Source organism: Bicyclus anynana, chromosome 6 (assembly GCF_947172395.1).
Source record: "Bicyclus anynana chromosome 6, ilBicAnyn1.1, whole genome shotgun sequence".
Taxonomy (NCBI): domain Eukaryota; kingdom Metazoa; phylum Arthropoda; class Insecta; order Lepidoptera; family Nymphalidae; genus Bicyclus; species Bicyclus anynana.
Genome location: NC_069088.1, coordinates 10244476 through 10301204, shown reverse-complemented (window position 1 = coordinate 10301204; position 56729 = coordinate 10244476). Strand labels below are relative to the sequence as shown.

General features: G+C 36.1%; 2 protein-coding genes across 2 annotated transcripts; one reads left to right on the top strand and one right to left on the bottom strand.

The window, feature by feature from the left end:
• The first annotated feature begins 2632 nt into the window (after nt 1-2632).
• On the top strand, nt 2633-12787 carry LOC112051044 (heat shock protein beta-1). The gene is made up of 3 exons (XM_024089506.2): nt 2633-3052; nt 10791-10971; nt 11900-12787. Exons 1-3 carry the CDS (start codon nt 2865-2867, stop codon nt 12092-12094), a joined length of 564 nt encoding a protein of 187 aa, XP_023945274.1. The 5' UTR covers nt 2633-2864; the 3' UTR covers nt 12095-12787.
• Nucleotides 12788-15679: 2892 nt separating this feature from the next.
• LOC112051045 (ankyrin repeat, SAM and basic leucine zipper domain-containing protein 1) lies at nt 15680-23457 on the bottom strand. The gene is made up of 8 exons (XM_024089507.2): nt 23051-23457; nt 22586-22703; nt 21960-22088; nt 21050-21276; nt 19731-20005; nt 18460-18711; nt 16739-16967; nt 15680-15836 (listed from the first exon to the last, which is right to left on the bottom strand). The coding sequence occupies exons 1-8, from the start codon at nt 23123-23125 to the stop codon at nt 15693-15695; spliced, it is 1449 nt and encodes a 482-aa protein (XP_023945275.2). The 5' UTR covers nt 23126-23457; the 3' UTR covers nt 15680-15692.
• Between the last annotated feature and the right edge of the window lie 33272 nt (nt 23458-56729).

Below are 56729 nucleotides of genomic sequence, written 5' to 3'. Positions count from 1 at the left end.
GTAAATCTAAGGAATAAATCGTTACTAACGTTGTAATATTTCAATAACTTTCGACACCAAAAGACTACATTATTACTAAGTTGTTACATGTACCTACAGTTGTGTTTCTATTATAAAACTAACTTCGTTAGTTTTTTCGTCGATGGCTTCGTCGGTATTAACCCAAATCATCCATACCCAATCATAGAGTTCGATGTTCCAACTGTATGTCACAGTATACAATAGTTTTAATTTAATTATATCTTTACTCTGTGTATGTGTAGGTATGTCTATTTTATTATCTTAAAAGATACATTGAAGCACGTATCTAGTAAAGTTTGCAAAGTTTTGTAGTTTAGGATGTAACAAATCAAGGAATTCTTTTTAGGTTGTCTTTTAGCGATGAGACCGCCTTTGTGCATTTTACTTTCGTTTTCCATTTTGTTTTGTTACTTATCTTATCTTGGGTGTGCAATAAATACTTTACCTATCAATCTATCTTTTTTATTCATCGAAGAAGTTATATTTGTTATGATGTCAGCATATGGTAAATGATGATGCATCTAAGACAGTAGCCCCAGAGTAGATATATTTCTCTACTGTGGTAGCTCGCTACTTGAAAAGGGTACAGTTTATTGAACTAATGGCCTTGAATTGCCTTAACACAGAATCATACCGGAACAATTGACGGCATTTCTTTTCCAGTAGGTCGATAACTAAAGCCTAAATCGGATTGAGCTTTTAGTTATCGTAAGATTTAGTAAATCCTACCACGAGACCAGCCTTTTCCATGGGTAAACCCTCATGAATAGGTACCTTGAAATCATAAAATAAGCCGATCTGAGATTATAATTCAGGACCACTCTGACATAAAGCATGATAGACCCAGCTTCACAAGAGGGGACGTCATCTGATTCCATTGAAAAGAAACGAAGACAACAAATAGTGTATCTAAGTACTTATTATTTTACTAGCTGACGCCGCTCGGTTTCACCCGCGTGGTTCCCGTTCCCGTAGGAATACGGGGGTAGCCTATAGCCTTCCTCAATAAATGGGCTATCTAACACTGAAAGAATTTTTCAAATCGGACCAGTAGTTCCTGAGATTAGCGCGTTCAATCAAACAAACAAACAAACTCTTCAGCTTTATAATATTAGTATAGATACCTACCGATATTTTACAATGCCTTATAGAGTCAAGTTAAATTACAACTGGAGAAAACTGAATCAACTTAGTTCAGTGTAAAATAGGAATATGTGGGTAGATCTGTATAAGGCCGAATCGAATCGTTCACGGCTTAGGCAACTTCCATGACTGCCTACGCGTTTTCTGTAAGCGTGTTAGTGACGTAATAATATACGTCATCACCAACTAGCATCTTAGTACCCACAACACAGACCAGTCACTTCACTTACTTTGGGACTAGATACTAGATAGTGATGAGTCTACAATGATAACATCTATACAAACTTATATGGTTTTCGTAAAGCTTTTAAAACTTAGGCGTTAAAGATATCCTTGCTCTTAGTGTCCTTCTACTTATAGTTTAAAGTGAAATGATATGTAGCTTCTGTAGGATCTTCTTCATTATAAAAAGCGAAAAGTCATGAAATCTCGAAAACCGTTTAGGAATACTAAAATCCGTTTGATGCGATTCGTCAGATATGTACGATGCGGTTCTGTGGACGCCTGCCATTAACCGATGCAAATTGTATAGAAAGCCATACAAATGTGGACGCATTTGTACTGATCCGGACATATTGGACTTATCCGCATCGAACGGATTTTATCTACCGTAAAATTATAAAAACCCGTTTGATGCGATACTTACTATGCGCCTACATTTAGGCGCTAAAACTTATTTGGAAGTCAGGCAGATAATCAGATTTACTTTTTAATCTACTGATTAGTATAAATATCATACTAGCTAACCTTTGCTCTCAACTTCTATTGATTTTTTTAACGAAATAAATAAATAACAAAGTAAAAGAGTTTAAAAGTTTGTCAAGCTACCAAACTGTGGAAATCAATGATATTTTGTGGAAATCCAGTAAAAATCAGTTTTCATAGTTTTATTCTACTTCACAGTTTAATGAGGTGATTGTGAATGAAGGAATTTTAAAATACAATGAATGTTGTTAACTTAAAACCTTTTTTAATGAAAAAAATTAAAAAAGAACAGCTAGAAATGATACAAATAGTTACATTAACCCTGCTTATTGGTATTTTGTCTGATAAATAACGTGTTTTTCACAATATTAATACAGTACAGGTAAGTTACGTAAGTAGATTAAGATAAGATTGAAAAAGGGTTTACTCAGAGTATTTATTCTCTTGTAAGTGTAACATTCATTCAATCAAGTAAGTGAATAATAATTCAGTGGACAAAAAAATCCAATTCAAGTTACAAGACCATTGTAATTGACAATGGCAATGCGTCGTAGGTTTAAAATAAAGTAATGAATAACTGGCGCGCTCTTAACAAGTACGATCATTACCATAAACAGCTAAGACAGATCCAGATACAATGATTCATCAATTAAAAGAAACAGTGGTACTCCTCCACGTTGATGACGCCGACATCTCATGCCTCAAGACTGTCGGCTGAGTGAGTAGTCGGTAGACGTGGTTGTGGAATGAGCGAGAAGCAAGGCTCGAGTGGGCCGAGCAGTGACGCCTCACGCCGACGAGTCGACACGACTCTGCGTTCGAACGTGAGGCTATTTAAAACTCTGCGCAAGCCCCCTGGCGCCGAGTCGACGACTAATGATCAGTCCTGCCTTGTCTACTAACCTGTGCGTAGCTTCGTGAATTACTGTGTTTACAAAACCTCCCAGTGTTTGTCAATTGTTTAGTTTCGAGTTTCCCCGCTATACGAAATTGAAATGGCTGACAGTGGTCTGAAAAGGAATATCCCCATCAAGCTCGGAGATTTCTCAGTCATCGACACGGAGTTCTCAAGCATCAGGGAGAGATTCGACGCCGAAATGAGAAAAATGGAGGAGGAAATGAGCAAATTCCGATCGGAACTCATGAACAGGGAAAGCAACAACTTCTTCAAGAGCTCGACGAGGTATTTATTAATTTTTTTTTCATTATAAACTTTAAGAATTCGCGAAGTGTTTTTGAGCAACTTTGCAAGTGTAAAAGTTAAATTAACCATGTGTCGCCTTAATGTTAGTCGATTCATATCCGCAGTTGCATTACGCAACCTTATAAGAATACCGGATTATTTTATCGAGCGAACATATTTGTACAATTTACATTATTATTCTGAATGTGGCGTTAACGTCGTCGGCCCTGTTTTCCTAAAAGGGAATCTTGAATTAATGAGATTGGGGATTTCGCAAGAGTTGCCCACCGCGCGGCCTCGGGCGGTTCCACGAAAGTAGTTGTATTCAAAAGGCATTATTCGGGATCATTCCGCGGAACGGCATCAACTGCAGACATCTTAGTCGGCTCCATTTAAAGCGTGCAGCGATACGTAAGCCCGACGCGGGATGATGTCATAAATAGAAATAGCGCCGGCCGGCGGCTCCGAACGATTTGTACATAATACCCAAGAATGTAAAAATGTTATTCGATCGATAAAACGTTCGTATAAACATGCCTTACGAAATGTAATCAAACAGTAGCGCAATGCCTGCCTACGTAAAATAATGTAGGCAGATGAAATGTAAATACATCGAGCGGACTCAGTATGTGAGGAATGTGCTACTTGCACAAGTTTATCTTTCTGCTTCAATGAAACAAATTCGCTAAAACCGGTTTCATATTCTATCGACATTGTTGTAGGCTGCATTCGTACCACCACATCATGTACCTTACGCCTGCGTTGATACATAATATGGTAGGTATATGTATGCAATGGCGGACAAGTTTGATGGTTATGCCAGTTTGATCGTGCTGAACGTTTATTGCCTGAAACCATACATGACCTACTTGAAGTGAATTGGTTCTTTTACAGCCACAATGACGATTGCGTCATTGTACCTACACTCGTCATTCGAGGACGAGGTATGAATAGGTATTTGGCAGGTCATGTGAACCAAATAACGTTAAGGACGTTGTTAGGACGTTCTCTACGTGCTTATTGATTTTCGTTTAGCTTCACTAAGCCCCGACGAAAAATATAGGGTGGTAGAAGTTTGACATCTATCTGTGGTTTCGTAGCTTCTAAACAAATTGTCATAAGTCAATCCGACAATATGCACATTTTTTTCTTTTATAATGGAATTTCTGTCATAAAATTCGTTATTCTATCTTAAATTAATTCAAGCCTGTCGGAGGTTTTCCAAAACTTTTCGATCTTGTTTCAATTTCGATCTTTAACATAAATGTTAGGGAAATGTTTATAAACAATTACCATTAGCCATTATAATATATAGGTACATACTAATACTTAGTTATCCAATCTAAACAATGTTAACTGGTGTCTGGTTCGCCCATTGCGATTATGTGGGTAGTACGCAATATGGCGCGCGCCTACTGTGTTTTTGAGTGGCAATCAATAATTTTTTTGTCATATATCTTTTTACCCGTGTTAAGTTAATAAATATTTTATATTTGGGTTCTAATTTCACAGTTGGGGGTTATATTTTCACTCTCAAGTAAAAGTTACTTTGTTTATCGAATCAAATAGCATTTCCAACTTGGTTATGTATTATCTAAAAGTAATGATTTTAAACTTATTTCGTGGTTGTTCATTACGAATATTAATTAAACAGGTACATACTACGATACTTACTAAACATTGGATCGCGATCCATAACCCACGCATTATTTCCACGGACCGCCATTATATGCCCAGAGTAGTTCGAGAAGCCATTGAAATTCGAAAATACAATAAATTCAATCGGGAAGATAGTTTCAAACTAGCCAGCGAGTGTAATCCAGTGATAGAATTGTGCAAACCAAGAGGGCGCGGCGAAAAACCTAATAACAAAAGCGATGTCGTGAGTGTGGTTTTACCTAAAAAAGGCAAAAACGCGAGTTTGTTGAAAAAAGAATAAGAAAGAGGGTAGATCGACTCTGCCCCTAACTGCTGATGTCAACTTCGCATCTCGCAAACTTCAGTCCCGTCGTGACCAAGATCCATGCAACTGGGTCGAAATATCGACTTTAAAAATCTCGTCGTTTTATCTTGGTATCTAAAACTAGCCGACATCACTCCCGATCCCGTGAGAATACGGGGACGAAATTTAGCCTATGACACCCACAATAAATTAACATGGCTTTCAAGTAGTAAAAGAAATTTGAAAATCGGTTCAGTAGATTCAGAGATTATCCCTTAAGATACCACAAAACTTCTTTATAATAGAGATAGATCTACAAAAGTATAGGTAGATGAAAATAAAAACTGCGTATGCCTTTTTATAATCTGTATGTTGTAATCGAAATATTGTTATTGGTTTTTGCTTGCGATTTCTCATATTCCTAATATTAAAAATATATTGTGTTTTCTATACTATATTATATTGTATACAAATTGAAACGCTTCGTATAATCATTATAATTTGTATAAATATATAGTATTTATGAATATTATGTTTGTATATTGAATATTCAAAATTTATAAAAGCTTTAAGAAATTGGTTACTTAGTCAAAATTGATTGAGTTATATTTTACTAACAAAATATATTGCCTTTTGCATGTCTTACAATTTCGAATCTGTTTCCTCCGGAGGAGTAACCAAGTCTTCAGAGAGGTAATATATTATACATATGTATGTATGTATATGTGGTAATATATCATTATAGGCACAGCACACATTGCACACACATATATACTTACCTTCATAATTATATTCTTTACATGCTGCTACTTTTAAAATTATTGTTAGTCTGTTTCCAAAATGAATGTATATACATAGTACATATATGTACATAAACAAATAATACTCTGTACGTCTATTCATATATCCATGTTTAGTGATTAAATATTCACAAGCAAATATTGCACGTAACTAACACGCGATCCATATAAAATTTATATATTTATGTACTATTACTACGTATCATAAACAGGGTCAGTTTACACGTAATCAAAAACCTCAATGTTATGTGGCTAAATAGATATTTCAAGAGCCATTCATTATTATCCTTGTTTCATTTTATTAGTCAAATGGCAATTTAGGGGAATTCGAAATTACAGGAAAATTTCAATCTAATTTTATTGACAAACGTAGGCGTCTACTTATCCACGTCGTACGTATCGGACGCATCTCATCAAACAAATTTTTAATTTTACGTTAGATAAAATCTATTTGATGCGATCCGTACAATGCGGATGCGTGGACGCCTACCATAATTTAACAATAAAATCAAAATAAAAAAGGAAAAAGTTTTACATTACAATAGTAGCTACAATTACAATAGCAAAGAAAAACAATAAATCTACAAAAAGTATCTTCATGTACGGGATACCCATATACCATTTCTTATGATTGTTGATATGCATTTTTAACGTTGATATGAGTAGATATTTGAATCGGTAGAAAAGAAATGTGATAAATATCATCTGGAATTCTGTGCCTGTATGCGACCAACGACATAGCTCGTAAAGAGAAATAGACGAAATATCGACTAATGGTAGCGAAGTAGTCACGAGTCTTTTTCGCCTCAACGCAATGAAAGATATCGATATTTCCCGTTTCGAACTAATGGTTGACATATTTTGTCTATTTATCTTCATTAGTTACGTCGTTTGGTCGCATGTTACGCCTAGGATAAGGAAGGAGAGTATTACCATGATTATTTCCGGCGTCAAACAGCATTGCTGTGTGTCATGTGGATAGCATTTGCTGAATATTTTTTTCAAGGAGGTTTAACACCATTAATCAAGGTTGAAGGGCATGGAGCATCGCATCATAGCACATGTTCTTAGCATAAGTGCTCCGAGGTGATGCTGTTATAGTGATTATTGATTGTTAACATGTAATTTGACGGCCTCCGTGGCGCAGTGGTATGCGCGGTGGATTTACAAGACGGAGGTCCTGGGTTCGATCCCCGGCTGGGCAGATTGAGATTTTCTTAATTTGTCCAGGTCTGGCTGGTGGGAGGCTTTGGCCGTGGCTAATTACCACCCTACCGGCAAAGACGTACCGCCAAGCGATTTAGCGTTCCGGTACGATGCCGTGTAGAAACCGAAAGGGGTGTGGATTTTCATCCTCCTCCTAAAAAGTTAGCCCGCTTCCATCTTAGACTGCATCATCACTTACCATCAGGTGAGATTGTAGTCTAACTTGTAAAAAAAGAAAAAGAAAAAAAAAATCGTTACATATACTTACCTATAAAGCGCGGTAGAAAAACAAACAAACACGCTGATAATTTTTCCATTTATAGGTATACTAGCTGACATTACTAGGCATAGACTTATGTTATTCTAGCCATTGACGATCAAGTATACCCACTTTTCTATAGCGCTGCCTGCAGCGAGGACGTTTCATGCATGCGTCAAGTCGAGCTGTCATGCACGCAGCGACCAACACACGATCAGTTATAGCCGTGGGAGCTGCAGAAACGAAACGTGGGTATACTTGATCGTCAATGGCTAGCATTAAACTAGCGGACGCCCGCGCCTTCCGCGTGGAATTCGATGTAAACTTTCAATATCTATTCTTTTTTTTATATTATTATATTTTCGCTTGTGTTATATAAAATAAATATTCCACTAATCATTTGACAAAACAATAAATCAAAACATGAACAATTTTCACAAAAAAAAAAATTCATCCCCTTTTTTTAATTCTCTTGAGAAATCTTGAATGACATTATTTTTAGTAGTACACACACCAATTTTACAAATGTAACCTGAAAAATGAAGGACTTTCCATACAAACTTTCAGCGTGATTCGCAGTCAACATTAAATACGGACAGAAAGACAACAAATAAAAATGTAAATATTTTTGCCTTCAATATCGATTATAAGATGCCCTATATTTATAATTTTCGAAATTCATCAATGTACAGAATTTGACCTGTTATAGAGGATAGATTTGTGCCTATATCAAATTTAATATTCTGAGAAAAAAATATACACCCCCAAGTGCATATCCAATATGGATGGTTTAAACAAGTTTTCTGCTACATCGGTTACCTATATATTCATTATGTACGCCAGTACCTCACCAGCGTTTTTTAATAAATTACGTAATATCGGTATATCGTACAATTGTTAAACAATTTTGTGATATATTGGATTGGATAACATTGAGTGAGATCATTTGTTGACAATAACCTTGTAAGTGCATTCACGAGCATGACATCAGCCTTATGAGGTGTGATTACAATCAATTATACTTAGTCTCGGTTAAAATAAACTTGCATACGTTAAAACTTAAACTCCACGTTACAGCTATTTTAATACTTTCATTTATTACCAATATGCAAAAGATGATTTATCCTCAAAATTCATAAAAAAGATGTACCAACTTAATACGAAATGTAAGTTTCAATTTATAACACAATAACATTAAAGCTAATTTGATACTTAAAAAAAATTATTAGCATCTTTGTTATTCGAATTCAAAAAGAAAAGATAAACAATGTGAAGAAATAAGTGATAAGAAGTAGTTAATTAAATATAATTGTAATGTTACTTATGAAACTAAAATGTGTTTACATCGGAATCACACGGAATTCAGCTCAAAAATATTTCAAATACCATCCAATCAGTAGCGTTCATTGGTTTAGGGTAAGAAAGCGATTTTACACACAACTTTGTTGGTTGACTAATGTATTTTATAAAATTTAAGAAACATTTTAGGACAAAAATGTTATTCACGTAAATACGACCTCACAAATTATTCTAAATTACCACGAGATATTGTGACCCCAATACGCAGGCGGGCAAAGCCAAGGGCAAGGGTTATGAATAGTAGATACCTAATGAATAAATCCATGACGTCAAATGGATTGATTTGTTTGACTTTGTCACCTAAGAAAACACAGTTTTGGAGTGCGAAAGAGTATGATTATATTATCTGAACTATGAAACTGATGCTATAGTCATGGAAAACAGTATTTAGTTTATTACCGAAGTCAATCCTTGCCTTTTGAATTTAGGGATCGAAACGAGTTAACTTGGGCTTGGCTTAGCGTCATTCTGTATGAGGGGGTTCACAAGGCGTGACCGTTGGCGTCTTTAAGGGGACAAAACTGTGACACATAATTAAGCTTCTTGTTTTAAAGTAACAAATGAACATAATAAAACATTCTAGAAAAAGCTAATTACTTAACAAAGAAAGGGAAAACTCTCGAAAATTAATACGGCGTTTCAGTATTTTACTTGTACCTACCTAATTAAGTAGCATATTAAAACATAAATGTAAATTAATTTAAAGCGAAAAACTTTTTAAAAGAAGCTTTTATTTAAACGCTCTGAAAAGAAGATAATATTTTTTTCTTTAATAATTTTAACTATTAACTTATAACCTTATTTTATTCAATTTATATGATAACAAAAGCTTGTCAAAACTTGTTACATAACTAACTAACTACTAAGTTTTTTTAATATTCTGTAAGTAGGTTGTTAAATTGCTAAGTATACACAGCTACTCGTAGATATTATCAGAAACTAGACCATTATGCTCGTAAATTCCGAATATTACAATTTGCATGTCAACGCTACGTTATAAACGAAATATGTTTCTAAACGCAATCAATTTTGTTGCAAAAGACTTTTTTTGAATTGGAAATATGTATTTTAAACTGAAAATATGTAAATTCTTGGAATTCAGTCACGACAACACATATGAGTACCTACCTACATGCAAACTCCATGCAAATGCTGAAATGTCACGCGTTTATCGGTCATTGACTTGTTGATAAATATACGATACAATACCATAAAACAGTAGGCAGTTAAAAAATAACATTTAATTTATTTCTTTTTTTTGTACTAATAACTAGTGCTAATTGAATTTATGGCGGAATTCACAAATAGAGAATAAATAGATAGGATTTTTCACTGAATTTAGATGTTTTAATTCTTTGTGTTTGTAACTAAAGGATCGTGAACAAAACAGAACAGCTTTGTTAAATTATTTAGGACAAGCAAAAACTAGGAAAAATCCGGGAAAACCCGGGTGGATGGTAACCCTAGTAACGACTACGTTACGCGGTATCCTCCGCCGAGCTGATTAAAGCTCTCAAAAATGCGCTGAGATGCTCTGAGGTCAATCACCTAGCTTTGAAATACGTAACTCGATCGTAAAAGTGCACCAGTGCACAGGAAAACAAACAAACAAACTGTGGTTTGTTTTAGGTTAAATTTTAACATGTATTTTTTTGTAAAATAATAAAAAAATAAATAAAAAATAATAAGTCAATTGATGAATTTGAAATCCGCTGCTATTCAGTGTGCGTATGCCATCAAGAGTACTATTTTGCAAATGACAAAATTTTTTAACGTTTTTAAGCATGATTTTAGATCAACTTATAAGGTGTATCTCTTTTTCGAGATAAACTTCATCGTCTTTGTCTTATATTTTTGTCTTAGTCATAAGTACAATATTTTCTAGGTACCTACCTACTTACAAAAGAAAGAAAATAGACTTATCTTATCTAAAAGCTGTTTACACAGGCCTTTGCATTTTTCACATGTAACTAACAGCTTCTTCAGACGATCGTAGGCGTTCAGCACTTTAAAGTTAATAACTAAATATTGCAACCAGCGAAATAGCCTGTTGTTTTACGCGATATATGGAAAGTTCACAAATTAACATAGCCTAAAATGTTCAGAAATCAAAATAGGTAATTTATTTTTAATAAAACAACTTACTCAAAAGGTTTCTCCATCTGTTCTCAGCACCACCACTTCATCACAACAGAGCGACAGCAGACAACTGGCTGAGCCCAGCCATTGGGACAGTCTGAACTCCCCACTTATCCAAGACGAAGGTGACGGCAAGTCTCTTAAACTCAGATTCGATGTTAGTCAGTACACTCCTGAAGAAATCATCGTGAAGACAGTTGACAACAAATTATTGGTTAGTATTTACAATCATCTATAAATCATCATGATCATGGCCAATGGCCCTTTCCTTTTTACTCTCCCCATTATAAGGGGTTTCAAGCTTAAGCCCAACACGGGTCCAATGCGAGTTACCAGGCTTAAGATGATGGTAAATTCTCTAAAGATCACTATCAAATGCTGATGAGTGATGATAATGACCGAATCGACACATTATAACATGCTTTTAGACTTTTGCATGGCAATGAAAAACCACCAAATCCTCAACTTTGAAGAATAAAAGCTAGACTTCGGATCATGAGGTCTTCCTTTCATCTTGATCCGAAGTCTCATAGGATTACCATTGGATCAAGAAGGCTAGACCTATATAAATTACTAGCTGACGCGCGGTTTCACCCGCGTGGTTCTCGTTCCCGTTGAAATACGGGGATAATTTATTTTAGCCTATAGCCTTCCTCGATAAATTAGCTATCTAACACTGAAAGAATTTTTCCAATCGGACTAGTAGTTCCTGAGATTAGCGCGTTCAATCAAACAAACAAACAAACTCTTCAGCTTTAGTACAGGTTTAAAAGGCGTAACCTCTACAAACGTCCTACACTAATTTTAGTTACAAAAGACCAATTTTCCAACGCATGAAACGTGTAAACTGTTGGTAATGAAGTGAATAATTATGTGTCTACCTATTTACCTAAGTGTGCGTAACATTGGCAAACATTCACCCGAGCCACGTTATCTATTGACAACTAAAAAATTTCAAAGTACCTATTCATTACAACGAATTGTCTCGAACATATGACAGCAGGCAGCATGCCAACAAACTTTGTCACTTTAGCGGACGCGTAAAATTTTATTGAGTAATCCGAGCCAAAATGAGGTTAATATTCCTATCTAATATACAAATTTCGCTTTAAAATAACGATTTGCTCCAATTCTGCTTTCAGGTCCACGCTAAACACGAAGAGAAGTCAGAGACAAAGTCTGTGTACAGAGAGTACAACAGAGAATTCCTTCTGCCAAAAGGTACAAACCCAGAGGCAATCAAGTCTTCTCTATCCCGGGACGGTGTCCTGACCGTGGAAGCGCCTTTGCCGCAGCTGGCCATCACCGATAGGAACATCCCGATCCAGAAGCACTGAGGCGGCCCTTCTTGCGGTCTCCGACAGCAGCTATTCCATACTACTGTTAATTAATAATTTATTATAATTTACAATTACTATATAAGGACTCTTGGAGATCTTCAAATATTTATTATGAATCTTGATTGTAATGAATCTCAGCGTATATTAACACGTACGAGTATGTTGGTATAGGTTTGATTTTTTAGATTATTCCAAGGTCAACGCCGCTGTAAGTTTGCGGACCAAGCGATGGTTGCATAAATGTTGCTTTAGAGTCAATGCTTTCACTGTGATCATTAGAAGATTTTGCATATTATCATGGATTTGTACAACACTTTTGATATTCAAGCGACAAGCTAGTACACTGCACTGAGTTTTGGTGTATTCACGCGAAATCTCGTTAATGTTTAAGAAGTAGGTAATTGGCCTGTGACCGCTTGAAGTGGAGCTTATCGAAGGTGTTCAATGGTGATAGTGCAATTGGTACTTTGTGTACTTACTATGAAATATAATAGGCTTATTCAACAGTTAAGTGTCTTAACGATAACTTATAAAAGTCCATTTATCCTAACCTTATCTCATAGGTCAAAATAACAATAGCATTATATTCAGTACATGGTGTTAACAGCTTTTAACTGATACACGTTTATATTTTAGTACAAACAGTTGTTACGAAAGTTTTAGATGTCAATAAAATACAAGAAAAGCACATCCTGCGTAGTTTTAATTGTTATATCATTATCAGCCTATTTTAAGGACCCAGTAAGGGCACAGGGCCATAAGGCTATTTCGTAATGATGTTGTGTATAATAACTCAGAAATGCGAGATTCGAATTAACCTATATATATCACTATGTCTAACACGATACTATAGAAAGAGGAAGATATAGGTGAATTTCGAAAAAAAAAACTTTGTTCCCTAGAAATCGAGATGCAAGTATTTTAAAGAGTTTCTACAGCACATCAAGAGATCGCTGAATTTTATTATCTGAAATCCTTTATTTACAAGTGATCCTACCAAAATTTAACACTTTTATTCTATACGAGTATTGAAGCAGTCACACAACATTTAAGACACGTTCTAGCAGATTATAAGCCTTCAGTAGCAACCTGACAAACAGCCGGTTATCCGCACACCCATTAAAATGTGTGTGGTAGAAATGAACACAAAGTATGTGTATTTAAATACCTAGTATGAATAAAAAATCGCCATTGGTAGATAATGTGCAAAAAATCAATACGTTATGTACAGAACGTGAAAATAAATCAATTTTGTTATTAACAGATTCCAAAAGTTACTGTTCAATCAATAACATATTTTATGGTATCATAATCGTGTGGATTTATTGCAATCAATATTGCAAAAAAATAGATTTACGAGTGGATATCAATCTAGGCATTACTTTAAGAAGTTGAAAATAAAATATACCGTTCTAACCATGCAACTATATTTTACATTTTATTTAAATATTTAGTAATCTAAAAGACGTAAAGTTTGTGGTGTTGCAAATTTTGGGATCTACTGATCCGATTTTGAAAATTCTTTTACCACTACATATTATTTGTGAGTGTCACAGGCTATATTTTATACCCGTATTTTCACGGGAACGGGAACTACGCAGCTGAAACCGCGGGGCGAATGCTAGTTAGTTATAAATTACTACTATTTCCTGATAACTTTAAATTCTACTCAGGAACCTAGGGTCTCGTAATCCAAAGTCGCATATGCTAACCACCTACGAAGCAATTGCTCATTTGTTATTAATGCCTGCGTATACAGAGTCGCATTAATTACCACTGCATACATTAGTTCAGCTGCCAAATGGATTTTAACTCGGACAAATATATGACAAGGTCGGAACATGTTTGTTAGGAAAAGCGCTCGTATTTCTCAACGTTGTAACCAGGGTTGCCAACCGTACTATATTACATAGTATTGTACTATATTTTGGGTCTGTGTACTATATATATATATATATACTGTTGAAGATATATATAGTACGCAAATATGCTATATTTTCATCAATGAAATCTAACAAACAAATCTTTCATTTTAAAACGCTATGAACATTAGTTTTCGACCGTAAGTAGACGCTATTCATCTGCCAAACTTGTTTATCTTATCGAGTTCCGAACTTTAAACGAAGAAATTACAAAAAAGTTAGCATTTAGTTTTCAATAATTAAAAAAAATAATTTGACAAAAAAGTGCAAATAAATATTTCAATTAATGTATTTTTTCGCTTATTCCATTAAATACGTAGTATAATTTCCATATATTTTCTTTGATATACATACTATTATACAAAATACTTTATTTTCCTCAGGAAATGTTGGCAACCCTAGTTGTAACGTAGGTTGCTGCTTACATCATTGTGATGCATCCCATTGGTATGCCCCAAATAAATTGGTGTTTATGAGCCACGGACTAGAATAGACAATTAATGCCTACGCTATGTGAATTGCACTCGTTCTCTTAACGACTGCAGTTTCTTTTATTACAGTCTGTAAGTACAAAGTGTCTAAAACATTTATTTGAATAGGTAATTAATTTTAATGATAGTTACTTTACCTACTTGCTTGAGTATTGAATTTTGACGAGATATTACGCAAGTCTAAAAGTGTAAACGAATATCAAATGAGACTTTATGCCATCCTTAATCTGAGTACCTACCAAATACACACTTTCAATAATAAGGTCCTCCGTAATTATTATAATACTAGTTATATACTAATATAATAATACTAGTTTTGTCCTTAATTTAGTGACAAACTGACCAACAAACAAATGACGCCTTATTCCTACTTTATTTACCTATACCTTATTCTGTTCAGCTAGTATTATATATTGTGTTACTAATTGAGATGTACGCATGCAATTAAAAAATGCATACTGATTATAGTGAATTCAAAAAAATTCGGAAGAATACCAGATTTTGGACGGCCTTCGTGGCGCAGTGGTATGCGCGGTAGATTTACAAGACGGAGGTCCTGGGTTCGATCCCCGGCTGGGCCGATTGAGATTTTCTTAATTGGTCCAGGTCTGGCTGGTAGTAGGCTTCGGCCGTGGCTAGTTACCACCCTACCGGCAAAGACGTACCGCTAAGAGATTTAGCGTTCCGGTACGATATCGTGTAGAAACCAAATAGGGGCGTGGATTTTCATCCTCCTCCTAACAAGTTAGCCCGCTTCCATCTTAGACTGCATCATCACTTGCCATCAGGTGAGATTGTAGTCAAGGGCTAACAAAAAAAAAAAGATACCCGGTAATTTATATTTGCAATCCAAAGTTTAACTAGGCTACGAATAGAAATAAATTAAATGTTCATTATTAATAAATCCATACAAATCCGAATGCAAGTCTATCTGTCTGTACCCATTTCACGGCTAAACCGCTGTACAGAGATTTATAAAATTTTTGGTATAGAGATAATGGTAAACACTACAAAGACTACTTTTTGTACAAAGGGGGTGAAATAGGGGTTATCAATTATAAAAAAAGTTAACGTGAAATAACAAACATTCTGTTGAAGAACCTCATGATGATAAAATCAAAAATTCAATGCCAAGTATTAAAAAAAAAACATCAATGAAAGATATGGAATGTTCACAAATATTTATTTGTACAATACACTGACTGCCCGATATGCAACATAGCTTAAAGAACCAAATACGACTAGTTGAGTGAAAACATCTAATGCTACCTGTTTTGAGCTTTTCTCTGTTATGAGGTCGGCGGGTTTGAGACTATCTTTGCTTATCTGTAAAAAAGAGAATTTTTATTTACCAAAATCCGTACGGAAGGCAACTTCACTTAAATATAATAATAGAAGCAGATTGTTGATTTTTTCATTTATTACAAGTTAGCCCTTCACTGCAAGCTCACCTGATGGTGAGTGTTAACGCAATTTAAGATGGAAGCAGGCTAACTTGTTAGGAGTTAATAATATCAAAATGTAAATTAATTTATTTCAAGTAGGCTCAGTTTACTTTTCAGTCAGCCTTTTGATACAACAGTAGAACATTTGTAAAGATTCTACCACCGGTTCGGAAGGCAGGTTCTGCTGAGAAGAAATCGGCAAGAAACTCAACAGATGCTCTTTTTTAAAAAAATCATCAAGTTGGAAAAAAATCCACACCTCATTCGATTACTACACGAAATCGTGCTGGAACGCTAAATCTTTTGACACGTCATTCATTAAAATCGGTTCAGTACTTTAGGCGCTACGGTGGAACATACATACGTACATAGACTGCCAAATTCATTACCCTTCCTTTTGGCTTCACCGTAAAAAAGACAAATTGTTGACCAATAAATAAAATCGGAAAAATCAAATATCGCTTTCCCTTTTGTTTGCTCAGACCAATTATAGAAGGACCAGTATTGCACCCATATAATATACTAGCAGACGCCCGCGATTTCGTCCGCGTGGAATTCAGTTTTTCACAAATCCCGCGGGAACCATAGATTTTTCCGGGATGAAAAGTAACCTATGTTTTAATCCAGAGTAAAATCAATTTCCATTGCAAATTTCAGCCGAATCGGTTCAGTAGTAGCGGCGTTAAAGAGTAACAAACATCCATGCAAACTTTCGCGTTTATAATATTAGAAGGATATTTACGGGACACCCTGTATAAAACGAGAATAAAATGTTAAACTTACTTTGGTATGAACTTTCTTCATAGCATTTATTTCTCTCCTAATACTGCTAATGTGGTCGGCCAATTTCTTAGCAGAACGGTGCAGTTTGTCCATTGTGGGTGAGTCGGGCGGTTCAAATTTGATTCTCTTTTGAACTCTGCTAAAATCACGCAAAACGTATACCAGAGTACTCTCCAGTATATACAGTTGTTGCAGGTGGGTGCCTAATATGTTCAGACACTCGACGATACTGGAAAAGAGGAATAAGTACGTAAATAAAGAATAGCTAGTTACTGTAGAACTTAGAATGGAATAGAATATATTTTTATTTGTCCACACACAAATAATAAAAGAAACAAACAGAATATACAAAAAGTAAGTATTATAATTTTAGGTTGAGTATATATATATGGGCAGCATTCGGGAAACTCCGCGATATCTTTTCGTCCGAAATTTCTCAGTGCCTGAAGACAAAAGTCTTCGAACAGTGCATGTTGCCAGTAATAGTAATAGTGTTGCGGGCCTCATAAGAAGGCTCAGAGTCACACAGCGGGCTATGGAACAAGCTATGCTCGGAGTATCTCTGCGTGATCGAATCAGAAATGAGGAGATCTGCAGAAGAATCAAAGTCACCGACATAGCTCAATGAGTCACGACGCTGAAGTGGCAATGGGCGGGGCACATAGTTCAAAGAGCCGATGGACGTTGGGATCCCAAGGTGTTGGAATGGTGACCCCGCACTAAAAAGCGCAGTTTTGGTCGACCTCCCAACAGGTGGACTGAAGACATCAAGCAAATCGCAGGGATTTCGCTGGATGCAGGTGGCTCAGTATCGTGATATTTGGAAGTCTCTACAAACGGCATATGTCCTGCAGTGGACGTCCAACGGCTAATAAGACGATGATGATGATGATACATATATGTATATAAGCTTAGTATAGAATACGTAAGCATGGTATAGTTATTAGTATAGCAGAACTTCCTTAAAATAAATAAATCTTTTGAATTTTCTTTGCAAATAATTTTGCAAGCTTCTGGCAGGGCAGATCTGGCTAAATAATTTGGCTTGTTTATTTTTCTATCTTTAAATATTCAAATTAAAGGCGTAAAATTGTCATTTCAGAATGCCTCAAGCATACTTTTTGGAATAAGAATGCTCATTTGGGTGATAGAGGGGTTAGATTTAGCACCACTACATGGAAGCCAAGTCTTCAGTTAGTAAGTATAGGAGAGGTACATGTATGTGCCTCAAATATCAAATGCCTACCCAAAAATGTCAGCCGGCTCTCAGACTAACTACAAAGTCTATCAGCTCTGTGATTTACTCATTGTCATTAAGTTATTTTCAGTTGGTCGATAAAAGGAAATGTGGATTTCTTTACAGTTATTGGCCACTAACAACGCCTCCAACTTCGCCCCCGTGAAATAATTGTTTTTTTAATAAACCCGCAGGAACGCGAAGAAAAAAGTAGCCTACATGTTGCTCAATAACATCTTGTAACTTCCAGTGAAAGTTTCACTAAAATCACCTCAGCAGTTACAGAGATTAACTCGGACAAAACGACAAACAAAAAATCCAAAAAAGTTATTCACGTTTTAGTGTAAATTACTGTAAGTAAGCTGTAATGTACACGCACACACTCGTGATTTACTTAATCACTAATTTATATTTATATTAATTAAACAGACGCTTAAATTTTGTTTATATAAGTATTTATATGCTTTAGAAAGAATATTCTTACCTATACTGATTACCCTTCCGCGTCTGTAACCCAGCCACTGAACCAACTTTCCAGCTTCTAGTATGAAAGCATTGCAGACCGTGCTTCAGTCTTTGCCTCTCGAAAGGCATATCAATACCCAACTGCAACATGTCCTCGTTCTCCAGCAATAGAAACGTTCTCAGATCCATTGGATTATCTTTAAATATCTCCAGCAGACGGTCACAGTTCATACCATACAGGAGATGAGGTATTTCTGATGCGTATTTTGGTCTAGAAAATAACAAAACAAGTGAATTTATTTCTTGCGTTTTTGAAGGAAGTATAATTGTGATTGCGTCTCGAATGAGTCACAATTATGAATTACAAAATAAAAAAAAACTAACTTTAGAGAGCCAGCGATAGCCAGACCATCGTCATTTTATAAAAGCTGTAAGTTTGTCAGCTCATTTCTCATATTATGCCGAGGAAAACATAAAAAATTACACTTTATACTTAGACGGTTGAGGGTCTGGATCCTTAAATCTGCTACCTTCCAAAGCCACCAAGGTCCAAACTCAATAATTGGCTACCGTGCTTATTTATGGTAGGAGCATGAACTGACAAACATTCAGCTTTTATAAAATGACGATGGTCTGGGGTTCACGGGCTCTTAGTTTTTACGATTTCTTATGAAATAACATGACAACCTAATAATGGGTTAGAATTAATGTTCAGTGTTTTAGTTTTAATCTCATGAAATTAAACTGGGATAAATAAATTATTTTACTATAGGTAAAATTCATCTAAGGAAAACTACCGTGTTACATTCTAAAGGGCCATTAAAATTACAGAGGTCATGAAGCTTTACTAAATTTAAAACCTCATGCCAGGCTGAATATCAGGAAAAAACCGAAAGACAACGGCCTATTATTAATGTACATATTATGCAGCTTTTCTGCCGAATGAAATTCCGTGAAAAGTTGCTCTAAGCGACATTGTGAATTGTGTGTTACTTCATCATCATCATCATTTGCTTCTTTTAATGATTCCAAGCAGGACATATGCGTCATTTTCCTTATAAGCATATACAGAGGGGACGGGTGGGCCGTGCCCACCCTAGAATGGACATATGCCCATTGCCCACCCTAGGATTCTGGGCTACCGATATGAAATTCTGTTAAGATACTAATAAGAGACTACACAGGCTCAACCTAGGAAATAAATCCTAGATACGCCAATGCCTATAAAAAGAGAGGATATGCAGTTTAGACCCACCACGCACATTCAATACAGTTTGGATATTTACTTACTTGCTCTCATCTCTCAATCCAGGATAGTAATCCTGCCAGATCGACATACTACTTATGCTATCTTTTTGATTATTTAAGTCGATTTTAACATCGTCTTTATCGATTGAAATTTTTGTAAACTCTTCTAATATGTAATTAATCTCCTTAAAATCGTGCAAAGTTGCAACATGTTTTGGCGAACGGTTGGACCTATCAACCAAGTTCCATCTTGATCCTCTTTTCAACAGTACCTCAAGACATTGTGGTTGATTGTCATGTATTGCCCAGAAGACAGCCTGAGGATCGGGAACAATATAAAATTATAAAGTCAATAAATAATGGTATTTTATTCACTTTTGCATATTCTCAATAGGCAACTTGACACTTTTGTTAACAGTGTTTAAACTGAATTATGGAAGTATTATAAGCTATATTTTATTTTGTCCCGTCAATAATAACCAGTAAAATTTTCATATAAATGAAAAAATATCTACGTAAAATTTTTGCCGCCGAAACACAACACATTAGCAAGTGACGTCATTCATAGAGATAACAGCGTGATTGGCGTTTGCAGTGATGTGATTATATCACGTCACCGCAAGCGCCAATAACAAACCGATGCCTTGCAGCGAATGAAGTTACAGTTTATGATTGGCGTATGCGGTGACGTGATAAAAATACAATTTTGTTTCATAAAAATATTACAATTACGAGATTATTTTCACAAATAAAAATGTGATTGGAGTTTCTAGGCATCTAAACTGCCTCTATGCAAAAAATCTTCTTAGTTTTGTACAGCAGGCGAGTAGCCTAGGGTAGTTGACTCATATCAAATTTACTACAAACAATATTAATTTTGTGTAGTACATGGAATAAGGGTCCGAAATATATCGACAACAATTAATACAAGTAAAGGATTTCTTATAAAACTTAATTTAAATATTATCATCATTGACTTCTTATAATAGAAGGATGCACAATCATGTAGAAAATTTCACTTAAAAACTGGCCAATTTTGCTTTAACAGTTGCAGAATTATTGGTAAAGATAATTATACCTAGTCCTTTAAATACAGTCCAATATTCAATAAAATCCCAAATTCAGAGCAAATTCAACCTTAACAATTGAGTCTAAGGTTGAATTTGCAAATGCGACTACTTGAATTGAGTGCCAAGACCAAGAACTTGTGTTTGGCACTCATTGAGTGGGGTCGTTTTTTGGTCGCTGATTGTGCATCCACTTTTTAATAGGAGATCAATGATTATAAATGTATTTTTTTAAATTTTCCAAACATCAAAAACGTCAGTTTTACATTATATTCTAAAAGTAGTTTTACTTACTGTCCAACCTTGTCGATCTCTCATCTCAATATTAACATTCTGGTCTAGAATCAGTTCAACAACAGTGAGGCGCCCACTAACAACAGCCCGCATGAGCGGCGTCATCCCATACTTGTCGCCAATGTTGAGTATGGCTCCTTTTTCTATCAGACTGGCCACAATGTTGTATGTGACAGACTCGTGGGCACTGTTGTTGGAACACGCTAACATGATTGGAGTAACTGAATCTGTAAAACAACATATACTTACTTATTATCAACCTTAAAATTAAAATCTTCTATTTACTGCTGACTTGCCTATAAAAGAGAACACTACAACAGCAACATACGCCTTGGCAGGCTTCACACACGCAGAGTATGAAGAAAATTCTCAGGTGTGCATGTTTCTTCACGATGTTTTTCCTTCACAGTAAGAGACATGTGTTATTTAATTTCTTAAAATACACATAACTGAAAAGTTGGAGGTGCATGCCCCGGACCAGATTTGAACCTACATCCTCTGGAGTCAGAGGCATAGGTCATATCCACAGCTCTAATTGTATATGATTTAATAAAATAAACATTTACAAGAGCCCACTTCACATTATCATTTGAGTTCTAGAAGTCAGAAATATTTTCTGTGATTTAGTTTGAGATTATGAGACTTAGCTTTGTAGAGACAAAGTCCCAATTATTTATTAATTGAAACTAAAAATTATAAAACATCATATACCTAACATTACAATGGTGGACCAATAGGGCCAACAACTACAAAATCGAAAATATTGTTCACTTCTTTCATCAGGATGGGAAAAGTGATATTAATATTGTTTTACTTTTGTCATGAGATTATCGACATATCTCATGCCAAGACACATCCTACTGCTACGACAAAGTATCATAAGTACTATAAATATTAAAGTACAATTTACCTGCATGCAAGTTGGGATCAGAACCTTTATTCAATAGGAAGTTGACAATATCTTCTTGAGCATGGAAACAGGCATGACACAAAGGAGTCCACCCGCTTTCCAATTTGGCATTGACATTATCTCCCAAATCTGAAAGTGAAGAAATGCATGTGCATGAGTCAGGTCTCCCTTCTTATAGAAGAGAGGGCATCATCAGCTTTAATCCACTACCAGTGCCATGCACTTCATAGATGCATATTTGCACTGCCTATCCTGAGGACTCATTACAAACCTGTATTGGGAAAGGAATTTTCCATTTTGTACAATTTGTATGCATAGTGCATATCCTAGTTAAAAACCTAGTGCACGACACTGTTCACTTCACTATTCCAATGTGGGTTGGTGGGCTTAGAATAACCATTACGTATAACAGAGCATCACCTTACAGGGACAGACATAAAACTATTTCATTATCTACTTGTATTGTTTGTGACACATCTAAAAATTAATTTACTAGTTTCATTAATATACTAATACTTGTACGAGTTTTGAAGCACTACCAGTTAGTTGTAAGGAAACTAACTATTAGATAAAAAACAATATTTGCATGAACTGATCCTGAGAAAAACAAATAACTAGTAAAGTACCTTCACTGATAACTTTAGCAGTTGCTGCAATGTCTCCATTAATAATTGCATCTTGTAGCTTAGTTTCAGTTTTCTGTTTTGTGTCTGCAAAAGATCCAGAATGTAGTTGATTTCTTTCCTGTAATTAAACGAAATGAAGAATTAGTTTCTAAAATATTACACTGGCATTTGAAATGTAGGTATAGTATGCACCAAACTTTCAGTCTGCTCTAGACATGAAGTGCATAGCATAGCTGTGTAGTTACTGAAAAATATATTGAAATATATTGAAAAATATAAATATATTTTGTTAATGATGATGTTTTTTTATTTATTATTTTTTTGCGACATCTGTTTGACTACAAACGCCAGAAAGAAAGCAGTATTGAGGTCAAGTTGGCTTAGATAGTATCTTGAAAATTTTTAAACTAAAGGTGGTGGAAATCTTAGAAATATTCTTTATCGTGTAACTTAACAAAAACATACCTGTTTATCAAAAAAACCATAATCGTCAGTGTCAGAGTCTTCATCTGAAAGTCCAGCCGGTCTACAATTTGCCATATTTAAAATGAAATTTAATCGAAATATTTAACACCGTGCACAACTGGTGGATTTCTTGTTGATTTTCAGTTTTGAATTTCTCTGTACTTATTTATATGTTAAGTACCAGCAGCAAAATACGCAATTGAAATCCATTAAATAAAAGGACCTGATATAAGAATGTTAGAATGATTTGGGTTTAGGAAACGCTTTTATTTCAAAGTCACAAAATAAATCGATTCGATGTTCAACAGTTCAATTTGAAAAGAAAATATTGTTTTGACATTGAATTGACACTATAAATTATGACAATTGACATTGACAAGAATGGTGTTTTTTTAATTTAATTCACCGTTCTGGAGCCAAGGATAAGCAGTCTGTATAAAAAGTATCCCAGAGGATACACAAACATTTCTTACTTTTTTCTCCGAGACTCGAATCGAAATCTTTTATCGATAAGTTATTTTTTTCTTTAACAACAACTAAAAACGGGAACACCAATAAATATTTTATTAATTTAAAACTATTCATCATTTTTATTAATATGATTGTCCTTGATATTCACTCTTCAAATTGAAAATCTTAAAAATGATGAACGCCTCAACTTGTGAAATAAGAATCACATCAAAACATAAATGTGAAAATGGGAGCCAAATTTTATATCACAGATGTGTGTCGTTATCGATGTCGATTAAGCCAACAAGAGAAATGGTATCTAAGTGGGTGCCAAACTTTATAGAATTTAGAATATTAATTAAAGCTTAGGATTTGATTTGAATAAGTTAATGCCTCTCATAATTTGTTTTACTACCCGCTAATTATTATTTTTTCTTTTTGCATGTTTTTTAGTTTTTTAAATTGTACAATTAATTAAAATAACCAGTGCATAATAAAATCAACTACCTTTAAGTTGATACTTTAATTATATCATACGTTGCAATAAGGTTGGTGTAGGTACTCGTATTTTGTAAAATATTAAACGATTAAAAATATAATATATAATTATTATTTTTCCTTTTTTGACAAAGTTTATAAAATATGAGTATGTACCTAGATACAGACCAAATGGTTTGTATATTACATGTGTAATCTTAGATTAATGAATAATAATTGGTCTCACTCCGCTACACCAATAATAATAATCCCTGGGGTCATAATTAGAAAATTGCACATTATAGATTTTTATGAATGTTTAGGATTATTAATTTACGCATCATTTAATATTACTTTAATACTATTTATTTTACGTATTTGTGGTAAAGTAGGGAAATATATTACACCTGAATAAATAAAACAGAGACATTTGTCACAATTTTTAAGGAAGACTGAGTGAAGTTCTGAAGTGTGGATCTTAAGCTTAGAAGTCATTCTTCGTGTCGGAAGGTAAGGATAATAGGCAACAGTTCCAATTAAGCGACGACGAGGGCGTTTGTTAACATTTAATTAACGTCAGGGAGCTATTGTGTCGCCGTCGGGCTCCAGGGCCGCCGAGCTTCGTCTGTTGCGTCTTGATGAGCCCACAAGTCATAGCGTTTCGAATTACGACTGACTGTTATCTGCCCGTTACGGTGGGATTGCGTTGTACAGTGTTCATTGCTGCTTTAGAATCGTGTATTTTACAGATCTCTCATACACAAGCTGTGTTGTAAAGCGAACAATAAAATGAATAATAAATATCAGTATTCTACGCTCAGCGTTGCTTGATGAGGGTAGATGGTGAGATCCGCACTCTTCACAGGTGCCGCTTGCTAATGATGCGATGCCGCGGGGCAACTTTGGCGTTGACATGAGGCACTCTCATTGGAACATCTATAAGTATCCTTTTTGTCAAGGTATGCTTTATTTGTTTAATGCTGTATTCTTTTATAAGATCTAGTAAATTTCGTGCCATGTATACCAAACGAATATTGAATATTTTCTTTAGTGTTCCTGTTTTTACCTAAATTGCATCTAGTGCTAATATGTTTATACTTATTTCTCATTAATGCAACCTCGTTCGTAACACTCCCGATAATCCGCGCGGGCCGGGGGGCGTGTAGCGATTGAAAAAAAATTATTTCAGTCTTTCCCCCGTCGCCCGCATGTCATGGGAGTGTCATCAACGAACTTGTCAGACTTTAGTTTAGTGGGTAACTTTTGCTTTTACCAATCTTCTGGTATTGAGAGAACAAAACAAATGGTCTCTAAATGTAATTTGGTAGGTACCTTCGCTTTTTCAATGTTCCCAAAGAAGTATTTTCAAATGTAATAAGGATTTTTCTGTACGCCGCTGAAGGTATGAGATTTGATTTATCGCAGCGAGCGAAGGCGCGCTGACCGCCCGGTCGGCCGGCTGCTCTCCGGACGCGTTATTAAACTTTTCCCCATATTAAACATTCCGGAGACGAATACATTTTATTGTTGCCTCGGACCGACGTCAGAGGCCCCTACAAAGCGAAACTCAAAGACGGCAATTGCGAAATAAATTGAAAGCAATTTGATATTGCGTTGTAAGTAATAGCCGACAGAAGCCAACCCTATAAGAGCCAGGAGATTTAGAAAACTTTTTGCGGACCACTTGAATCTGTCTCTTTGTTGAAACTTGGGACTGTACACACGCACAGTATTATTTATGCCAACAAGTAATGAAAGTGACTCGGCCCAAAGGGCTTTTTGGAGGGATTTAGTAATATAATTTTAGACTGTGGTCACAAACATTACAAGACGAGTAATTGAGAAAGTCTTTATGGTAGGCATCAGTTGATCAGCATCGTACGTATACCATGTCCAGATTGAATTGCGCTATTTGGTAAATAAACAAACCCTTTTGTCGATGCCAAACTTTCATAACAGTTTTCAGAACCATCAAACTATTAAAACACGCACAAACACTTTGTTCTTTACAATCCACCTATGGAGAATCATACAAACGTAACATTTTTTTAATTTACACAGGGTTTAATCAAAATTTTTAGAAATAAACGAAATTAAACACGAAATTATGCACACAGATTACATTTAAATGTTAATTTGACGTTTCGTCTCTCTAAGGTTGTGCCAAGTAAAATTGTCACCACAGATTAAAAATGAACGATTTACCGATTGTAAATATCGAATGTATTCCGTTCAGTATCGATATCGTAATTGAGTAATTTGAATAAAGTAATTTTTTCATAGCGCTGTTTAGTTAGTTACGTACTTATATGTTAAAAAAAGATAATGCGTTAACAAGTACTGCCTAAATTTTTTAGTAATTCTCTTTTAATTTATAACAAACAGATTCTCTTTTAATTTATAACAAACAGATACAAGTGAAAAAAATGTTATTTGATAGGTATTAATTAATATGCAACAGAAAGAGGTAGATAGTTAATATCGCGCGTATTTTGACTGTGTGATTAGTGTTGCCAACTTAGAAGTGAGTTTTTAAGTAAAGTGATTTTTTTACAATTGATATAAAATTCGATTAGTAGTAGTTAATTCTCGATATAGTTCATCAACGGCCCATCCCTAGGATGACGTCACAACTAATGTCAGTGATGAATACGGCCATATTTGTTTACATAATTTTGCAATTCTAAAAAAATGAAGTTTAGATATCGCATGCATCGTATCAAACGGATTTTTAGTTTTACGATGGATAAAATCAGTGGTGGATTTACCAGTAGGTATGGTCGAAATTTTCTTAGAAGTCTTATGAACAAAACAAACCCGTCTTGTCACTAAAATCACATATTTCACTTACGTTTTATGTAATTTCTAAAGAACAAAGTGTCTAAATCCTTAATTATATGCGTACAGTACGAATTACACCAAAAACTACACCGAATTTACGATTTATTCACATTTATTTTCTGAAAAACAAAATCACAACGAGATTAATTTGCACAGCTTAACTACGATTACGGCAATTTGACATTTCGTAACGCTAGATTGTCTATGAAAAGCAAGGATGGGTAAATAACATCGAGCGTTAACTTATCGATAAATGATAATGAATGATTCTTTAATAATTGATATGTTGTTAGTTTAAAGATGGAAAATTGATATTTTAAAATTATATAAGTTTTTTAATGAAAATGTTATACAATAAATTTGCTCACGTTATTCTATAGCGTAAAAGATATCTTACGAATAGTAGCATTATTCAAACACTGGTATGGATAACATTAAGTTGTAGCTGTAGAGTAATAATTATGAAGAAGGGTAAATGAGTTTTTTTTTCATGGAAACGCCGTGCTCTATAAGTATTTTCGTAATAATTAACTTTTTTTCTGACTATTTTACATATTTCAAAAATATACATGCAGAGCAGAGTCTACAGTTTTAGTTTATTCAAATACGGTTACCTATACTGGGTGTAAGGGGCATGCTAACGAAAACTTAATCCAGTGGTTCAGTACATGATTCTGAGTCTCTCAGCGTTGAAATTTTTGTCGGTCTTTTCACGATATTGAAATTTTTTTTACAGTTTTTTTTTAACTAATTACAGCTTAGAAGTACTTATTTCATCTATCTCAATACGATTTTTAATAAAAATCATCAAATCAAGATTTTTAACAAAAACTAGCAATGTAAATTTAATTTGCAAAATGCGCGCGATCAGCTGTTTTCCAAGAGGTCAAATAGGCAGGTCACGACTAATAGGTATATATACAAAGTCACAAACAAACTGCGCGACGTTGTATTGCCGACCGCCGCCGGTGCCGAGGAAAATAATTGCTATCTCTCTCTAACCTAAGCCACGCGGCGTGGTTAATAGGTATTTTCAAAATATTGAAACTTTAGGTCCTTTCGCTAGACGCTACGCTATTTTTTCTTTAGTTCGTGTTCGGCGGTCTGTTGACAAACAAACCAAAATTCAAAAACTTTTGTGTATGTTTTATGTTCTGTTAGTAGTGATTTTCTGTAACGAATACTCATACAATTGTGTCGTTTGTATTGTGTGTGTTTGTGTGTGTTGACAGAGAAGTCTTGAAATGCTTGGATCAAATCAATTCAGTACTCATGAATATCGTACCTACTACGACGACATAACGTCTCGTAAACGAGAAACAACCTGAAGTAAGTTAACTACCTGTACCTAGTTAAAAACTTGTAAAGTATAAAAAATAGGTATCAGATAGGTAAGTGTAGCCAGCCGATTTGCTGTCGATGCGTACGTACCTACGTGTACGTACGCAGTAGATTGCGGAGCGTTGTTATCGCATTATTCGCTGTACATTGCGTGCTCAAAATTTTCAAAATCTGAATTTTCTTATTTCCGACGTAATTGGTATTTAAAATATCGTTGTGGAAACTAAATTTAACCTCTTCATGCAGTTTTCAGTATCATGTCCCTTACACCCAGTATGTACGTGGATACGTGCACACTTTTTTGAAGTATAAACAAATCTTGGACGTTAGTACGTCCCCAAAAGATTAAAGAAAGAGACGGCCGCGTGGCGCAGTGGGTAGTGACCCTGCTTTCTGCATCCACGGCTGTGGGTTCGATTCCCACAACTGGAAAATATTTGTGTGATGAGATTGAGTGTTTTTAAGTGTCTTTGTGTATTTATACATTATATAAGTGTATATGTAGCGTATTTATACATTATATATTTATATGTAGTATATAATTGTATATTAATATTATAATATCAACTATCTTAGCACCCATAACACAAGCTACTCTGTATGCTTACTTTGAGGCTAGATAGTGATGTGTATTGTTTAAGTATATTTATAATAATAATAAAAAAAAGATTACCCCATTTCGTAACCACGCGTACCCATAGGCATAAACCGTGCACCGTTTACCGTTTGTGACACGTGATATGTAATTTCTTAAAATGCACACAACCGAAAAACGTTACTATACGTTCCCTTTTAAGATAACGTAGTATAGTAACGGATATTTTAGTTTAGGTATTTCAGTTATAACGATACCTACTTGATATCGTTCCGATGCCCGCCGTTAACTTCTCAACCCTACTGATTGTCTTTGATTTATAGTCGGCCATTATTGTTGTGTAAAAAAGTCATCTAAGAAAATTTCGACCATACGTTAGTCTATAGATTTTAGGGGCGGCAAAGTCCTAAAATCTTTCTCTTCTAAAGAAATAAAGAAATTATAACGATAATTTTAATATAGTGTAACTATGTAGGTATACGTCCTGTAATGTATGCGTGATAGCCCAGTGGATATGACCTCTGCCTCCGATTCCGGAGAGTGTGGGTTCGAATCCGGTCCGGGGCATGCACCTCAAAATTTTCAGTTGTGTACATTTTAAGAAATTAAATATTACGTATCTCAAACGGTGAAGGAAAATATCGTGAGGAAACCTGCATACCAGAGAATTTTCTTAATGGAGTAATATGGGTTGATAACGAACGTCCTGCCGGGCTAGCATGGGCAAGGGATAAAATTTTTATCCACCCATTATATCCACTGACTAAGGATATAAATCCACCCGTCATAGCATGACCACAAGGGAAAGACAAATTAATCCCCGATTGACATTACGCGTGGAGATCTTTTCCTCGACTATGGCATATGGAGTGGATAAAATGATATACTTTGGGACTTTTGACATTTAAACGCGATAAATTTATCCCTGTGAAGTTGATGTGGGGATAAAACTTTACTTAAAAAAACAATTATGTCTCGCATGTTTTGGTCTTTAACAATTGCTTCGCAATATGGGGTAGGGTAGGGGTAGGGTAGCGGTAGGGTAGGGGTGGGGTAGGGGTGGGGTAGGGGTGGGGGTGGTGTAGGGGTGGGGTAGGGGGGGTGGGGGGTGGGGGGGGGGGGTAGGGTTGGTGTAGGGGTGGGGGAGGGGTGGTGTAGGGGTGGGGTAGGGGGGGTGGGGGCGGTGGGTTGATTTAGGGTCGGTGTAGGGGTGGGGGTAGGGTAAGGTAGGGGTAGGGTAGGGGTAGGGCAGGGGTAGGGTAGGGGTAGGGTAGGGGTAGGGTAGGGGTAGGGCAGGGTTAGAGGTAAAGAAGGGTAGAGTAGGGATAGAGAACAAGTGCACTTATGTCAAAACGAAGCTTGACCGGGTCCGCTAGTATGATAGATACTATAGATACCTACTACAAACCACCGCAAAAAACAATCACCAAACAAAACAATGCCAACAGAAAACAGATAAATAATATGCACAAAAAAACCAAATATTATCAAATTTACGTTTATTTCGGACTATTAATATACCTAATGCCAATTTATAAGATATATACAAATGGGTTGACAAGTCTTTCCCTCCGTTTATCCACCGGGAATATTATATCCACCGACGTGCCCATGCGCGGTGAGTGGATAAAACGAGTGTGGGGGATAAACGTTTTATCCTCTCCCCGTGGATAAATTTCTCCCTTGCCCGTGCTAGCCCTGCTGTACAGTCCTACTAAAATTACCTAAGACTTGCAATTTTATTGACACAATTTAAGCCTTAAGGTAACTGTATTGATTGCGAATTAGAATACCTATCTAATTTCAGAGTTCAGTACGGGCTGCAAAAATTCAATAGCCTACTGGCGGCAAATTTGTAAATCCGCCACTGGATAAAATCCGTCCGATGCGAATCAGTGGACGCACTTGTATGACTTTCTATACAAAGAATACTAAAATCCGTCTGATGCGATGTGTCCGATTCATACGATGCGGGTCTGTGGATGTAATCTACTTAAATACCCAAACAACAATTCACAACAAACAATTTTACCTTTTTGTTTAACACGTTTTCTACGGCACTGATTTTTGTACGGTTACGGTTACGGTACGAGGTTTTTTGACCTCATACTAAAACTTTGTGTGGTGCGGTTCAAGGTCCATCGACCTCGTATCTCTTGACGACACTAGACGTACGAGGTCAATTGACCTCGTACCGCAGCGAACGTGTTAACTATGACATGACCGAGGCTATCTTGCCGCTTGCGGCTGCCGTCTACGTAGTATTCCTTCTTTAGACATTCTTTCAATAGCGAATTATAGGGAAAACAAGATTAAAACTCAGGTAGCAATAGCAAACCAGCGAAACTTTGCTAGTTATTTAGTAGGCTTCGACTATTCGTCGAAGATAGCGAAGAATAAAAAATATGTTTCCAAAATATTTTTTAACAAGTATTAATTTTTCTGAGAAGTTTACTTTTGGGTGCTGGAATGGCGACCCCGCACCGGAAAGCGCAGTGTTGGTTGACCCCCCCACTGGGTGGACCGAGGATATCAAGCGGGTTGCAGGGAGTCGCTGGATGATGGCGGCTCGAGATCGTTGTGCTTGGAGGTCCATGCAAGAGGTCTATGTCCAGCAGTGACATCTATCGGCTGATAAAGTAAGGTAAGGTAAGGTCTACTTTTTCAAGCAAAACAATAAAAAAATGACAGCGTAATATAGTTTTTACACGGCCATTTATTTTTAAACATTAAGTATAACAATCTACAAATATAATTTAGTATCATCGCTTTGTAACTTATGAATTGGCAGTACAAATACAATATAGACAAATATTATAATTTAACTTGGACATAAATTAATGAAATAGCTTCTACTCTAGTAAATTACTGAATTGGACGCACGTCGCACTGGCTAAGTGATTGGATCTGACCATTATCTCGTATCTGCTGATTTCTACATAGATCCCGACATCTTTGGGCTACATTACTTAAACCAATGAATGTAAATGGGCGTTTTTGTAAATTATACCTACTAGCCATTGATTATAATTATATTTTACCTAGCTAAAGGTACTTTAAGTATTTACATTAATTTGTATTATAAGTAATTATGTTATCCAAGATACACGATAACCTTATATCAATATTTATATACGTTACTAGCGGACGCCCGCGACTTCGTCCGCGTGAATCTCGATGTAAACTTTGAACTACCCCTACCCAACTCTACCCCTACCCTACCCCTACCCTACCCTACCCTATCCTACCCTACCCTATCCCTACCCTACCCCCTACCCTACCCTACCCTACCCCTACCCTATCCCTATCCTACTCCTACCCTACCCTACCCTACCCTACCCTACCCCTACCTTTTCCTGAATTTCCTTTGCTATAAACCTCACGGAGCCTGAGACCTTTCCAACGAATGCAAAACCGTGGAAATCGGTTCGTGCGTTGTGCTTGGAGGTCCATGCAAGAGGCCTATGTCCAGCAGTGGACGTCTATCGGCTGATAAGGTAAGGTAAGGTCTACTTTTTTCAAGCAAAACATTAAAAAAATGACAACGTAATATAGTTTTTACTCGTCCATTTATTTTTAGACATTAAGTATAATAATCTACAAATATAATTTAGTATCATCTCTTTGTAACTTATGAATTGGCAGTACAAATACAATATAGACAAATATTATAGTTTAACTTGGACATAAATTAATGAAATAGCTTCTACTCTAGTAAATTACTGAATTGGACGCACGTCGCACTGGCTAAGTGATTGGATCTGACCATTATCTCGTATCTGCTGATTTCTACATAGATCCCGACATCTTTGGACTACATTACTTAAACCAATGAATGTAAATGGGCGTTTTTGTAAATTATACCTACTAGCCATTGATTATAATTATATTTTACCTAGCTAAAGGTACTTTAAGTATTTACATTAATTTGTGTTATAAGTAATTATGTTATCCAAGATACACGATAACCTTATATCAATATTTATATACGTTACTAGCGGACGCCCGCGACTTCGTCCGCGTGAATCTCGATGTAAACTTTGAACTACCCCTACCCAACTCTACCCCTACCCTACCCCTACCCTACCCTATCCTACCCTACCCTATCCCTACCCTACCCCCTACCCTACCCTACCCCTACCCTATCCCTATCCTACTCCTACCCTACGCTACCCAACCCCTACCCTACCCTACCCTACCCTACCCCTACCTTTTCCTGAATTTCCTTTGCTATAAAGCTCACGGAGCCTTGAGACCTTTCGAACGAATGCAAAACCGTGGAAATCGGTTTGTGCGTTCTGGAGTTATAGCGTCAGGAAGGAAAACCCGATTTATTTTTATATATACGTTATGTACTACAACAGCTAATACTTTACAGCTTCCAGACCGTCCAATCCATTTACGAAAATAAGCTAAATATTTATAGGTATATCTACAACAGCAAGATTTAATAAATAAGGCTCTCTCACAAATTCAATGTCTAACTTATTCATAACTATACAATACAAGTATTAATATAAGATCGTAAGAATATAGCAAGAAGCTTCAGAGTTACGAGGTAAACTTATGGCTTCCATTCAGTGGAAGAGAGATAATGCTTGCAGGCAATCACATAAGTGGATCAAATAGCTGGAGTCCATTTGGATAATGAACTAGCGACTGTAGCCTCACCGAGCACTTTTATTGTATATCCGTTACTCACTACATTATGTTATTTGGATATAAACACGGTTCCACATTTAAATAATTTTATAATACCCATTTTTTCATACATATGTAGCTTTCGATGAGTATTAGACCCGTAATCTTTTAGTATAGTATATATTCTATAAAAACACACTGTATGTCATCGTCATCAACCCATATTCGGCTCACTGCTGAGCTCGAGTCTCCTCTCAGAATGAGAGGGGTTAGGCCAATAGTCCATCACGCAGGCCCAATGCGGATTGGCAGACTTTACACACGCACAGAATGAAGATAATTCTCTGGTATGCAGGTTTCCTCACGATGTTTTTCTTCACCGATTGAGACACTTGATATTTAATTTCTTAAAATTCACACAACTGAAAAGTTGGAGGTGCATGTCCCGGACCGGATTCGAACCCACACCCTCCGGAATCGGAGGCAGAGGTCATATCCACTGGGCCATCACTGCTCTCACACTCTGTATGTAAAAAATAAAATCTTTTTAACAAAAAAAATTAACCGACTTCAAAATCACAACACTAAACTAAAAAGAGAAAAAAAACACATTGTATGTGCACCTTCAGATCACTTTGAAGGCGATGCCAAGCTAGTGTCATATTAATTATAGCCGTTTCTGAAAGAACCACAGGAAAGAATTGTCTTTGAATCCTAAAAATTTTTGTGATTTAATAGGTTTGGGTTAAAGCATCACTGTGTTGGCATCGCCTTCAAAGTGATCAGAAGGTAGCACATACGATGCTATTTCTCTTTTTAGTTTATTTTTGTCATTTTGAAGTCGGTTCGATTTTATTTTTTTGTTTTAGCGTGTCCTACTACAACGCCACAGTAGATACGGGCAATTTCGCTATTTTCATTTTAACACCGATTTTCATGAAAATAAAATGGGACCAATCTGGACGTATAATCGTATATACTTGAAAGTATATACGTCTAGATTGGTCCCATTGGAATTTTAATAAGACAAGACCATTACCAAATATATAATAGAGAACTATTACAATATTTCGTTTGGGAAAATCGTAGATGGGAAAAATTGTCTTAGCTACATTACTTTAACCTTAGATCTAATGTTTTTAGCGTAGATTTTGAGGTCTCTATTCCAATAATCCCTAGGTTGCCTACTTCCTTACTTTGAAGAGTTTTAGTGATACACATGGTATTACTTATATTTGAAGTTCTATTATAAAGATACTAGGTAAGTACCGAGAAGGTAATATCTAAGGTATGGAGTATATCGTACGTGACTTCGATTCGTGCTTGGCCGTTCTTTAAAAGCAATCGCATGTTGTACCAACTTTGTTAACGTGAAGGTATAAAATAAAACACGATAACAAAGTATCGTGCAATGTATTCGGTTTGGATTGAATTATGGAAGAGGCGAAACTGGGCCGGTGCAAGGACGAGGGGGGAAATGGAAAATGTCTGTCCCCAAGTTGCGGGCCTAACACCTCCTGGACAGCGCCGATAATGGATTGTTTAGATACCCAGCCACTAATGGCGACTACATGGGATAGAGTTGAGTATGTTATATTCTTATTGGATTAAACAATATATCTAACCCATATTTAATCAAATATTATGCAAAAATGTATACAACAGCATCATTAACATATTCGGCTCACTGCTGAGCACGAGTCCCCTCTCAGAATAAGATCAGTTAGGCTAATAGTACATCATGCTGTGCGGATTGGCAGACTTTACAGTCGTAGAGAATTAAGAAAATTTTCATGTATGCGGGTTTGTTCACGATATTTTTCCTTCTCCGTCTGAGACACGTGATATTTATTTTTTTAAAACGGACATACTTAACTGAAAAGTTGGAAGTGCATGCCAGATTCGAACCTACGCCCACCTAAAATAAAGTGCTGGGCTATCAATGTACGATGAAACAACATACAGTTGATATCTACGACAAAAGTGGTTTGATTGAACGCGTTATTCTCAGGAACTACTGGTTCGATTTGAAAAATTCTTTCAGTGTTAGATAGCCCATTTATCGATTAAGGCTATAGGCTATATATTATCCCCGTATTTTTACGGAAACGGGAACCACGCGGGTAAAACCGCGCGGCGTCAGCTAGTAACATCATATAAAAAAAGTAATTATCCACTCACTACAAACTATTTTTTTTTCAATAACTATATATTTTTTCATCTACTGTACTAAACATATTAAACTGAAGGATATCCTTACTTATAATCTATTCTATTATGCAAGTCCTAAAGCACTGTCTTTAATGTACCTACCATAAATCAAATCTGTACAGATGCAAATTGAAATATGGACCAAATGATTCTCGGAGCAAGACAAGCTGGTCAAATGGAAAACGTGTGTCGCCAAGTAGCGAGCCTAACATCTTCTGGACAGTGCCCGATAATGGATTGATCAGATTCCACTCTAGTACCTACATACCTACACCTAGGTGTTAGTGCACATTCTACCGAATGGTTCTGGGTAGGTGTTCCGTGATAACACGATGTAATTGCGCGGTAAACATTTAATAAACATTAACATCATTGGGTAAAATTAATAGCATTTAATGTAGTATTAAGTTATTGCTTTTATGCTTTCTCATCTGTAGATATTTTGTTGATTGACGATGAATCACAAAATTGTAGCGTTGTTAGTTTATTTATCCAATATAGCTAGCTGGGTTCTAATATGCGGCATCATATTAAGACGCTTGGTGGTAGCTACCTACGTCATTGTCGATAGGCTGTGATAGGCTGTTAGGTCACAGCAAAAGCCTTCGTAAAAGCTCTAGCTCAGGAGCTTTCATTAAACTTGAACCGTTGAAGATGACTTTCTCAAAAACTGCCAGGAAACTCTCCCCTACGTGAGATTTGTTGAGGTGGGCTGAACGCCATTCTCACCTGAACACTTAAGGAACCAAGTAGGAGTCTAACTTAAAACCTTTCAGTTTTAAAGCAAGACTGAGTCAGATAGGTCTTCATAATTATTTCTACTTCTAAAGTAAATTCAAAAGTGGCCTAAAATGGTTCGTTTATGGCGCCTAGACGCGCTTTCGCATGTCTCAAATGAGAAAATTCCTTAAAGTACCAACATCCTACAAGGGTTTCATTTGTCTTGTTGGTCTTATTACTAAATGGCAGCACACGGATATAAGAAGATTTATGTTATTACATGTTTATGTGGCAGCAGATACTTTTTCAAAATAATTACACGAAGTAACAGCGCAAAAAGATTTATGACGCGAGTATGCTTTGATCTGTGCACTTAGCTAGATATTGCCACTCCGCGTTTCCATTTAGGCACTATAGTATTTCAAATTGACAGATTACTATAGTGTGTAAGCTCGCAGGCATTACATGAGTGCCGATGTGAAAGCCGCCCAGTCAAATGTAGAGTGACGGACCATCAACGCCAGTCCATTAAGGCTTCTCCAGCATTTACACGATACGATAACGAACAATGATCGTAATAGTTTTTACATATCAGCGATGTATGAACGACGACGATTCTCCTACAAGAATAAAAAACTACGCGATTGAAATTGTAGGACACAACTAGGATTGTAGAACAAAATTGTAGGATACATGGCCGTTCAAGCCAGCCTAAATTAGTTTGACGGAGGCAGAGGAGGACTAATATTATAAATAGCATCTTGAACGCGGATAGAGCTAATGGGGATGATGACTAGGTTTGAATATATAGATTTTTTTGATACATTCAGGTAAATAGGGTCAATGTTAACTAATTTATACATAAAAAGCAAAGATTATCTAGATATTTGCAAAATAAAAAGATTATAAAATTTCAAAATCTATTAAAAATCTTTTCTCGTAATTAGACGAAAAATCATACAGTTTTAGCTTCCTTACATTAAATGTGACATTTTTTAATATATGAACTATAAATATAAACGCACAAATAACAAAGATATTAGTAATTTTGTTTGAACGCACATACAAATCTAACGATCATTACATTACCTACGACGTCATTTAGTTCGTGCCATTTTGTATGGGGCGTTTTTCAGAGATCCGCGACAGCGCCGCAAATCTGACCCTTTAAATCCCTGTAGCTCCGAAAGTAATGATCGCAGATACCCTGTTCCTTTTACAAAATTGATTTACTATTAGCATACTCTTAATTTATATACAATTTAAAAAACTGTCATCATCCCTATTGCATGTCAGATCTCCAGACTGCAGCGCTATTCAGGATGTTTCCAAAACTCGACAGTGTGTGTCTCGGATTCGTCTTTATCTTTCTCCGTATAGAGAGAATATAAAGAATGATAGAGACTAATCTGTCAAGTATAAAAATATTGGTTTTTAGAATAGCAACTACTGCTGCTTGGACTATTATCGAATCGATTTCAACGACAAGTGTTCTATTGAATTGTAGGATATAATTTCTATAATAATATTAAACAAGTTGTGCAGGTCATCATTGAAATTGTAGGAACTGTATACGATTTAGAATCGGATCTTTTACGTAAGGTTTAAACGAGGTTTAGGGAAAAGCGCAGTGGTCGCGAGTAAGTGCGAATGGAATGGAATGAGGGTTTTGATACGCCATTAGTTCATTATTAGGTTCATCTGTCTGCTATAAGCAGTTCATAGAGCCAGGGACCCGTCCCTTTGTGGTAATTGATAGTGGACTTGTATTTTCATAACTTATCTTACTTACCGTTTTTTTTTAACCTAATGTAAAATATATGTATACTTTTACTTAGATACCTATCCATGTTTTGAATTATTACTAGAAGAGTCGAGTTAATAATAAGATTTGAAAAATAGCTATTTTCTGTTTTGTGATTAGAGAGAGTAAGAAAGAGTGAGCAAGAGTGTTTACTTTACATGTCTCATCCCTTCTTATCTTAGTTATGTTTGAAACCAAAATTTAAAGCTTGTATTGAGTATTAAGTAAATTCGCAACCCAAGTGTAGCGAATAGGGCTGTCAATCACATTAATTTAAGAAATATTAGTAAATTTCCCAAGTTTTTCTAACTGGACTATTAATACCTTGATAAGACAAATACGTAATAATATTATTATTTAAATAAAATTGATTAAAAAAATAAAATATATTTTCCTAGAGTCCTTTTCATGAACTAAAATTGATAGCGCCTTACACAAATGACAATAAGCCCGCCATTACCAAATGACAATATGCGCCATTAAGACATTAGCGCCGCGTCTGCTTCGTTCTTGACTTCTTTCATGGCAAGGACTTCACTTTTTCATTATACTTGCTCGTAACTTGGAACCTATTAAATCGCTTTTTCCCAACCAAAATATTTTAATTTTCACACATTACTTTTTAATTTTAGTTGTGATTACTTGTAACATGTTACAAAGCGATCAACAAATCGTAGCTCGTAGCTACAGATTTGTAGCACGGCGCGCTGCACCCCGTTAGTCCATAAATAGTCTTTAGAAATTAACATAATTTAGCGGTAGGTATCCATGACAGTTGTGAGTCGCTTACATCGTAACGCGATTTCTATAGTACTGGAGCTTTTTGTTTCGAAGCTCGTTTAAAAAAGTGCTTTCACCTTGCTTATTTTAGCCACACAGCATGTGTGTGTTTCGGTGTATAGGGTATCGTTGTGGGTGTTATTACGGTCATATGTGTTAAACATACACCTTAGGTTGATAGACACAGGAAGGCATTTTGCAGGACGTGTTTTTTACACGCGCTGCGAGAAAAGACGTTGAATTCGTTTATCGGATCTTCATTATAATTTATCTAATAACCATCCCAATCATGTCTCAAGCATGTTTTTAAAACAATAAAGACGCATCATCGGCCCATTCGTTACAATGCCACAGACAGACATGTCAAACTTATAATTAACTTTTTTTACAGGGTTTAAAAATATTCCAATGAGAAAATAATACTACTAATCTACAACTTCTTCTTTATTACCTAGTAATGAAGTTAGCTCAAGAACTTTCGTAAATAAAAAAGTTGAGCTATTCATCAAGATGAAGCTACTCACGGAAAATTTACTTGATAGTAATCAATTGTAAAAATGCTCCACGGATCGTGGGCTTTATAAAACCTAAATCAAAAAAATTTAGCTACAAGTTGTCAACCCTGGCAGGGAGACACGAGACGCGGAGCGGGGCGGTCCATTATCCCGAGGTGAGGGCATCGCAACAGCAAAGATGTTAGTCCGGCTCTCCGCTTCGGCGACTTTATGACGTTATCTCTAACAGGTTCCGTCCCCAAGATGGGGTTGGGCTGAAAGCACGGGATCCTCTGTTGTGTCTGATAATTGCCTCTAATGGAAAAGTCTAGTCACTCCTTACGAAGTGCATTCCAAGTTTTCGCTGTCAGATATTATATTAGTTATTAAATCTTATGCATTCGGAGAACTTCTAAGTGGCTATTGTAGATCACAAAGGATTGCATATATAAAACTTTATAAAAATGCTGTTACAGTGATACTAGTAGATACTATTAGTATTTAATTCTAGACAAACAATTAGTACTAAAAAAGATGTGTTGTGTGTTGGAATAAAGCAATAATAATCCACCTAAGTAGGCTACTTGAGTACTTGTGCAAGGTTATCGATGGAAAGAAAATTGAGCTTTTTAAAAAGAAGCTTTTTGACCTACGGAACTCAAGGATATTTTATAGACGACATGTTATGTTTATTTGAATCTTTAGGTTTATTTGAATCATTTTTCGATAGATAAAACTTTGGTTTCTAGCAAAAGCACGTATTTAATATACCGAAAAGCACTTCATCAAGAGATATGGTTGGGTATATATTTGTCCTCTCATATATAAAACCAACTACTTGACAGAATGAAAGAGCAAGCAAAATCTAATACACTTACGAGCATCTAACAGCGCATACATATTTAACACGCATATTTACCGATTGGCGTGGATCGAGGGGTGAGAGGGGTACGGGAGGGTGGTCATTCAATGAGATTGCTTCTTGCCGCCACTCTGAAGTAATGGATCTCTCCCAAATAGACTGGATAGAGGAAACGTTATTGCGCTACTTCATCTGAACAAATCGTTCCAGTTTAATACTATGAAATGAGGTTAAATTGAATGTGTGTAATCGGTGAGCTTTGTACAATGTACTCTTACACGAAATTTAAAAATGGAAGGTGCATCTTTTGCGGTGTATCTTTGGTGCTCTGAATCAAGACAATTGGCCTCCTTTTTGGAACTCGATTAAAAACGTCCCCTCGCCGCGTTGGCGTGATATATATCGCTAAAAGACACATACAGATTCAGCCTTAGGTAGGTATATTATTTATAATCTGCTGAATAAAGGGGAATGCCCACCGGTCCATACAGCGTCGGCCCAGGGAATCCAGATATACCGCCGTATAAAAGTATCTGGACATGATAGTATGATGCATAAATAAGGATCTGGTTAATTAATTGGCTCAGTATGTTTCTTGAAGAAAAATACATTTTTTTATCACTTTTCTAGGGCAAAATGTTCGCCGGTGTACCAAAGCGGCGAAGTAACATTTTAAACTGTATTAACAAACCAATCATAGGTCTTCAAAAAATGTCGTTAAACTCAGGCTGTATGATCAACGATCTTAGCTTGTCCCCGTTGTAGACAAATTAAGGATGAATTAAAAATGTCGTAAAACGTTTTAGCAAACTTTTTTTGAGAAAGTAATGATTTCATTATTGAAGTAGAATTATCAAGATTTTTTTAGCCATAAGTAAACTGCCGGGCGGTTAAGGTAGGCCTGGACCGGGGATGGGCATTCGCCTTTCAGTTATTACATCTAAAACTAGCAAGGTAAATTATATTTCATCACTATCAACCAATATTCGGCTCACTGCTAAGCTCGAGTCTTCTCTCAGAATGAGAGGGATTAGGCCAATAGTCCACCACACTGGCTCAATGCGGTTTGGCAGACTTCACACACGCAGATAATTAAGAAAATTCTTTGGTATGCAGGTTTCCTCACGATGTTTCCCCTTCACCGTTTGAGACACGTGATATTTAATTTCTTAAAATGCACATAACTGAAAAGTTGGAGGTGCATGCCCCGGACCGGATTCGAACCCACACCTTTCGGAATCTGGGGCAGAGGTCCACTGGGCTATCACGGCACTCAAATTATATTTACTGCACGAAAATAGGTAGGTGCACTCTGTCTTCTCTAAAGCTCATAATCCGATTCGTGGACAATCCAGCACGACCGGAAAGAACTAATTACATAATAAAATTATTAATTTATAAAACTCCCAGTGATTTGATCGAATTTGCATTAAATATGGCTTTAATTAAATGTTAATGGTTATCAACCCAGCAGGAGCTAAAGCACGGCAAGTCCACGATATGCAAAATTAATAAAACCGCTATTTGATATTTCATATCCAATTTAAAACTAAAGTAGGCAAATAATAAAATTTGCATAAGATGTTAATGTGTTTTTATTTCCATGTAGACTGTTTCACTAAATTATTAAATCAAATCAAATCAAAAATCATTTATTTCAAGTAGGCTCAGTTTACAAGCACTTTTGACACGTCAGTTGACTATTTGTAAAGATTCTACCACCGGTTCGGAAGGCAGGTTCTGCTGAGAAGAAACCGGCAAGAAACTCAACAGTTGCTCTTTTTAAAAAATCATACAGTGTTATAATAATTTACAATTGATGATAACATTACAATTTCTTATAGTTTTACTTTTTGTGTGAAGGTGGAAGCTGATCCAATGGCCTCCAAGCGCTTTTATCTTTAAGGAACTCATCAATGTAGTAACCTCGACTAAGTAAATGTCTTTAACACATTGCTTAAAGCTATGCATTGGCAGGTCCATCACAGTCTTGGGGATCTTTTTATAGAACGAGACTTTTTGGAGACGATATGCAGAAATAACTAACTTATGCCCGTGTCTAATTAATATGATATCAGTGACATTTTACATAAAAAATTAAAATTTTACGTAATAGTTATCATGCGCTGCTTAGAAGTCCTTATAAGAGAAATACGTATGCTTTTTTTTTGTACATTTTACAAGTTAGCTCTTGACTGCAATCTCATCTGATGGTAAGCAATGTAAGGATGTGTAAGGATTTCCAAGCGCCTGCATTCAGCATCCCTTTGTTTCAAATTGTTCTACTATTGCTTCAAATTCTTCTAAAATTGTGTTCTTAGGTTGTATCATCAGAATCGAAATCAGCAATTGAAATCAAGTTAAAATACACCTTTGTACCTATTTTGCACACCAAAACACATTAAAGTTACAAAATATTTAAGTACAAAAATTTTGAAAAAAAAATGTAGGTATACCGACAATGTAGGCAACTGCCATTACAACGGAAGCTTTCAGCTGCCTCCTAAATGAAAGTCCACTGATTGTATGAAAGCGGTCAAAAAGGCTTCTAAGTAACGCGACATCTTTTTAGGCGCATGTCTCATAGAGTGGGTTCACAAATGTCCCTAAAAGGCGGCGGCCATTGTTTATCCGGCAACATTAGGCGGGTAACCGGACACGCGCGTTCTGAGTGCGCTACAAGTATCCGCTTTCAACTCATTACGGCTTGGACGTCGGTCGTGGTGCGTGGGAGACGCCCCCCGCGCCTCACTCCCCCGTCTTTGTGCTTCGATCCCTCTTGTTCGATCAGGGGGTTAAACTTACGTCTATTTTGAGCCGAATAACAAATAACATGTGTGCTAAAACACGTTTTATCCACCATGGTTTAAACAGTCTACCATAATACTTACTAATATTAAAAAGGTACAGACTATGCCCCTTATGTACCTTTTTAGGGTTCCGTAGTCCACAAGAAATCCTTATACCCACGTGTGTTTTAGGGTACCTACCCTACATGTAAAGTGGGGATGAATTTTTTTTGCTCGTTTATTTCAATGGTATCATTGGATAGGTCTTTGAAAGTTGTTTGGGTTCTTGCACCAACATATTTTGATTTAGGGATCCGTTTGTAAAATATTAAGCTTTTAAGAGCTAATTTTTGTTAGAGTCAAGTGTCCCACCCTCTACCGTCTAAACAGTAGTTTATGGATACGTGAAAAAATTTACGAAAGTAGGATATATAATGAAATTAAAAGGAAAACTATAACGGCTAATTACCAATTGCTATTTAAAGAGTAATAGTCGACCAACTTAAAAACGTATTTGGAAATTGAAAATTGCATACTAATTCCGTTGTTAATTAAGAAGATAAAGTTGTCAGTACGGTAACTCTGAATCTGTTAAAACTAGAAATATGAGATTTGGTAAGAACAAAGTCAGTCAGTCAGTCAAACAAAAAAAAAACAGTCAGTCAGTTAAATTCTGGAATGCATTATTTATTACAACGATCGATCGAATGATCAATTACAACGTAAACAATACAGTTAATAAAATAGTCAATGTTTATTCTCATTTTAAGTACTAAAAGTTACATCGCTCTAGTTTTCCTGACGCTTTTCTGCGATGTATCGTTCTCAACTTAAAGGTTTATCTTTTGATAAGCTTAATAGAAAGGTACAAACAACATAGCAATCAACAAGATTTATTTAGAAATAGCAATAAAGAAGATTGCAACCTCATGCCAGAGTTAATCACAAAATAAAGTGACACAAATAGGTATCTTAATCAAGTATCCATTTCGGGTAGAATGGGCGGAGTCGCTGGTTTAACGTAGAGTGACAATTCAATCGGTAGAAATACCAGGATATTTATATTATAACTAGCTGACCCGGTCAAGCTTCGCTTTGACTTATGTGCACTGCTTCCCTATCCCTACCCTACACTACCCTACTCTTACCCCTACCCAACCCTACCCGTATCGCTTTAAAGTCAACCAGCTTGCAACCCTGCTTGCAGTGGCGCTGTGTAGTTCGTCTAATTTTCAAATCGTCTCTCATAAACTATACTTATTTACTTACTTAAGCTTCTGGCAGTGAAGCAGGCTTTAACAATAGGCTGATTATGAAGTGTAAATAAGTACCTAGTAGGGACTCCATTTATTAGATTGATTTGTAGTCGTCGTAGGCTAAATCTATGCGTACATTAGACAATCGGCCAAGCACCAGCCTCGTTTATTAGGTATAAAAATTGTCCAGAAAAATGGTGAAACTTGGATAACCTCGTTATGGGCTATGTACAAAACTAGTAACGGTGGCCGTTTGACCGGGTAATAACAGTTTCGACAAATTGAGTCCACTGACATTGAATCCGGAAAACTATGATCCTATTCGCGTAATTAACAAATGCTTTCTCGGCATAGTGACTATACAGCGATTTGTTTCAGGGACCTTTCATTGCAGGGGGAGAGCCAATAGATTTAGGGTAATTGCACAACACAGCTTATAATAAAACAAATAGGTAGGTACCCATTAAAATTTTGGTCACAGAATTATTTATTACTGGCGGACGACCGCGACTTTGCCCGCCCTTAGACCTCTTTAATCCGGTCCTATCGCAAAATCCGTTGTTAGCGGACCTCTACTATCTATAAACTACCTCCCTGCTAAATTTCATCTTTGTAAGTCAAGCGGTTTTCGGGATTTCGTGATGAATTACCATTGCATTTATATATTAAGATTAGGTAGGCCAATCTAATTCTCTTTTGCCCTTGTTAATTTACGTTAACTTAATGTTCTTGTCCATTGTTTTTCCTTCCAAGAATAATCTTCTTTCTGAATGATGAAAGAGTTTCTCTCTTCAGATGTCCAAAGAAGCCCAGTTTCCTCTGCATAATAGGATTGTCTTTTTTGTTCACAAGTTCCTGACCTGATATTAGTTGTGAAGCTGGTTCCTAGTTCCTGCATACCCACTTGTTGATAAAGCTTTTAGTTAATACATTTGTTTGATAATGGTGTCTTGATAGACACATCATTATCAGCATTATCAGCATTTTAGTCTCCTTAGGCAGTTCTCTTCTCTGATAAAAGAGACAGATTTCGAGCTTTTAGTCCTCACGTAGCTCAACTATAGAGTAACCAAACCGTAACATAGTCATAGATTATGACTATGTTACGGTCATAGTTCATTTCTTTTTTATTGTTGGTTCCTTTAAATTCTTGGTCTTTGTTTTTGTCTTTTTTTCTTTTGCTACGGTCTTTATCTAATTCAAATTTTATTCGAAACACTAATTAGTTTTTGTGTATGAACTAGACATTTGTTGGTGGTTAATAACTTGAATTCGTATTTTATTAATAGTTAAAATCTCCTGATACATACGTACCACGCTCAATTCCTTAATTACAATAGATAAGTAAATGTTGCCAATCTGCAATAGGCCAGCGTCGTGGACTATTGACCTAACCCCTCTCATTCTAAAAGGAGACTCGAGATCAGCAGTGAGCCGAATATGGGTTGATAACTTAAGTAAATGTTATTTAATTTTCTGTACGAGTAGAACGCACCATCGGGCTTAGTGAAATTTGTTAAGAGGATATCAGTGCGCCATAGCAGTTGCAAAGCTCACTTACCGCAATAACATAACAGTTTGGACAAATTGTAGCTCACGGGCCGGGATTAGCCGCTTTATGGAACATTTCGCTTCTACTGCTCGCTGGCTTTCTTGTAATTGATATATTTTTATGTTTTATATCATTGCCAATACAATACTAAGGTTCGTAAAGGTAGTGCTTTTGTCAGATTACATTTTTTTTAACTTCTTATAGCTTTTAAATGTTTTTGTCCACCAATAGATATTGGTGGACAAAAGCATTTGAGATATACGTACTATTTAAGAAGTATTTATCTCCACAGGCCTATCGTACGATAAGTACGACATATATCGTGAAGAGAAATAGACAAATATCAACCAATAACGGCGTACAGGGAATATCGCATCTTTTTCATTACGTTTGGACGAAAGTGATGGAATTTGACGGTCTCCGTGGCGCAGTGGTATGCGCGCTGGATTTACAAGATGGAGGTCCCCGGTTCGATCCCCGGATGGGTCTATTAAGGTTTTCTTAATTGGTCCAGGTCTGGCTGGTGGGAGGCGTCGGCCGTGGCTATTTACCACCCTACCAACAAAGACGTACCGCCAAACGATTTAGCGTTTGATACGATATCGTGTAGAAACCGAAAAGAGTGTGGATTTTCATCAACCTCCTAACAAGTTAGCCCGATTTCATCTTCGATTGCATCATCACTTACAATCGGGTGAGATTGTAGTCAAGGGCTAACTTGTAAAGAATAAAAAAAGATGGAACGACAACGCCGCCATTCGTCGATATTTCTCTATTTCTCAACACGAGATAGGTTGTTGGTCGCATTAACGTAAATATTGTAATGTTTGATTGTATTATCTTTATCGTCGGAATGAGTTTTATTAAAAAAGTATATTATCTATTAAGGATAGTTAACTGTAACACATTATATCTAAAAACTGCTCAGAAAGTACAATTTATACATCGTACAATTCAACAGTCGATTTTCACATCCTTCGAAATCAGAGGCAGAGGTCATATCCAATGGGCTATCATGGCTCTCATTACCAAATGACAATTAGCGTCATTAAGACATTATCGCCGCATCTGGGGGACTTCTTTCTTGAAAAGGACTCTAGTTACGATCTCCTTGATAAGCCATGACTAGGCTCTGCAGTCACTATTAATTTGCTTACGACCTAAAGTCACGTCTGAAAATGGTTTAATAGGCGTTTTAATTAAAAGCACCTTTAATTAAGAAAGTGGATGCGTTAATAATTAAAATCTCAAAGTATTTTGTCTTATGCCTATGTACAAAGCAAGCGCAAATTAGTTTTTTCCTGACGCAGGCCGTTTTGAATAGTAAACAAAATGAATAGGCCGCCCTAAGTAAAGTTTAATCCGTTTTTATTACAAAGAAAAGAAGTAATTACTCTACCCTTAGCTGCAGAGGGTTTTATCCCGAGGTAAAAATTTCCATAGATTTATCATAACAAAATTAAGTTTATAATTAAAAGCAGGACTTTTGTATAGACGTAATTTGAATATGTAAATAATATTATTCACCGAATTGCTTATTATGGAAAAAAATCTAATTTACTGTCTTCTCAGATTTCTTTTTAGGAAGGTATTGCCTAGGATAACCGGAATATGTATGAAATGGGCTAACATGAAATATTTCAATATACTTCACTAGCGGACCCCCGTGGTTTCACCCGCGTTGCTGCCGTTCCCGTAGGAATGCGGGGATAATTAAAGGCTATGTATGTTACTCGCTTATAATGTAGCTTCACATTCCTAAAAGAATTTATAAAATCAGCCCAGTAGTAGTTTAAAAGAGCTTTTGTTTGTTTAGTAGTTTGTAGAGATACAAACTACTAAACAAACAAAAGTCTTTTCTCCTATAAAGAAAATATAACAGTTATATACAATACTTACTTAATGACTTTTTTTTATTGACAAAGAATACAATAAGGAACTTGAGCTAACATATCCTAATAACTAAACGATTCATGCCCACGTGGAATGGTGGAAAGAATACTGGCTGCATTTCCGCGTTGGACAGCCAGGCTGATCCTTAGCGCAAAAAATGAGCCAGCCCTTCTGTCACTAGTCGAGGCGAAATGATTCGGTATAATTTGGCACATCGACTCCATGGCCCAAGGGGATATATAATGACTTATATTATTATTTACCTTACAGTTATATCATTATTGTTAACGTTATTTTTTAAGATCAAGATAGATCTTGAAATTATTATTTAATCAATATTATTTAATTGTAATTATTTACGTTATTTACATGCAAATTTTGCAAAAAAGTAATAATGTTTTTTCAAAGTAAACAACAAAGCTTCCTGTTTGTTCGGATACATAATACAGATTAATTGCTGCAAGCGCTGGAGCAGCGGTTTATCATTATTTGATCAGCTAATGGAATAATTACCTCCGCGGAGGATCATTGTGGAGACGAGCTCACACGCGCCGCCTTAATGAATCCTAAATTGTTTTCGCTCTAAGCCCCTCATCTATATCTAAGTATGAGCAGAGAGATTAGAAGGTTTTTTAATAGTTATTTATGCAACTGTCATGTAATGAGGACCTTTGTAGCAAGAATGATACTATGGCTAATTATTTGTAGTGGCATACAATATTTTTCTACGACCATGATTAAAGAAATAAAAGAAGTAACAAACTGTTCAATTAAAACTGCACGTCTGTAGGTCTCGTCACGTCACGTCTACAGTTAACAAACTATAACAAAGTAAAATGTGAATTTTTTTTTACAGTTTGATGATCAGTATCGTACTTTGCGTTTTAAACTAAGTGTTATGCTAGCACTCACCATCCGATAAGCCCACATGCCTGCAGCGCTAACGGTTTGACGTCCGATAAAACTGATTGTGTTTTGGTCGTGATCGGCATGATGTCATGCACACCGCGACCAACACACGATTAGTTTTATCGGCTGTCAAACCATTACCGCTGCAGGTATGGGAACTTACTTGATTGTCAGTGGCTGACTTAATAATTACTCTGTAACGAATGTAATTCTAAGCAGTTTATTGCTTAATCTGATACAAGCGAAATCAATTTGGTGCGTCTAAGGCAAAACGGACTCACCTAAGAGTCCCTAAAAGGCTCGGAAGGAGGGCGTCCCTGTTGCCCGTCTAGTTCGCTTGTGCCCGTTTATAAACGGTTTTATTGCTTTCGGAGCAACCGAACATTATTAAACTTTTCCAATTTCGATTTATCACGTAGCTGTCGGAATTTAATACCGCCCTACCTTCGGAGGCGATCGCCCGCCGCGTGATTACAATACACGTCGTTAATATTACGAGTACGAGCGAAGTATCGCGGTCTTTCCTGACTTCTTCTCTCAGACCCGTGAGGGTCCGGGGAAGCAAGAGTATCGTGGTCCCGGCTTGTGGGCTCACCTGTAGCGCTAACATGCGACCAACGAGATAATCTCGTGAGGAGAAATAGACAAACGCAAATACCGCTATCTCTTTCATTGAGAGGGGACAACTCCGCCGGTATCGCCACCACCATTGGTCGGTATTTTGGCTATTTCTCTTCACTTTGTCGCATCGTCCCAAGCATGCGTCTAAAGACATATCTCGTGAAGAGAAATAGACAAAATTTCGACCAATGGCGGCGGAGTAATCTCAGTCCCATCTCTTACACAACAAAGCAATAAAAGAGCGATATTTCCGATTGCGCAGCAAATCGATTGACATTTGTCTATTTCTCATCACGACATACGTAGTTTGGACACATGCTAAGCGTATACAGTGGCGCTAACATGCGACAAAGTGAAGAGAAAATATCCAAAACGTAAATGTCGTCACAGTTGACTCAGTCCCATCTCTATCGTACGTATGGTAGAATTATGTCTATTTTTCTTCACGAGATTATCTCGTTGGTCGTATGTTAGGCGTCGTATGTCGTATGTTAGGCCCATTGGCGGCAGATGACGTGTTGGTATCGCGTGCACTCCCACCGACTATGCCAAATACGGGCGCAATTTAATTATTACATAACTTAATCTAATACCCACCCCTCGCATTCTCACGGTATTTCTTATAAAACCGTCTACTGCGGTAGGTATATGTTTCGGCAGCGAATTTCATAACAAAATGAAGTCTCATATCAGCACGGGTTAAAATTATGAAGCTAAAACTGAAGGTTATTGAAAACGTGACTTACATTTATATGGGTCATATGAAATGAAATTTCATAGGTACACACACGAGAACTGTATTTTATTACCAGTAAAATAAAAATATTCCAATCCGTAGCTTATGCGAATTTATTATTCATGTAATATTTTATTTATAGAGTGAACGAATTTGAGGCAATACAGTTTATATCTTTAGGGAGGTTATCGATAATTTGTTATTTGCAGGCACGCACTAATAAGCTAAGCCTGTGCTCGAATTTCTTCAAATTCCTTGAGTTTCGCCTTGGTTTCAGAATACTGACTTGATTCATCATAATCATCATCATTATCAACCCATATTCGGCTCACTGCTGAGCTCTGAGTCAATAGTCCACCACGCTGGCCCAATGCGGATTGGCAGACTTGACACACGCAGAGAATTCAGAAAATTCACTGGTATGCAGGTTTCCTCACGATGTTTTCCTTCACCGTTTGAGACCCACACCCTCCGGAATCGAAGGCAGAGGTTATATCCACTGGGTTTTCACGGCTTTTGAGTTGATTACGAAGTGGGAGTAGAAAAAATATACTTTATTGCATAAATGATGTCCGCAGTTCGCAGTGTCATGTGTGCGTAGACCCGAAGTCAGCTGAGTGCGTCAGGCGGATCGCGGCGACCGTAGCGGAGAGGCGGCGTTTGCCGCGGCAGTGCAATCTACTCACATTCATAGGATCATAGGGCCAATCAAGCACTACCCACCGCCACCCGCTTAGTGTGCCTCCACCTTGAACAGGGCCGCATCTGGGTAAATATAAAAGGGAATATTTAAAGATTAATGAAAGTGCATTGATAAATATTTTAGTGTATGAAATTGAAAATACATATTCATATCTACTCATACGTTATTATCATGAGTATATGTTATACGTATAAGAATATACGTAACAGTACCGTATAACCTATATATAAAAATAAAATGCTCTAACGGACTAAACGGAATAAACAATATTGCATTTCTATCTACTCATCACTAATGAGTCATCAGTTTCCAAATAAAAATTTACTTTCTTAGTCTTCTAACACCAACATTGTTATTTCAAAGAATATTTTTTCTAAAAAGGCTTTTTCGTTTTCAAAGAAAAGCTGACTATATGATTAAGTCTATACTAAAATTTCTGATTGATTGAAGTTAAAACGTATGAAGGTACAAGTACATAATAAATATTCGTAGCCGTAAATACGTCCCTGGATCTCCCGCTCACGTACGACCGCTCGTAAGTTCAATGGAGGTGTTGATTAAAAATATTTCCCATGTGCGGGTGGATAAGACCCAATTGGGCAAGCAATCAGCCGCCCGCGGCCGCCGCTAATCATGCGATACTCCCCATTCTCACTCTTTCTCATTTCGGCACTTGTGTTCGACACACTGATACTGTACAAAATATTCTAAGTGTACAAATTGTACACTTTTGGGAGTACAAATGTAATTAGCAATTTAATCCGTTTTTAAGTAATCTATACTAATGGTATAAAGCTGATGAGTGTTTTCGTTTGATTGAACGCATTTATCTGTTGAATAGCAAATTCATTGAGGAACGATATTATAGTCAATATATATTTTTTTATTAGGCTTAGAGCATATTTTCCTATACATTAATATCAAGTGAATTTGTAAGGATTGCCCGACTGTTTCAGTTGTTCCTAAAATTTTGCGCAGGTTAGAAATTAGTTATATAAATCTGTTACGTAATATCCGTTTGTATCAATAAAATCTGATATAAGATTTGATATTTACATATAAGATTTTATATATTCTGATATAAGAAAATCTGATATTTACATACTTTTTAATATTTTGTTACACCCAAAAAGCCTACCGGAGCCATTTTTTTTGTTAATCTCCAAAAATTATTGGAAAATATTCTTACCAAATATACTCCTACTGATCCAGTTTTTACTGTCAATACTTTCGCTATCAAAAGTATCAAGCCGTCGACGCGATATCTACCAGAGCAAAACATTTAATGAAGAAGCTTTTTTACATTTATGAAAATTCAACATTTAAATACCTATACAAAAACCAAGACGAAATATCTCCGAACGTTTTTCAGATGATTTGTTCCGAGAAAGCACTCGAAAGTGCACCAAACAAATAAACGCAAAAGTAATGTTTAAACGCAAAAGTATTGTTTTATTCGTTTGCATGCCCGAATACTTTTCCCATAAAATGCGTAAACATTTCTGAAAGTAAAATGCAGTATGTGAACATTGCAATTCGGCAGCCAAATGTTTTCCATAGCGGAAATCTTCGGTCCGCACAAAGCGTGCCAGCTTCCAACAAAAACAATGAGTTGTCGTTCTTCGAGTGCTTTTAATTGGTGTTCCCGATTTTGTTTTGATAGCTAGGCTATTTGGCGAGCGACGATACAAGATGGTTTGTTCTGGCTTTTGAAGTATTGTGGGTTTCGATTTCATGTTAATTGGATTTCTAGTAATAAAATTGTTTCTGTGTAACATTTCTGAACCACCAAGCTCTATTTGGTTGTTTTGAAAAAATATCTCAGACAATGATAGGATCATCACACTAATATTATAAACGTGAAAGTTTATGTGTAAGTGTGTGTGTGTGTGTGTGTGTAAGTGTGTATGTTTGTGCGACTTTGCTGAAATTAAGAATGGAAATGGATTATTTTCTGGATTAACACATAGGCTATTTTTCAGCCCGGAAACATCCTTGTTTCCCGTGAGATTTGTGTTTCCCGCTAGTTATGTATAAAAAAGGTAAAGTATTTAGGTATCTATTGGTATGTAATGTTTTTAAAATTAAACACTATTAAACTACCTAAGAATATCTATCTTGTCGACTCAATAGTTAGCCTTCAGATTATGAGATCCTAAAGCTCCAGTCCAAGTCTTATCTATACTATCTATACTAGTTTGTCACATTTTTTAAATGGGGTAATCTTCGGAACTACTGGTCCGATTTTAAAAATTCTTTCACCAGTAGAATGCTACATTATCGGGGAGTGCTATAGGCTATATTTTATATTAGTATGATCAAATGATACTTAAGACGATTTGAGACCATAATACGTAGAAGGATAATAGGATACTTTTTGTCGCGAAAACAAAATCAGAAATGGGTGAAGTAGGGGTAGAAGGTTTGTACGAAAAGTCCTTCATTTTTCTAGGTACATTTGTAAATGTAAAATGATAAGTGGACTAATTATTAGGTATAAGTTATAAAACTTGCAAAATAGAATGTGAAATAGGGGTTGAAAGTTGACATCGATTTTTACGCGGACGAAGTCGCGGGCGTCCGCTAGTTATATATATCTTATTTAATACTGGGTTTTTCTGTTTTTCAAGTTATTAGTACCAGCCAGAAGTTGGAAAATCAGCCATGTTACGCCCCTGTGGGACAGCACGTTAAGCAGTCGATTTCAGTTATAATCTGGTAATCATCGTTGAAGATTGTAGAACTTCACTTCGTCACTTCAATCCATGTTTTAAAGTTCTAAATCGTATAAAATGAGGGCCTGGCACTGCAGTGGGCCATTTAAAATAGGCTGATGATGATGAATTGACATACCTACATACAATATTTATAGGTAGAATTAATAATTAGTAGCATCTGAATCATGATAAAAATACAATTTAATGAAACAAGAAATAAATTCCACTCAGAGCGCTATCATCAATTATTCCTCAATTACGGGTATCGATAATTATTAATTCAAAACGATAAGTGGAAATGATGCATCGAAATTCTATTGGCGGGGGACAAAAAGGTGATTCAGAGAGCGATTGCGGTTGCAGAGCACACATTAATTCGATTATTTATCCATAAGAAACGTAGCATAGTCGCGCAGAGGTTGCGAGTTTTTTTTTTCTGGTTGATCTAAATTCATTAGAAAATGCGCGCACGTCGGATCCGACGCACGATGTCGCGAGCTGCGAAGTCCAGCTTTTTGCGCGCCACACCGTCTAACAAGACTGAAATAACCATTTGCCTTTTGAACGCACCACTTCGGCGAACCGAAATGAGGCTTCAATTAAAATTACTTTATAATTTTCTAACAACTGTTTGTTTTGTGTTGCTAGCTATTAATTCTTTGGAAAAAATCAAGGTTTTCGTTTCCGACAACAACGCGGTAAAATTCTCATTTCACTAACAATGTAGATTTTTATTTTACTGCGCGATGCAAGGGTTGTACGAGTATGTGTAGGTATAAACATACAGACTGAAGTCTGTATGTTTATACCTTTGTGACGTTTTCCACCTTGAATTGACCATTTAAGGTCTATCTGCAATCATTTAAAATTAAGGGGTATCATTTTCTATAGTTAGTAAAGCTCTTTTTATCACATTAATATTATAAAGGCAAAAGTTTGTGTAAGTGTGTAAGTATGTTTTTTCCTCTTTTACGTTGCGGCTATTGAAGCGATTTGGTTGAAATTTGGAAAGGAAATAGATTTTACTCTGGATTAACACAGATCACTTTTCATCCCGGAGTCAAGTTTTTGGTTCTTTTTACTAATAATTACCTACTTATTTTCTTAATTGAAATACTCTTGTTCTATGCAGTATAATTATGACATATATGTGGAATTGTTCATTTGTTTATCTATGTCATGCTGATGATAATAGGTTTAATATAAATCTCAATCACGACCATGTTATTCATGTATTCAAGTTTTCAAACGCTTTTTATTGGTTATTCAAATGAAGTTCATTACAGGTAATCAATGTATCTATCAGATAGCGGTCTCGAACCGGGATTCTCTTACGTGATTACGAACCGTTTACTTTATTGAAGCACCCACTTATTGTCGATGTAGGCACTTTTTGCATCCCCCCATCTTGGGCCTAGGCTGTTCAACGGGCTATTGCCATATTCAATGCAGAATGTGGTAATGCCTTTTGATTCGATTTAATTAGCAACATTTCATTCGATTTTACTGCTATCTCCGTGATAATATCTCCAAGGCAATATTACAGCTTTAAATGCTAATTCCTTGCTGCAATCCACGCGGTGAGGACAATTATTTTAATTGCATTTGGATTAGTTTCGGTTGTTACATTAATTGCGTAATTATAGTTGATCTTTTAAACTTCACTTACGAGCAATTTTAATTTAATTAACTGTTTAATTTTTTTGCAAATAGCAGAAGAATATGTACTCACGGAAAAAATAACGATAAACGTAGTAATTAAATTTTAACGAAGAAAAATAAATAATGATATTTTTATTAATTCCATAATTAATTCATGAGATTAAAACTTAACATACATATCTATACTAATATAATAAAGCTGAAAAGTTTGTTTGTTTGTTTGTTTGTTTGATTGAACGCGCTAATCTCAGGAACTACTGGTCCGATTTGAAAAATTCTTTCAGTGTTAGATAGCCCATTTATTGAGAAAGGCTATAGGCTATATATTATCCCGGTATTCCCACGAGAACGGGAACCACGCGGGTGAAACCGCGCGGCATCAGCTAGTTAATAATAAAGTGACGTGCTATTTAAATTTTAAAATTAACAATGAAAAATAAAAACATAATGATATTTTTATTAATTTTATAATTACTTTTATAATATGAGAGTAGGTAATAAAATATATTTGAGTGATGTGCTATTTTAATATAAGTAAACATTCAACATCGCAATTTCATAAACACATTGCAAAATAAATTCACGGTTGCTACATCATTATACAATGTTGTGAAGCCCATTCGCTGCTAAAGTAATATACCGAATTAACCATTACCAGTAATTAAACACTATCACAAGAACCGTACATAAATGAAGAAAGCAATTATGGTTTTCCATTGAAGTTATCTGAAGCATTTACTAGAGTTATCGCAGGACTTCATACATTAATTATGTTTATGGAGCGAGCGATTAAAATTGTCGCGTCGCGTCGTTAACGCGTCTTGGCCGGTCGTCACCGCATACTAGTCACCTCGTGAGCGTTTATCACATACTTCGTCTCTCTGTAGTTTGAAATGATTTCCTGAAGCAACTTGAAGAGTTCAGTTATACACGGGATAACTGGATAGTTTTTGTGAGGAAATTTCCTGTTCTTTTTGAATCTTTTGTCAAATTTTTGAGTTACAAGCCAAAAACCGAATTTTTTATTTTTAGTTAATTGTTTATAACTTTTGCAATTTTTGCGACCAGGCCTTTAATTTTTTCAAATACTATTTACAATCAATTCCGAATCGAATGACACCTCAACCATTTTTATAGGAGACGGAGAACTTTTTTTCTACTAAGGAGCACTTGTTAACCAGTGTTTAAGTAGTAAGTCTGATATAGGTATAATCTACACTAATATTAATTTACTAGCGGACGCCCGCGACTTCGTCCGCGTGGAATTTGGTTTTTCACATATCCCTCGGGTAACATGGATTTTTCCGGGATAAAAAGTAGTTGTGTTAATCCAGAGTAAAATCTATTTCCATTCTAAATTTCAGCCAAATTGGTTTAGAAGTTGTGGCGTTATAGAGTAACAAACATCCAAACAAACATCCATACAAACTTTCGCTTTTAATAATTAGTAGGATTCTGTGGTTTAGACGTAAAATGGCTTTTACGTCTAAACCACAGAACCATTTTTGTGCACTTCTTCCCTACCCCTACTATACACTAATCTACCCCTACCCTATCCCTACTATACACTACTCTACCCCTACCTTATCCCTACTCTCCACTACTTTTTTCTTACAATCTACCGA

Coding starts and splice junctions, on each gene's coding strand:
- LOC112051044 (XM_024089506.2), top strand. CDS start 2,865: ATGGCTGACAGTGGTCTGAAAAGGAATATCCCCATCAAGCTCGGAGAT. Junction 3,053..10,790: donor TTCTTCAAGAGCTCGACGAG/GTATTTATTAAT, acceptor ATCTGTTCTCAG/CACCACCACTTCATCACAAC. Junction 10,972..11,899: donor CAGTTGACAACAAATTATTG/GTTAGTATTTAC, acceptor TTCTGCTTTCAG/GTCCACGCTAAACACGAAGA.
- LOC112051045 (XM_024089507.2), bottom strand. CDS start 23,125: ATGGCAAATTGTAGACCGGCTGGACTTTCAGATGAAGACTCTGACACT. Junction 20,006..21,049: donor GAGATCGACAAGGTTGGACA/GTAAGTAAAACT, acceptor CCCGATCCTCAG/GCTGTCTTCTGGGCAATACA. Junction 15,837..16,738: donor TGAAGAAAGTTCATACCAAA/GTAAGTTTAACA, acceptor TCTTTTTTACAG/ATAAGCAAAGATAGTCTCAA.